The sequence below is a fragment of the Lissotriton vulgaris genome, chromosome 2_1, assembly GCF_964263255.1.
Source record: "Lissotriton vulgaris chromosome 2_1, aLisVul1.2, whole genome shotgun sequence".
Lineage (NCBI taxonomy): Eukaryota > Metazoa > Chordata > Amphibia > Caudata > Salamandridae > Lissotriton > Lissotriton vulgaris.
The window spans coordinates 1,645,127,869-1,645,199,957 of record NC_141687.1 but is presented as its reverse complement, the minus strand read 5'-3'; the positions used below and the strand labels follow the sequence as shown (position 1 = coordinate 1,645,199,957).

The 72,089-nt window shown below is 46.5% G+C and overlaps 1 protein-coding gene across 1 annotated transcript; it reads right to left on the bottom strand.

The window, feature by feature from the left end:
• Window positions 1-40,561: 40,561 nt before the first annotated feature.
• LOC147733003 (ras-related protein Rab-39B-like) lies at window positions 40,562-67,011 on the bottom strand. Its single transcript, XM_086958895.1, has 2 exons — window positions 66,569-67,011; window positions 40,562-42,211 (listed from the first exon to the last, which is right to left on the bottom strand). Exons 1-2 carry the CDS (start codon window positions 66,853-66,855, stop codon window positions 41,779-41,781), a joined length of 720 nt encoding a protein of 239 aa, XP_086815021.1. The 5' UTR covers window positions 66,856-67,011; the 3' UTR covers window positions 40,562-41,778.
• Window positions 67,012-72,089: the final 5,078 nt, after the last annotated feature.

The window sequence follows — 72,089 nt, the reverse complement described above, 5'->3', positions numbered from 1 at the left end:
TCTTCGTAGTACTTTTATTCCTACATACAACCACCATACCTTAAAATGATATGTGGTAGGACTCTCACTTACCATATTGTGCAGGAGAGTACTGCCTCACCTCACCTGGCTCACAGCGCAGGTATTTGAAGCACCGCTCTAAAGTGAAAGGAAAGACATACAAAGACACGTCAGCAGCCGCTGACTTCACACTTAATCACAACTTATTCTGGCATGCTTGCGGGTCAAACGGCCAATCTGCCTTGTTCAGGGCCTCGGCAGAGTTTAGTATTGTGGCAAAGGCCAGACCTCCGGTTGCAGAAAGGAATGTCTGTTGTCGGCTATTCTTAAAAGAAAGACGATAATATTTTCAACGGCATCTGTGTTCGCCCAGATCACCGCCTCGCGGTAACTCATAGTTAATGAGCCACGAAAACAGTCCCAGCGTCTATTAGTATATCCCAACCAATGTTGGCTCACGTTTGATTTAACACGCGATAAGTCCCAAGCCTTCAGCACAACGCGGTAGTAGTAGCAATGTGTATTCTGCATTGGGTAAAATGAAGAAGCACATATGTTCTCGCTCTATGAGTGTCTGCGTGATACACTTCGTGCTGAAGCAAGCCTGCCCAAATGTAAACTCTCGCGCTCAGCGCTATCATGCTCTCCCTACTCTGTACAAGTCTAGGGAGAGCGCGCGCATACGGTTGCAGCATACATCAGTAATCACTGGCAGACAGGCATAGAGAAGTTATCTCTTACCTGTCCGTCGGTACTTCCAGCGTCCCTCTGGCTGTAAGGGGAGGTGACGCGCGTAGCTTGGAGCAACGGTTATACTTCCATGGGTGGGCGTGTCCCATTGCGTCCCCTAGCCCTAGAGGATTATGGGGCATGTAGTGCAGAGGACAAAAATGAATGATTCTACATATTTTGTTTGTGTAATCTATGACACTTACATTGTAATCTCATAGTCAGATGCGCAAGCATATGTGCAAGGCAACACTACAGTTTCATTCAGCGTTTACTAAATCATTAGATTTAAGAGTGCTAGCAGGCCTCTCTGTCAAGTTGATATACACAATGAGGTGTTGTAGGATATGTAGTGCCATATTGAATAGCGTGTGAAATACACAATGGGGTGTTGTGGGATATGTAGTGCCATATTGAATAGCGTGTAAATGGCAATCTTTTCGTAGTAGGATCCATACTGTTAGGCGGAATCCATCTATGAAGATTCATAATCAGTTGGTAGAGGGTGATGTTAATAGGTATATATATCATCACCAGCAGGGGAGGGCAAACATAGCTTTTTATCTGGTCAGAACTAATACCAAAACCCTGATTAGTTTGGTGTATTTGAAGTCTACCCTCACATTGTTATAGGGGATTGATAATCAAAGTGACATCCACGGGATGTCATCGTTCAACCCATCTTTATCTGAATTCAGGGTATATACCCATTTTTGTTCTTTCTTGAACAAAAACTTGTTTATGTCTGTCACGTGATTTGGTATCAGTGGTTGTTCTAGCACAGTCCAACGAAAATCATTTGGGCCATGTCCCACCTCCAAAAAATGATTGGTCATTTTGGTGGACTGTTTCCGACATCTAATGGTGCTTTTATGTTCGGAAATGCGTGTCTTGACTTTTCTAGTCGTCATCCCCACGTATTTGTACTCACAGGGGCAGACTATCAGGTAGATGACATTCAGACTGTTACAATTGGTGAAGCGCCTTTGTTCCCACAGGCGCCCACCACCAATGTCAATGGTTCTTGATTTGGCAGTCAAAGGGCATGCAGCACAGCTCCCACAGGGATGGTGCCCTGTCACGGCTGGCATATCCCAGAGTGTTCCTACTGCTCTAGGGGTCACTGATCTAGGTCTGGTGTGGACCAATTGGTCCTTTAGATTCCTACCCCTTTTAAAGGCAAACAACGGGGGAGGCAAACTGTCCCGGATTACCTGTGTCAACACGTTTGGCACCCGCTCCAATCAGATTCAAAAGATCATAAAGAAACACTGGGGTATCCTCAATACGGGCAACGACAGTTTGCCTCCCCCGTTGTTTGACTTTTTCCTAGGATCCGTGCTCTTTGGATCCGGAGTTTTTGTTCCCGGAGTACGTTTCGACTCATCTATCTTCGGAGCCAAAGTATGTTTCGGTACCGGAACCTTCTTCGGGTCCACTTTTCTCGGAACCGGCTGGTTTTTGGTTCGGTAGGTTTGGGAACCTCTTTCGGTGCCGAACTTGCTTTCGGTTCGTCCACTTTCGGTACCCGAAGGATGCTTTGGTGCCGGTGTTAATTTGGGCTTAAGGACCTTTTGCTTTTCGGGACCGACAGACTGACTCGAGCCCGACTGGACTGGAGGCTTTTTTGTATTGTTCGCTGCCGAGCCCTAAGGCGGGGTGTTGGAAGGTTTTGGTCGGTGTGCACCTGGACCCGAAGTTGGAGGTGGAACCGAAGCCTGTCCCGGTATGGTGGGGTGAACAGGGTCGATGTCTGTACTCATTACCGGTTGACCAGCTGGAAGATCTTCATCTTCGGATTGATACTCAACTCCGGAAGCTGAATCCTCTGCTTTGGAAGCGATGTCTTCGTGCTGTTGTTCTTCGGCATCTTCTTCAACTGGAGCCTCGTCTATGATAAGGTCTGGTGTTTGTTGAAGATGACTGCGCCATTACTCTTCGAGCTCGACGGTCCCTGATTGTTTTCTTGGACCGGAACGAAGCGCAGGCCTCCCAGTCTCAACTCTCATGCTCTGGAGATAAGCAGAGATTGCAAACCTCATGAAGATCGGTGTGAGGGAATTTGTGTTCACACCTAGGGCACTTCTTGAAGGGTGTTCTTTCCATGAGCCAAAGGCCCAATGGCGCAATTGGGCCCGACGGCCCAGACGAACACTGGAATCGAGAAGTGAAGTCTCTATTCGAGGCTGGTAACCGGAATCAATGTCGACGACGATGCCAATGGTATTTTAATTGTTTTATGGATTCGAAAAGAGATTGGTAACAGGACCGAATGATGAACACATCCGAGCACGATGGCGGAAAAAACAATCTGAAGATGGAGTCGATGCCCATGCGCACTACGGTCTAAAGGAGGAGTCATCCAACAGACAAAGACTCTTCCAAGACAACAACAAAGTGTAATCATCCGGGCCCACCACCAGATGGTGATCTAATGCAATAGTGTGTGGTCTGCAGCCCATATGCCTCGAACACATTTCTCCTCTTTGCACCTGCCTTGAGGAGGCATAAGGTTTTGGTACAAGTCCCCATCTTTGATTCTTTGTAGATAAGAATTTGCATCAAAACCAATAGGTGGATACATGGGAACACCCACCCACCACTTATGCACCCACCCCTTTACACAAAGTAGCGTAAGACAGCACATTGCACAACTTTGCATGACTTTGGGTTATTTTTTTTTTTAGAATTCTTTTTATTAAACAAGCATCAGCAATAAAAGAAATACAGAGTATTAGTGTCTCAAGAAACAAAACATTTGTAGAGGGCAAGGTGATCAAGGTCAAATACAAATACATGATTATGGGGAAGAGGGTACTTCAAAAACTGCATTTCTAGGTGGTACACAGATTTCACCTCTATACAAGTTCCACGGACCCCACACAGCAGCCCATTTTCGGGGACGGCCCCTTGCAACATGAACAGATTTTTCCCGGTACATACACCAGTCTAAACTAGTTTTTCAGACTTCGAGAGTGGGGGGTTGTTCTGATCCCCATTGTTGTGCGATATTTCTCTTTGCGAGCATGTAGCTTAATGTGACCCATCGTGTCTGTGCTGGGTTAAGGTCAGTCGGTTCCCATATATTAAGAAGGCACCTCCTGGCTTCGGGGAGCAAAGAGGTCCCTAAAACATCCTGTATAGTATTGTGAATCTTACTCCAATACTCAGCAACATGTTGACATTCCCAGAGAATATGAAGAAACGTACCACTGAGGCCGCTTTTACGTCTACATAAGTCAGAATCGGAGAGTCCCATTAACACCAGACGGGGCCCGTTACATAAATCCTGTGTAATATTTTTAACTGTACAAGTCGAAGTCTCGCAGAGATAGCTACCACCCTAGGGGATGAAATCGCCGACTGCCAATCCTCGTCATCCAGTTCTATGCCATCCCAAACCCACTTAACCCTGAGGTCGCCCAGCAGATCCGCTCTCTGATTGATTAACTTTTTATAGATCAGGGAAATGTTTTTTTCAGGAAGGTGTCCGTCTAATATCCTATCCTCGAGTGGGGAGGAGTCAGGAGGGTCAGCGCCTTCAGGCAGGGCTGCTCCCAAGGCATGTCGAATTTGAGCATATCGAAAGTACTCGGAGCCTGCCAGTTTGAATTCCTTTCGCAAATCCTCAAATGTCTTCACCTTCCCTTTACTCCAAAAGTCCTTAACCACTGAAATACCAATCATGTCCCATTTATCAAACCCTCTCGTTTTCCAGAGTTTGCCGAGACGGTCCGAATCAAATAGTGGGGTGGCTAGAGTCAGTCTATTGCTCCAACCTAGCGAGCGTGTGGCATCATGCCAAATCCAAACCGCATGTTCGGTTGGTCCCAACAAGTCTAGTTTGGAGGAATGAGAAAATAGAGCCCTGTTATAACTGTTGTTTGGCAATAACCATCTGTCCATGGCGTAGCCCGGGTCCAATGCGGGGCCATAGGTACTGTGGTTAATCACAGCCAGCGGAGAGGCCCAATAATATTGCTTGATCTCTGGGAGGGCGATCCCCCCCAATCATACCAAGACATGGTTAACTTCGCTAATGCAATGCGGGGTCTACCCTCCAAAAGCAAACTACGTTGCAATCCCTCCACCTCTCGGAAATAGGTGGCCGGAACCACATCCAGGGAATTCTTAAGAACATACAGGAACTAAGGCAGGGTCATCATTTTAAAAAGCACCGCTCGCCCCAGCAGTGAGAGCGGGAGTTTCCTCCAGTTAGCGAGGTCTCCCCAAAGTCTTTGTAAGGGTGGCATGAGATTCATCGTGTATCGGACGGTCGGATCAAGAGAAATGTAAATCCCCAAGTATTTAAACCCCCCGTGCTTAGCTGGATGGGGCAACCACGTGGGGGAATCGGGGGATCCCCCTTGAGAACAAATAGAACTGATTTACCCCAATTTATGGAGAGACCTGAGTTTCTACCAAAAGACGCCAGAACGTCACAGACTACGGCTAAGGACGCCCGAGGAGTGGTCAGATAAAGCAATACATCGTCTGCGTATAATGATACCCGGTCTTCCCACTCTGGGGACCACCGTATGCTACGGATAGATGGTTCCCAGCGCAGCCAAGCTGCCAAGGGTTCCAGAGCCAAGGAGAAAAGGAGAGGAGAGAGAGGCCAACCCTGTTGGGTGCCACGGCCAAGCGGAAAAGCAGAGGAGACTCGGTTGTTGACAACAATCTGCGCCAGCAGTTCAGAATACAACAAGCGCACCCAAGATATAAACTCAGGGCCGAATCCGAACTTAGCCAAGACTGCCCACAAATATGGCCACTCAACCGTGTCGAACACCATGGTGGCGTCGAGAGAAGCAATCACCGCCGGTTCCTGCAGGGTGTGGGCTCTTGCTATGACTCCATGCAGTCTACGCAGATTCAGTGCGGTGTTTCTATGCAGTAGAAACCCCGATTGGTCAGCGTGAATAAGTCCACTCACCACCTTTACCAACCTATTAGACAGGAGTTTAGCCAAGATTTTAGGCTCTGCGTTCAGCAATGAAATCGGTCTATAGGAGGCGCAGGCAGTGTTAGGCTTACCCACCTTATGGATCACCACCACCGTGGCGATTCTCTGGTCCAAAGGTAAGGTACCGCTTTCGCGAGCTTCAATAAACATGCCGTAAAGATATGGGGCAAGCTTGTCAGGTCTGAGCTTATAAAGTTCGATAGGAATTCCATTAGGCCCTAACGCTTTTCCTGATTTTAAAGAGCGGATGGCTTGGGCCATTTCATCGGGCTAAAGGCGCTATCCATGTATTCACAGTACTCATCGGACAGGCAGGGGAGTTGTATGTCTCTAATCAACAAATGGGAATCTTCCTCCGGTCTATCCGAAACCGAGGTATAAACTTATGAAAATGTGTCGCAAAGCTATCGACTATGGCCTGCGGATCAGTAAGTGAAACACCATCATCTGTGACAATCTCAGGGACTACCCGAGAGGCCCATTTTTTTTATCCAGCCAGGCAATGAGTTTTCCCGCCTTGTCCCCGAGGCCATAGATTCTACCCTGTTGTTCCCTGCCAAGCGCCCTTGCCCTGTCCGTAACCAAAGATCGGTAATCATACTGTTTAAGGCTTAATAGATGCAAACCAGCCTGCGTCACCCCAACCTCCAACTCCTCCTCCAACCGCTTTATTTAGTTTTCGATAGGCGCCACCTCCTTATTCCTCTCCTTCCTGACACCCGCAATCAGTGAAAGCGCTTGACCTCTAACAACTGTTTTGAAGGCTTCCCAAAGGGTAACTGCAGAGGAGACGGATCCTACATTATCAACGAAGTAACACTCAAGAGCCTGGACAAGGTCCTTACGAAGCTTGGGGTCCCGGAGATACCATGGGTTAATGGGGGCTACTCTACCTGCCGAACCCGGCGCAATGCGAAGTCGAAAGAGTGGTGAATGATCGGATATACCCCGGGCGAGATGGGTCGCCTCGGTCAAATAAGAAGCCTGCGCCGCCGGGACCAAACAATAGTCCAAGCGAGAGAGGCTTCAGTGAGCTCAGGAATGAAAAGTATATTGCTTCTGGTCTGGATGGAGAAGTCTCCATCCATCCACCAAACCCATAGCATTCAGAAAGTCAGGCAGCCACTGGACACTACGTCCCAGATCACGTGGGGGATGTCTGTCCATAGTTCCGGACATTACTGCGTTAAAGTCACCCCCCAATACCAGCAGTCCAGAAGGCAACTCGAGCAGAGGTTTACCCAGTGAGGCAAAGGAGGAGGACTGTAAATCTGGGGGGATATAGACAGATATAAGAGTAAGAATGTGCCCCTCCCAACAGCCAGTGATACCTACGTACCTGCCTCTGTCATCTGTCCAAACTGAATCTACGGCTAATGGGAGTGTCCTCGGAGCCAGAATGCCCATCCCGTGAGCCTGAGGTGAATCCTGCGCGTGCCAACAGAGTATAACCCATTCTATGTAAAGCTTTACATGTGTTACCAATTAAGTGAGTTACCTGAAGCAGCACCACATCGGGTGCATGACGTTTAAGGTACTGCAAAACCACACTGCGTTTTATCCGGTCCATTAACCCATTCCAGCTCAATACCTTTAGTTCCTTACTCCCTATCATCCCAAGTGAAGGAAAGTCAACAATACTCTGTATTTTGCTAAATGAACCCAGATAGGACAATGATGCTAAAAACCAAACAACAAATAAAAGAAACAAACCACACTCCCAAACTACCCCCCACCCTGCTGCTCTGCCCACTAGGCTTCAAACTGCCCATTGAAAAAGAAGAGTGCCTGTCGCCCTAAATATTCAAAAGAAAGAATAAAGAAAAAGGTAATGAGGGGAGTCAACAGAGCCCTCGTCGAGCCCCACTAAACACGTTGTTACATAAGCCCGCCAAGTGCATTCATCACCAAAGAATTTCAAACTCCACACCCAAAGCAAATACAAATACATTTCCCTCCCCCTCGCCCCGGCACATACAGGTAAATATCTACATGAAAAAATCATGACTCAACACCCTCCTCCTGCTCCTGAGATACATTGTCCGGAGGGCCCAAATTTTCGAGCCACTCCGCCGCTACCTCAGGCTGATTAAAGAACCACACCTTATCATTAGCCACCACTCGGAGACGAGCAGGGAATAACATTTAGTACTTTATGCCTCGCCCTCGCAGGTCCCGATTCACAGATAGAAAGGTCTTTCGCTGTCTCTGCACCCTCTGCGTGAAATTGGGAAAGAAGGAAATTGCAGCATTTTCATGTTTAAGGGGGCCATTAGTTCTCGAGCACTGAAGGATGGCATCCCTGTCGCGAAAATTGAGGACTCTGGCTAGTATGGGCCGCGGGGGGGGGGGCACCCGGCCTGGGGCGACCCCCGGGGACCCTAGTGGCCTGTTCGATGACAAAAAATTTACTCCGGCCCCTCGGCTGGAGATGTTTAAGAATCAAGTCCTCCACAAATAGGTCAGGGGCCGGACCCTCCAATTTTTCGGGGACGCCTATAATGCACAGGTTGTTGCGGCGGAGGCGACCTTCGTAATCGTCCAGTTTAAGCTCAAACAGTTTCCGGGAGTCTCGCATTTCACGACCTCCTTTTGAAATTGCGAAACATCCTCCACAAGACTGGCGGTGGTGAGTTCCACCTGTTTCACCTTCTCATTCAGCTTCCCCATATCTGTCCGGATAAGGTTGATGTCTATGGCCATGGAGTCCATTTTGTCTTCACCTCAGAAATGATATCCATCACATCTTTGAGGGACAGTTCCGGGTTGTCCCCAGCCGATGCCCCTCCCAGCGAGCCCTCCGACAATCGTCCCTTAGTGGCATCTTTAGGGACGGTGTATTTGTCCAACTTGTTCGATTGGACTGGCTTCGGTCCCCTGGTGCTAGTAGTTTTGTTCCGTTCCATGGTGCGACAGATCACTAATCGGGCTTTTGGAGTCTCTCAGCAGGGGAAAAGACCAAAAGTTAGTGGGAAGCGGGCTGGAGGAAAGGGGAACCGTGCACCAGCACTTATAGGCCCTCAGGAGTAGGCCCGAGCATTATTGCACAGAGGTTCCGACAAGAGAAAATGGCCGACTGACATTAAAACTCCTCTCCCCTCCACTCCTCAAGTCTGCAACGATATTTATATTGAGCACTCTGAACAGCCCTATTGCCGCTGTGTCCCAGGGTCTGTTGCAGGACGCACGTGCGATCGTCAGGGAAGGGGAGACTGCTGCCAGAGTCACGGACTGTGGGCCCTTCACTCCATCCAAAATGGCAGCACCAAAACAAAGGAAAATGCCGAGTCACAAACAAGAAGAGGGAGAAGGGAGAGGGAAAAGACTTGTCTCTGCTGCTCGGGAACCGCTGCGAAGAGCCGTAATGTATCCGGCGCGCTGGTTTCGAGCAAAGTCTCAGTTTCAACGTCTGCCACAGGCAGATGGTCCAGAGTGACTCGGCAAGCGAGCCGCCCACGATGACTTCAGCTCAGACGATGGTGTCTCATCCGGGTCGTTCACCAATACACCGTGGAGTCCAGGGGTGGCTGCATCAGACGGCAGGACTAGTGCATGGCCCCCTGTAGCGCCTCTCCGAACCCAGTCTTGCCCCACCGGCCAACTGGAAGTCCTCTAGAATCCGGATTAGCACTGGTCACTAGCCGTCTGGATTATGGAAATACCCTATACGCCGGAACCACAGCCAAACTACAGAAAAAACTCCAACGCATCCAAAACGCCTCAGCCAGACTCATACTGAACATCCCCCGACAAGCTCACATCTCCAGTCACCTGAAAGACCTCCACTGGCTCCCCGTCAACAAGAGAATAACGTTCCGTCTCCTCACCCACGCACACAAGGCCCTCTACGACCTAGGACCCGAATGCCTCAACACAAGACTGTCCTTCTACACACCCACCCGCCAACTACGGTCATCCAATCAAGCCCTCGCCGCAATTCCGCGCATCAATAGATCCACCATGGGAGGAAGATCCTTCTCTTACTTAGCGGCCAAACCTGGAATTCTCTCCCCACCCACCTCCGCCTTACACAGAACCACCTCTCCTTCAGAAAGCAGCTTAAAACCTGGCTATTTGATAAGTAATGCTCACACCCTCCCTCTAGCGCCTTGAGACCCTCTGGGTGAGTAGTGCGCTATATACATTTTTGAACTTGAACTTGAACTTCGCTGGGAGTTCCGACATAGGGGCCCGCCTGTCGTCGACTATCTCAGTGACACCGCGGCTCTGACGACCGCAAGTTGCCCCTAGTTCTTCTATAGCGGTTCCCACACCTGATCAGCTTCAGGGGGGACGCTGCGTACCCAGGATAAGTATGTCAGGATAGTTGCGAGACTGCACGGCCATCTCGGTTCGGTCTTGGCCACCTACTTTGGGTTATTCAAACAGAATCCTGATTTGCGTTGGGAAGTATATCCCACCGGACCACTTTGCATCGGGTATGCTTTAGAAGGTGGCTAAGCACGCAACGTGAATGGACGCCTCGGGGTAGAGCTCCGCTCCGAGCTCCCCTTCCCGGCGTAATTATCCGGTGAAACACATCCGAGACCGGCCGAAAACCGACGGCACAGCAGTGGGACTCCATCCTCCGGCTCCCTGCCGACTTTGAAGGCGATCGGCGCACGTACGCCACACCGAGAGCTGCGACTCGCCGGAGCCGCCCAAGCTACGTCCGGCTCCGGCTGGAGGACTACGCCAGGCCGAGGCTTCGCCACGTGTTGTAGGCCTCACTCTGCGGCCTACCTGCGACTCTTTTGCATGCAGCTGGCGCACTAGCGGACTGCTTGAGACAAGACCAGGCGCGAGACCACTGCTGGGGGCGATCCAGGGACAGGCCCCCGCGGCCCCCACCGGCCAGTTGAGAACACACCGAGGCCTACCGCAGAACAACAACCAGGCTGGGAACAGACCGCGCGAGGCGGGCCCGGGCCTTCCCCCATTGTCTGATCGCGGCGAGACGATTTCCACCAGGCCACTGATCTGAAGTGGCGGGCTACGACTGATGTCTACTGGGCCCAGAACTCGAACCGGAGCGGGGGCAGGCGGCCCCAATTCAAAGGGCAAAATGGACAAATCGGGGAAAGGCCCCGACCCGGACCAGACGGCGGCAAAATTGGACACCATGTTGGCAGCCATGGAGAGACTGGAAGAGTCCATACAGCTGACCCGCACGTCCCTAGCCACGAAGATTGACAGCGTGGCCATAGACTTGACTCACGTGCGGGCGGATCATAAGAAACTGTCGGAGCGGACTACATCCCTGGAAGGCGATCTACAAACGCTCAAGCCTCAGGCAGACCAGTCCCATAAACAGATACAGGATCTGCTTAACAGGGTGGAATTTCTCGAGGACAGGGCGGAAGATGCGGAAGGCAGGGCACGGCGGAACAACGTGCGCCTAGTGGGGGTCCCAGAGAAATGGGAAGGGCGTACCCCTGAAGTACACATGGAACAGTGGCTGAGAGACCTGCTGCCGGAGGGATCGTTGTCCCCACACTTTGTGATCGAACGGGCACACAGAGTCCCCACCAAACCGTTGGCGACGGGGTCCAATCCCAGACCCATGCTGATCCGTATCCTGAACTACCGGGACAGGGACACGATTCTGAGAGAAACACGCAAACTCCATGAGATCCGCATTGATAATGCGACCGTGATGTTCTTCCCGGACTACACGATACAGGTACAACGTCACCGCCATTCATTTTTAGACATGAAAAATCGCCTGAGACAGCTGGGGCTACAGTATTCCCTGCTGTTCCCGGCGAAGCTACGGGTGGTGGCGGGAGAGCGCACGCACTTCTTCACCGAGCCCGCGGACGTGGAGGCCTGGTTGGACAGTGGTGTGGACACAGTCCCCAAGACCCGCACGGGACCCGCGCCCCGCCGCCAACCCGGTGGCAACAGGAGAAGGCGCAGGCCTCGACAGCAGCCACGGCAGGATGCCACGGGCACACCGCAAGCCTCCCCCCCGGAGGACGCCTCGAGGAAGGAGAAGCAAGACGTAATGGAGCTCAGTGGATCCCCTACACGCAGTGAAACTGCAAGTGGCAGCGTGCGAGACCTCCAAAGTGACGATGAAGCCATCTACGGAATGTCGGACTCACAGACATCGGGGAATAGACCGGATGTCACTCCACAAACTTCGGACTACATTGGCTAGAATAGCCGGCACCAGCCACACTGCGGCAGACCTCTGTGTGTAACACTAACAAAGGCCCTTGCCTGCTGAAGTGACTCGCACCAACCACGGGACCTAGTGACTACACGTTGTGAGGCCCGGGAATGACTCCACTGGTCGGGGAAGACGACGGACACGTAAAGTATGCCGATTGCTATGTACTCTAGTGGGGTCCCCTGCCTAGTCAGGCGATACGGTCTGGCATATCACCCCCGGGACAGAGGCGATCCCACTCACGAAAGTACTATAGACTCTTTGCTGAGAGATACTGTGCACATAGCAATTCCACCCCCCTGAAGAAGGTTTAAAACGTTGTTGCTCTCCTAGAGAGTATGGACGGGAGCACGTTTTGCATCCGACCCTTTGGCATTCTGATAGTTAGAGTTGTTCCATGGCTACATGTTCTGTTGGCCGAGTTTTCCCCTCTTCCCCTATTTGTATTACAGTGGTCAACTATTATTTGCCTCAACGGGTCGGTGGGTGGGGACAGCCGGGTGGAGGAAGTGGCTTGCATGGGGGTGGTCGGAGGGACCTGGAGGGGGGTGCTTGCTTGTCAATGCAATGTCTGTGGTTAGATCGTGCACGTGGAACGTGAGAGGCATTCACACACCGGCACGCCGCTTTCAAATTCACTCTTACTTGAAGCGCCACCACGTCCAAATAGCCCTCCTCCAAGAGACACACCTGAGTAACACGGAGGTGCTTACACTAAGACGCAGGTGGCGAGGGCAACTACACGCCACGGGCTTCTCCTCCTATGCCAGGGGTACACTGTTATGGGTGCGACCGGGCCTACCCTGGACGACACTGGGGACACATATAGACACTGAGGGGCAATATGTCGCAGTCCATGGCAAACTCGACGGCAACCCGCTAGTACTGGTCTCGGTGTACGCACCCAACACTGGGTTGGCGGATTTCCTGGCGAAACTTTCAGACACTCTGGCCCCCTGGCATGGCGTCCCCTGGGTTCTGGGAGGAGACTACAATGGCACCCTGGACCGTTCACACCCTCCACCCCCCAACTCATCAGCCCACCACACTGCGAGCTCGCTCCGGACATGGGCCACCCAGTGGGATATACACCATGCATGGCGCACCCGCAACCCACACACTTGACACTACTCGTTCTACTCGAGCGCACATGCACTGTACGTTAGACTGGACAGGTTCATGGTATCTAGTGAACTCCTACCACACGTGACTGACGTTTGTTACATGGGCCGCACACACTCTGATCATAATCCCCATGTCATGGACATGCTCTGGGAGCAGCCGCGGCCTCCGATTCCGACGTGGAGGTTGCAACCCGATGTCCTACTAGACTGCCAGTTCAGGGACTCAATAGCTGCCCAAACAGCGCAATATTTCGAGGATAACGCTGGCACTGCATCATCACCCCAGGTAGAATGGGATGCGTTCAAGGTGGTCCTCCGGGGTTACTGTCTGGGCACGCAGGCCCGCTCCCGGCGCCAACTGGAATTAGACCTCACACACCTAGAGTCCACCCTGCACCGCCTAGAACAATCTGCGACCAAAGACGACGACACAGCCTTGCTGGAAGCGCGAGCGAAACACGACAGATTGATCGACCGATTGAAACACATTAACTATGCGGCCCACTCAGCGCGCACACATCATAGGGGGGAAAACCCGGCAAATTATTAACTTGGCTCATACAACGCGAGGAGCGCTCGCCACCAGTGACTGCAATTCGGCTGACCAATGGCCAAGTAGCACACACACAGGCGCAGATACACGGTGCATTTGTGACGCACTACAACGACCTATATCAATCTCGCCTACTGGTCACGCGGGAGGCCATCGATTCCTACCTTGAAGACGTAACACTGCCCACCATAACCGACGATCAGCGCGACGACCTAGGTGCCCCTTTGGCAGCTGACGAGATACGGGAAGCCATCTTCGCACTTTCCAACGGTAAAGCCCCTGGCCCGGATGGGCTGCCAGCGGAATATTATAAGGCCTACTCTGATATCCTCGTCCCGGAACTCATCCGGGTGTACTCGGCGGCGCTCGAGGACTCAGCGCTGCCTCGGTCCATGAACGAGGCGACACTGGTGTCTCTTCCAAAGCCCGACTGTGATGGCATGCTCCTAGGGTCGTACAGGCCGCTGGTGCTGCTCAACACGGACTATAAGATATTAGCTTCGACCTTGGCCAGATGTCTGGCGGCTTGTGTGCTAGCTCTGGTACACGCTGACCAGAATGGCTTTGTGCCCACCAGATGCACCTCCCAGAACATAAGGAGGCTATTTCGTGTCCAGACCTATGCAGTTCCGATATGGCCACGTTCGGGCTGCCTGGTTCTTGACCTGGAAAAGGCGTTCGACTCGGTTGAATGGCCCTACTTGCTGGCAGTCCTGCGCAAATTTGACCTAGGCGACGACTTCATTGAACTGGTTGGGTTGTTATACAAACAACCAGAGGTGCGTGTCCGCACAGGCAAACTGATGTCTGATCCCATCAGGATTAGACGTGGTACCAGACAGGGCTGCCCATTATCCCCCCTGTTGTTCTCGCTGGCGATAGAACCCTTGGCCGCGATATTGCGAGACAGAGGCGCGCGTTGGGGTATCCCCCTAGCGGACGGCCTACACATAGCTTCATTGTACGCCGACGATTTGCTTCTACATGTCAGGGACCTCACATGCATACCACCGGAACTGACGGAAATCTTCCAGTCCTTTGGCGCGCTGTCGGGCCTTAAAGTTAACTGGGCGAAGTCGGGGGTGTACGCATTCGACCAAGGTGTCCCTGATACTGAGGTAGTGATCCAAGGGGAACGGTTACCATGGCACCACACCATGTTTAGGTATCTAGGCATCTATATCTATAGGACACCCCAGGACATACTAGATGGCAACCTCACACGCGCGATCACATCCATCAGGTCCCAGATTTACTTCTGGAAGACGCTCCCGCTCAACGTACCAAGTAGGGTGACGCTTACGAAGATGATTGTCCTACCCAGGCTCCTGTATTATTTTGCCAATATCCCAACGTACGTCCAAACCCGCACATTCCGGGAGCTGGAATCCATGCTCAGGGATCTGATATGGAATACCGGGAGACCTAGAGTGGCCTTGAGGAAACTCTACGCCCCTGTAGCTGATGGGGGGTCTCGCGGTCCCAAACCTAGAACTCTACTACCTGGCGGCGCAGTTGCAGTGGGTGACGGCCTGGCTAGCGGGCAGGCATCTACCTGACACAGCCACGGCCGAGGATATGTTGACACACGCCCAGATCCACTCCCTCTTCCACCCCTTGGCGCCCACCAGGAGGGTGACACAGCTGCACACGACAGTTGCTGTCAAATGCTACAACAGGAGCCTGAAGCTCACTAAACATGTAAAACCATACGCCCCAGCCCTGCCACTCCTAGGCACACCCACAGCCTCAACTGTCATCTCAGATGCAGCGCTAGAACATTGGTCACGCACGGGAATAGACACTATGGCAGATCTGTATGCTGACGGCACACTGCTTCCTTTTGCAACACTGGCGGAAGACACTGGCCTACCGGCGGGGCAATTTCTGTTGCACGCCTCCATAGTACTGACTTACTCGCGTAAGTGGGGATCAATAGTGGAAGAACCACCCACACACCAATTAATACAACACCTACATGTTATGGGGAACGGCACGCATGTGGTGCATTGGTTTACATACGCATTGCTATCGCACACACACCACAGCCTACAGGGGCAGGGACTGGACGGAGAAGGAGTGGGAAATGGCGCTAGCGGGCCCGAGGAACATTCCACGTAATGCACGATTTAAACTCATTCAATTCTACATCCTACACCGCGCGTATCTATCCCCGGACAAAATCAACTCATATTTCCCGGGGGCCACGGCTAGTTGCCCACGATGCACCCTGGAAGGCGCAGATATCCTACACATGCTCTGGAGCTGTTCACATCTCCGGACTTACTGGCAGGCACTAATACAAATACTGGAAAACTGCACTGATCAGAAAATACCACACACGTGGGAGGCATGCATACTGGGTGTTTACTAGAGAACCAAGCATAACAAAGTCCCCTCACGTTTCTGGGACCTGGGCCTCATAACAGCTGAACGGCTGATTACGAAACACTGGAAGCGGTCCACCCCCCCTCTGATGACGCACTGGCGAGCCTCCCTAGATAACTGGGCGAAAGCCGAGAGCACCATTTTACACAACGAGGAAACTGCGGGTCTGCGGAAATTCCCGATCGCAGACCTATGGGACGCGATGCTGGGCTCCCTACACAAAGACACCCAGGCGGACCCTACTGCGACGCCGACTGCACACCGCGCCTTTGCCCCTCCTGGCGGCAGCCCACCCACCCAGCCTCTGGGCATCTCTGCGGCACCCACTGACACGGACACGCTACAACTGACGCGGGACGAACCCGCCTGAAGCCACACATACACCCAACGCCTCACGCCACAGGCCCCCTCCGGACCCCCCCCCCCCCGTTGCTGGGCGAGACCCCATCAACAATGCTCCGAGACATCCGAGCCCGCGCGGAACGCTTGCGGGTGCCAACCCGCGGCCACACACCCACTACCAATGAAGTTGACGACCAAGCACACACCCAGACCCCCGACCTCTAAATTCCTTTCTTTTTTTTTTCTTTCTTCTTTCTTTTCCATGTTTTTGCACCCCTGTTTCGCACTGTTCACTCGTTAACTTCGCATATTTCTTTATTGGGCAAAAACGCTACTGTACTGGGCAGATGGGAACGGTCACTCCACGCAATCGTTGAACTGCATGTAACATCATCCAATTGCGAAATGTGATGCACCTGCTACTATGACAGACATCCTCAGGATGTGATCGAAACCATGATGTACTAAAGTCATTGTATTTTATCCTGTGATTTCAATAAAGGATATATTTAAAAAAAAAAAAAATCGGGTATGCTTTAGAAAAGTAACGCAAAGTACTTGCAAATCTGGGCCTGCATCTCCAAATTTTTGTAGGGTCGAATAGTAATATTCTTACCAATAGCCTGATGCCAATGTTTAATATCGGAATTGCAGTCTTCTTTTAAGTACCAAGCTGAAATTTCCAAGAATAAAAGAGGTCCAGAACAAAGAGCAGAACGGATCTTACCTGTTTAGCTTCTTCACCAGTTTGACCAATTCTTTTGCTGCTAAAACAGCCTTGGAATAGTCTGCAGGTTGATTGGTCCTACCAGGAACGTAATGAGGGTCAGAACAATACTCCTGTAGATGACAGCTTGTCTGTCAATCTGTACAAAATGTGGACAGGTTTATGGTCCATTTGCAACTTGAACTTCTTTCCCCAGATGAAAATGCAAAAATTAATGACAGTCCAAACACAAGAAAAGTTCCCTCGCAAAGATAGCATCTCCCTGCTCTGTCACATCAAGGGTCCGAGAGGCAACTGGTAGGATCCATTCTTTACTTCTATGTTTTTTGGGATAAGATAGCTTCTAAGCTGTAGGAGTGGGCACTGCCTTTCAATAGCCTTAAATGGGGAAGATGTTGACACTACATCTTGTGCTAAAATTGAGAGCCCTAATGCAGTTTGAATAACTTACATTTTTCAGGAGACAAGGTCAGACCTTTTGTCACTAACACTGAAGAAACCTCATGCAGAACACTTCAATGCGGTTATTAATTTTTTATGAAAAACAAACTGTTGTCTTGGAAGCATTCGACATTTTGTCCATGTATTTGAAGAGGTGAAAGAAGGCATGCCAAAAAGCAGACGCTAGGCCAGACAGAATTCTACAGTATTGGAACAATCTAAACGGCTCAAGGAATGCATTGAGTGGCTTTGACTCCTCTGTGAAAGGCTTCACTGGTCAAGGGTGGAAAATACCATGCACTAACCAGGAGCGCAAGGGTTACATTTATTCTAGATAAGGGGCAGCTTTCAATGACACTTCGATGGCCTCTAGGAAAGAAGATTAACACAGAGAAGCAAGTTGCCATCCTTCTTTATGGCGAAGACTATGAGGGAAACTCAATTCAACGATTCAGTTCCTCTATCCACGGACAACGGATATTGCTGGATGGAAGGACTCCCACCCCTGTACTGGGTGAGCAGCCACATCTAGCACTGAAAGTTGATAAAGTTAAAAGTTAAAAAAAAGTTGAAAGATAAAGTTGGAGAATGTGAGCGAACACAGATGTTGTTGCCTGTGGTTTATAGATATACCTTGTTTTTTATATGTAACATGCTAAATGAAAACACGAAATTTAAGATCATTTAGGAACAGATTTTATTGGGGGGGGGGGGGAGAGGTTTTGAGCTCATCTAGCAGTTGTTATAGATCACCCCTCAGAGAAAGAGGTATGCCTTAACTTTTGCTGGACTGGATGGGTACGTTCTTATAGCTTAATTCAGTGAGTAAGCTAGCCACCATCTTTGTAGAACATTGGTGGAAATGCTTGGAAGATCTACGGTTCTGGATCAGTTATGTCGATGGCAAATACTGGTTCAGTAGCACTGAAATCTAGAGTTTGTGGAGCAACTGTTGATCTTTCCATCCAAGAACACACTTTAGGAGCCTTGGGGATCTCAATTGTAGCTGTACAGTCCTTGAAGACTACATTGCAGGACAAATACCGTTACAGGTCTATTTGGCAACCCTCAAACGTGACCGCTTTGATTTCCTGAAAGTAGATGGTCACTCTGCTCACCAAGACAGTTTCAAAATATTCCTTAGTACTAATCGTGAATGAGGACCCATAGTAAATCTTTCCTGTAGGACACACTCCATGAAAATAGTTTGCTTGTCTGAACTATCTTCCTTTTTATACTCACATTTTGTACCACCAGCATATTGTCATCCTTGTCACCATTGTTGTGGGTTTTTTTCAGTATGGTCTTCATTTATCTCTTTGACCCATGACACACATTGCTCATAAGTCTTTGATGTCTTCATGATCTCTTCTAGCGAGAGAGCACTCAGTGCCCCTAGTCTTTCCTGCATTCTTCTACTTGTGGTGTGGACAAGGAAATGGTCTCTTAGCATTTAACCACTGGATATTTCAAAGTTGCAGGCAGTACACAGGCTTCCAGGAGCAGTCAAAAATTATCAAAAGTCTCACCTGCCTTGGTATCTTTGTAAAGTGATAGTCACTGCAGGCCTGTAGTTATTTTCTAGTGTTAACAATGCTTCCTCATAATCATATGCTTCCTCTACCTAAGAAGGCTCTATTTTGGGGACAGTCTTAAAAATCTCCTTCCCTTTTGAGCCCAAGCAATTGTAGTAAAATGTATTTTCCACACTCGATACGCATTTTATTACGGTAACTAGCAATACGATATGGTAAGAACTCCATCTATTACACCCATGGACTAAGAGGTTCTCCGTGGCACTGCAGAAATGGTGGTGGCTTTGACTGCATTTTGGATAGATAGTGTAAAATCAGAGTTCCAGATAACCAATGTAAATGTTTTTGTACTTGTATAGTGCACAGCTACCTGCAGTGGGTTTCCCGGCGCTTGTACGAATACCGCAAGGAAACCCTTCCTGGCTTTCCCTGTGAAGTGTCCACTCCTGGGCCCCCCCATGGTGCAGACCAGGCATCCCTCGCGTTGTGGGGGCCGTTGTGGAGACTAAGCAAGCTATTGCCCAGAGTTGCAGCGTGGGACCCATGATCAGAATAGGCACCAAGGTGAGAATATCCGGTATGGGGAGTTAATGAGCCCGAGACCCGCCAGGGCAGGAATCGAACCCTGGTCCCTGGCCAGAGCTCTGCATCGAGGTCTGCCTGCTCCAACCATTGAGCCACACGTCTCCACCGATGACAGCAAGGATCCAAAATGGATAAGAGCAGAAGAGATGCAGGAAGAGTTAGCAGTATATCGCTATGCTGAGAGTTATTAAATAGCTACTGAAAAGAGGCAAAAGTACATGTTGAAAATTCAAATCATCTGGAGAAAAGTACTTGTAACATGTAATAAAGTCCCAAACGTTGAAGAGTCCATGATAAACTGTGCACACTACAATAGCCTCTGCATGCCCTGGAACACACAAACCTAGAGAATACACTCAAATTTTAATTTTAAAATGCCCTCCTGGATTAAAAGCGAAGCTTGGTGAGTCAGGCACGCTGAGCAGAAACATGGCCAAGAAGTTTGTAGGCCGGGAATGCCCAACAGCCGCAAGGGGTAGGTTCTTGAGGGAGGCGACATGGAATAACTCCATTTGATGGGCGTGATGGAGCCAGTCTTTGCACCGCAGTAGAGAACACACAGCGACAGGCTAACAGGAATGGCTTTGCTCCGAAGCAGGAATAGAACATCCAGGAGAGGCGCAAGCCAAAGGAGGCCTACTAGGCAGTCATTGGGTGAGGCGTGCAGCAGTTCATGAAGGGAACACTAGTCAGAATCAGCTGAGCAGATGCGTCAGAGACTCAGAAGGCATTAAAAAACTCAAAAGATACAGATGGCCACAGAGTGTGCTAGGCTCCGTACGAAGATTGCCGCACTTAGGAGGACAATGCATCCCACCCAGTCTCCAGAATTAGCCTGTTTCATTAATGGGGCTAAAATGTGTAGCGATTAATCATGATTTATTAGCATGAATAAAAAGGACTAATAGGCACAAAGCCTTATCATACAACGGCACTGGGAACGGAGTTACGGATAATTAGAATGTGCATGAGATTCTATGGGCACAACCAAAGAAGAACGGGGGAGGGAAATAAAGAAAAGAAAGGGGGATGTGATGTAACGGTGTATGCTGCTGCCCGAGTCGAGTAATTCAACTGACAGAAGATTAGTTAGGGTTCCACCAGCACCAAGAACAAATGTGCACCTGAACCCATAACATTAAACTTTGTATGTGAAAGAAATACAGTGTGTAAGGATACAGGCTTTTTACAGCCCCCATGTTAACCCCAATGCGGATGGCTTTAACTCAGAAAGTGCACTGGGGCAAGCTAGCCAGGCCCAAGTGCCACTGCTCCCCCCCTAAATACGATGTATGTGAATTGGCAACCTCAATTGGCAAGGACTTTAACTCCCTTATAAGTGGTATCAGTGGTACCTAGGGCATTGGAGTTAAAAGGGTCTCCAATTCCTGAAGCACGGATTGTGCCTACCTGAGCGACAAGTGAACAGATAACAGCAGGCATGCCCTTGCAGACTGCATGAGCAGTGCAAACTGCTCAAACTCAACTTCGACCTCACCACGATTGGCAAAGTCATAGCACTTTTTTAAATATCTGGGTTCCTGAGCCCAGGAGGCAGGGTGCATTGTATTAAAAGGTGTGGACATATATGTGCAAGCTTATATGTCCCTATAGTATCCTCTTTTCATTAAGGCCTACTATAAGTGTTCAAGGTGCATAGGACAACATGGTCTAGCATTAAGGCATCCACAGGATGCCAGCTCCATTATGATCTCAAAGAAAAGAGTCATGTTTGGTATAAAACAACTGATCCCATCAAATCCTACCTTTTCCCCAACGCCAGATTTAATATGGCTATCCTAGAGGTTGCCCACCTTGCTGCCCTAGCCTTTCCTGTGCCCTGGCTGACAGCCTACAGCTGCTGATGCCACAAGAGGAATCTGGCCCTCTGCCTGGCGGTGTGCACACTCCCAGGAGTCAGAAACAAAGGTCTGCCTGGGAAGGAGGTGACACCTCCCTCCCGGACAGGATGGCTAATGAAGTGGCACATCAAGGCATTGAGCCTCAAAGCTTACACCACCTCCGATATGCATCCGGCTGACTCCCAGAGGAAACAATCGACCTCTCGCCCCCAGGCACATTTGCTCCCAGGCAGGTGGGAAAATTAGATAGACTGAAAATGTACACCCCCGGAAGGTTAGCCACACCTCTAGGGTGGGCTACCTGGGCTGTACAGACAAGAAAGGCTTCTGCCATTTTTAAAAGTGGCAGAATGGAGAGTTTAAGGTAGAAAAGGTGGCACATCTCCCTGCCCCCAGATGTGGTCATTTCGAGGGCGGATTAGCCGCTGGGGCCATTATCACATAGGCTGCATGCACCCGTACCTCTAATACCCCAAAATATAGGATTCTAGGGTCACCTCTGTCACCTGAACCTCAGATCTTAATCAACTTGCAAACAAGGACAAAGAGACCCGAGTTTGTGACATTAGGACCTGCACAAAGCAAAGGCACGATACCCAACACCTGTGACAATCACCCTACAACTGCATGACTGAGACTCCTCCTGGACCAGAGAGCGGTTCCACAGGAAAGAGGAATCGCTCCACGAGCCAAAGGCAACCCCAGAGCTCCCTTCTCATAGATGTGCTAGTCCCCTGCAGCCAAATCACACTCTCGGAACCAAAGAATCACTGCCCATCGGGTCCACAGAGGGATCTCCCAAAAGTAAATGATCTAGTGCATTGTGGGAAATGAAGTCCTGACCTCCAGCAAGTTTTAGCCAGCTCTGCTTTCCCCCAGACTCCAGGACATCGAAGTTACCGAACACTGTGTTCGCTACTATCAAGTCTTGCTGGTGGCCAGCTCAATTTCCACTGCCTTTACTCGTCGTTGCACCTCGAGGGAACTCCGCAACACTTTTAACCAGAAGCCCCAGTGGGCCCAGTTGTCAAGCTTTTGCACCTCTTTTCTTGCCAGCACTGTTGAAGCAGCAATACCAGCTCCTACGTGCAGCACCAGGGACAACCAGCAGCACCTGTCAACTGGGCCATACAAGTCGGAAAAAATTCAACTGACTGTCGTGGCCCGGGACTCACATCACATTATCCCCCAGTGATTTCCACTGGACTCGACCTGCAAGTGACTAATTGTCACTAGTGCTTTTCCCCATTGACTGCAATGTTAAAGTTTTGCAGTGGTGAATTGCACCGATTTCGTTTTACTTATACAAACCATGCCTCTGGTTATATTCACTCGATTATCTTCGTTTTGGTGTCTAAATTTATACAAAAATTTGCTTTACATTTTATAAATTGGTGATGGATTTCTTTCGAGTTGTGACGCTTACTTATCATCAGTGCCTGAATCTGCATTCAAACATGTGGCCTCAGACACATTATCTATTCTTCAAAGCTTTTTAAGTTGTAAATAATTTGAAGAACAATATTGCCTTAAAAAAAGACAATTTGCTCATTTGCCAATCTAAACAGCTAAATACTTGTTGGATATATACAAGTAGCAGCTTGGGGCCCAACTATATCGATTTAATAACTTGAGACCCACTGATGAAGAGGATATAATAATTTTTAAATACGAAGATGGAAAAATATGGAACCATATACTGTAATATGAGAATCACAACCATATTACCTTCTGCTGGAGTAATAATCAGACTTGTGAAAACAAACTAAAAGAAGATAATTTATTTGACGGAAGCTCAGAGATGTTGCTGTAAAAATTAATGGGCATTCATTTTAAGCCAAAAGGTTGATGTTAATCGAATTTGTTTTCCTTACACCTACTTTGTGACTGGGTAAAGAAGCCACTTCCATAACAAGCAAACTAAACCACTATGTGCATAAAGAAACAAGCCAATCAAATCATATAATTGATCCCGATTTATCCGATGTGTACAGCTCCTATATTCGAAGCCTTTAGCCCAAGTAGTTGTTAATAATAAAAAGTTGGAAGTATTCGCCCTGAGTAGAGGGACTAGTCAGGTTTAAATTCAAGAAAACAAGAATGGTCAACCCAAATAATTTCTAATAAGGCTAAAAAAAGAGTCCTCAATTCACATCAAGCACGTATAGGCACAATAGACCAGAAACACAAACAACTGATGTCAGGACCAAAAATTATATGAGGATAATCATATTTTATTTTACTTTTTCATTGTAAAAATATCATTTTTTAGCAAACAGAAGTACCAGGTTTACAAAACATGTGAGTTACTGATAAATCACAACCTAATTCAAAAAACATCCCACACAACCCCGAAATAGTTCAATCATACTATTCAACAAACACACACATCCTTTATGCATATACCAACTCACAAAAATTCTCACATACTCATTCATTCAAAAACATCCCATATACATTGTACTCCAATAGCCCGATGTTAAACATATGTAGTGTCCTGAATGGTTTCCAAGCTCAGGGTCGGATACTAGTTGACATAATATCAGGACACAACCAACAACGCGCGTTTCGGTGCAAGGCCAGGTATAAGGCCACACCTTCTTCAGTGCACACAGAAGAGGGGAGGGGAACGAGGAAACAGCATGTGTTTGAAAGAAATCCCAAATGGAGGCGAGGTTCTGGAGCACCTCAGGTATAAGCAACGATGTCGAAAAAAATCATAGAACGATTTCCAAGGTGGGAGTTCCCGGTAATCAAGAGACCCAGCTAGAGGTAGGCATTTCCAGCCGTAACGCACCCTTGTTCGGTGACTGGGGACACTAATCCTTTTCCACTGGAAATATCAGGGAGCTCAGGTCCAATATGGAACCGCATCTGATATGGAGCAAAACGAGAACGTTCGTTCACAATACACCCGATGAGCAAGGTTTCCTTTGTCAGATCGACTCCTTAAAATCAGTAAAAAGCGGGTCGAAGGCGATCATTCATTCCGGCGTGCAGTGACCATCAGCGGATCCGGGAGGGTCACTGCACGCCGGAATCACTGTATGTGGACGACATACTCCTGTTCTTGGCCTCACCAAAGTGTACTAGATATACTTGCAATCTTTGGCAGGTACTCAGAATAGTCAATTAACTTGAGTAAATCAATACTATACGTTCTTAATGGTCCCCAGCCTGATCTCCCCAGGGGCTTTCCGGTGCAGGTCACCACACTGGGCTTTAAGTACCTAGGCATTTATATTAAAGCTGACCCAACGAGTAGATTTGCTCAAAATCTCCTCCTGCCCCTACAGAGATTGAAGAGGGACACAGCACGCTGGAAATCTTGTACACTCTCACAGGGCAGGGTGTCCTTATTTAAAATGATGTCCTTGCCTCGTTTCCTATATGTATTGCAAAACTCAGCGGTCCTAGTCCCTGCAAGTTATTTCAGAGAAAATGAAAGCCTGCAGAGAAGCCTGCTGTGGAGTGGGAAGCCACCTATAGCACTCTCTAAACTAAATATCACTTGGTATGTTGGGGGTATTGGCCTTCCTGATCTCAAAAAATATTACTGGGCATCGCATTTGGCTGCCATCCACCACGGAACATATAGACGGGCTGATGACCCAGGCTTCACGATGGACAGGTGGCTGTTGCCGGGAGGGAACTACAATAGGGCCATATATTCAGTTAAAGGGGAACGGCATACGACGGGACCGACTAAGCACTCGGTGCAAATCTGCCATGCAGCGAATAGAAGCCTGGGGTGGGAACATAAAGTAACATTGGCCACCCCCCTGTGGGACTCCGAACTGCTCGGGAACCTGTAAGGCTTTGACAAGTGGGACCTCATAGGCATCTCGAAGATCGGTGACCTTTGGGTAAAGGGAGAGGTTAAATTGTTTACCTCCTTACAACAAGAGCACGAAATGGCCAACACAATTTTTTTTTATACATGCAGGTCTGACACGCACTGCAGACATGCCTCCAGAAGGGAGTAACCCCCCCCCTCCCCCACCCCCGAATCCTCTCCTCTTGAGGACAGGATATTAGACGGATTTTTACAGACGAAAGCCATTCACTCACCTATAAAAAGCTCGCAAATAACTCCAGTGATCCCCTCAGACGTATACGAGAAACATGGGAAAGGGAGTGTATAATCCTTGACGAGGATTGGGTGGCAGCAGTAGCCTTCCCAGGGGAAGTAGCTATATCAGCTAGATTACGACTGGTCCAGCTAAAAATATTACACTGTATCTACATAACAGGCCCATGCCTAGTGAGAATTGGGAGGGCGGAGGATGGAAACTGTAGGAGGCGCTGTGGGGGTGAGGGGACATTCCTGCACATACTCTGGCATTGTACACATATCCAGTGATACTGGAAAAAGATACATGGCATTCTCAGTGAGGCACTCACTCTCAAGATTCGTCTAGAAGCCAAACGATGTCTCCTGAATGTGTGGGAGCCCACGGACCCTAACAAACGCATTACATGGGTTACGCTGTGATTGATGGTTGCAAAGCGTAATATTGCCCAGATGTGGGGGGCTGCTCAGGCACCGATCGTGGCAGCTTGGAAGAGGGACATGGATTGGAATATGTTCTGAGAAAAGACAGTGTATGTGGCAAGGGGGTACCCTAAAAAGTGGTCCCATATGTGGAATGATTGGAATGTGTTACAAGGTAATATCTGTCTCCCACCCCCCGATTGTGACATCACATGATGATCCACCATTGCTATGATTGTACGTACCGGACAGTAATTGTAATATGCTGAAAAAACATCTCACTGTGTGATACCTTGCAATGTTGATTCTTATTACTAAATAAAAATAATTATAAAAAAAAATAATCATATCATTGATAAATTGTACAACAGGGAAGGGACTCAGATCCTCAGGATCTGAAGCATAGGCCACGCCAGAAAAATCAAGTTTACTGCTGCTTACACATACGTTATCCAGGTACCTGAAAACAAGCTTCTTTAAACTACTTATTCCAGAGTGGCTTTGACAGTACTTTGTCAATCCAATGATAAAATAGTGTGCCTGGGCTGATCACATTTCTTGGTCATACAACTTGCCACCTACACAACCCTAGCTAAGGCTATACTTAGGTAGAGTGAGGTGGTAGAGATGAGTTGGGCACAGGGAGTGGTGAGATAATGATGAACAGAGGTAGGGTAGGTCGATGTGTACTGAAAGGTAGACGAGGTAGAGAAAGCAGAGACAGATGGAGATTAGCTGTAGAAAGATCAAGGATAACATTACAAACTTCTTGGAGCGTTGAACAAGAGTGTTTTCTCCTTGGTGTGTAGGTAGCCAATTCGACTGGCGGGGAGGGAGGAAAACATGGCGGCCGCTTGCTAGCGCGGCGCGCTCGTCCTCGACGAAGGTTCCTGCCGACGTGCCCCGGAAAATGAGCTAACCGCACCGGTCACTACAGACGGGCGAGTGGCGAGATGGCAAGTTAGGACGCTGCCAAACATCGGCTAAGACATCGGGACCCTACCTGGCGGGGAGGCGAGACGGATCTGATCGGGTCCGGGCATTGAGTGGAAAAGAGTGAGCGGGCGGGCGGGGCTGCGGGAGTGTTGTGCTCGGCTGAGCGGCTCCGAGAAGCGGCGTGACCCAAATTGGCGGCGTGGAGGCAGTTTGAGCTTCTGAAACTGCAGTGCTGCGGTAGTACAACGGCGGACAGAGCTGCCGATGAACTGTTAAATATCGGGACCATACCTGGTGGGAGGCGAGACGGATCGGAGCAGGCTCAGGTCAGGCTGCATGTAGTGCGGTGCGATGCTTAGCACTGTGCGGTGCCGATAGTGAAGAGTGGGCAGACGGGAGCCTGGGAGCTTGGTGCTAGGTCAATATTCAAGTTCGGTGGCGTGGAGGCAGCCTGAGCTCCTGGAAACAAACAACAGTGCTGTATCAAAATAACGGCGGACAGAGCTGCCGATGTGCTGGGGGCGGGTTCCCCTCCCTGCACCCTACCGCTGGGGAGACGCAGCCGTGTAGCTCCGAAGAAGCAGAAGGGCAGCAGTGTACGGCGTTTCTGCAAAGAGAGCGACAACAAACATTTGGTGCGGTAAGGGGGGCATTCAGGGTGGGAAAGTGCTGGGTGCTGTGGGGGGTGAAGCTCAGCCCATTGACAGTCGGGCCCTACAGATAAACAAGATTGCGGCCGTTCGCAGAACCTAGCCCTTACACCCAGAGTTTTCAGCTTTAAGGCACAATTTTAAGGCCCCAGCCAGGCAACTAGTGAGACCTCCTACATAAATATTGCCAGAACGCTGGGGAAGCGGAAGGCTAAAGGGAAAGGGAAAGGGAAAGGTAGCAACAAAGATAAAGATTCATTGCCCCTGCAGGTCTCAGGGACACAGGCCAAGCACAAGTAACCGAAAGAAGCCCAGAGGAACAGTCCCTCACAGAGTCAGAGCCAGAATTTGAGCTTGAGGTAGCAACCGACACATTACAACCCCCAGTCTCAAGGGTACCGAGAAGGGGTAAGGGATATCATCTACGTTACACCAGCCCGAAGGAGTTACCACATAAGACGAGTCTGAGTAAAGGGGATTGTAAAACAAAAGCTAGCAAAATCTCCCGAATCACACCTTCACTGAAGTCTTATTTCAAGGTCCTGCCCCAGGTCCTAAACATAAATCAAGAGCCCCAAAAACCTGCTAGCATACAAATTGTACCCACATCAGTTGACGCTATTGAACCTACAACTACATCTACAACTACACTCAGTAACTTGGGGGAAACTGAAGTGGAAGTAACGGGGGCAGAAGAGCCAGCTAGCGGGGTAAAGAGGGGGGATCCAGTAGATCCAGTGGAGCGAGTCACTAATACAACACCCCCTTTGGGCCAGCAAGCCTCTACCTTAGCGTCAGGAAGCGAGACAAAAGAGTTGGATCAATGTAGTGGGAGCTGCGAAGAAAATGATAGCGACGATACCCTCCAAACTATACTTCTCAGCATGAGGAAAGAGATCAGAAATGGATTTGAGGAGTCGAAAAAATGCTTCGAGGAATCGAGACAAACTCAATCAGAGATCCGCACAATGTGCGAAAACTTAGAGTCTAAGGTAGATGGTCTCTCACTAAGAACTGGAGGCTTAGAGGATTCTGTTGGCGAGCTTAAGGCAAAATTGGAGCGTGCTGAAGCTAAGATTCAGACACTACGACGGGAAGGTAATACAGTCAAAGAGAGGGTTGAGTCTCGAAAATTTCTCAAGAAGGAATAACTTGAGACTTCTAAAAATTCCGGAGGGGAAAGAAGGAGGAGACTTTGTAGCAACCATACTAAAAGACTCTCTCAATCTGGATGAACCTTTGTCTGAGATAGAAACAGATATCCAGAGGGTACACCGGGACCCATTCCGTCTCAAATCAGACAGAGATAAACCAAGGAAGATCCTGGTGAATTTTCTAACATACTCACTGAAAGAAAAGATTCTGAATCTAGCCCTGAAAGCCAAGACCCTGAAAGCCTCAGACTTCTCTTTTGAAGTGAGGTCCGACCTGTCTAAAACCACACTAGACAGGCAATGGGAATTAGGTCAACGGATGGAGAAGTTCAGAAGTTTAGGAGCTACCGTTCAAATGAGATTTCCTGCCTTCCTAAGGATAATGTACAATAACAAAATGTATAATGTCAAGTCTCCTTTCGAAGCTGATGAGCTACTAGTCACTATTAATGAACACGCAAACCCCCCAGACCGCGTGTAAAAAAACCTAGTAAAATAATAGAGGAATCTGTAAAAGTTTCTCTTTTAAAAAAGAAAAAAAAAAAAAGATAAGGAAAAAAACAAAAAGGGGGGGGAGAAATAACGAACACTTGGGTGAGGAATTAAAAAAAAAAGGGGGGAAATAAATGATAGATGAGGGAAATAAAATGCAAAAAAAAAAAAGTAAAAAAAAAAAAGGGGGAAAAGATAAAATAATATACGAACTTTTCACTAAAAATTAGGAAATCAAAATAGCATTGGGAGATATTTAAAAAAACGGATATTAGCACGGGAACTTCACTATAGACCTCAATCACCTGTAAACTCACTGTCAGAAGTTCTGAGTTACACTAGGCTGCAATGGGGCCTATTTTTAACTCCTACATTCTCGCCCAAACTCACCTTGGTTATTCGAGGATCATCAGTAGTAACAAATGTAATAATATAACTACCAGATAGGAGATTAAAACCACAATTCGCTAATCGCTAATCGCCACCGCTTATATATTAAGCATAATGACCGATGAGAGTGATAACAGGGCATGGAATGGGAATACGTCAGAGACGACAAGCTGGCAATACATCATGCCAGAGTAAGTTGGGGGGGGGGGGGGGGGGGGGTTCCAGGGGTGGGAAAGGGAAGGCAAAATATAAAAGTCCTCATAAACCGAATTCTATAATCACGAAGAATATGGATCCAATGTTGTTTCAAAGCTGTTTGGCCAAAATAGAAAGCGATATAGCTAATGACAGGCAGTCTTGCAAAAAAAGTGTCAGAGCTGAGGGTTGGAAAACTATGTTAAAGAGTCTAAAAATTAATGTCAGATATTAAATTCTTATCCTGGAACGTCAATGGTCTGCGAGTTAGGGCGAGGAGGAATAGAATCTTACAGTATTTACGAGACTCACCCGCGCAGATCATGGCGATTCAGGAAACACATTTAAACAAACAAGAGATCACAGATATATTTAAAAAACTTAAATGGGTTGATAAATTTGTAAGCACGGACCATAACGCCAGTATTCGTGGTACTGCCATCATTTTTAAGAAAGCAGCAAGGGCCCAGATCACGGACTGGAAAACAGATGCGAGCGGCAGATGGCTGATAGTCAATGCCCAATAATACTCGAAGGGTTTTACCATTACTAGCTATTATGGACCCAACCAGGACGATCCTTCTTATCTGAATATTCTGCAGAATCACCCGATTACCTGTCCTGACCCCATAATATGGATGGGCAATTTCAATCTTGTCCTAGATGCAAAATTAGACAAATCTCCTACTTCTAGGGCTGTAGCGCACAGTAACATGAGGGATACACTTCTTAGATGTATGTCCAATCTTGGCTTAAACGACCTATGGAGACAAAGAGCTGGTAAAGCCATGGGAGTCTCTTTTCACAATTACAAATATAGACATAAATCACGAATTGATTATGCCCTATTCAGCCTCTCTCTCAAAGATCAGGTTAAAAATATAATATACCTGCCTCTGCATCTCTCAGACCACTCCGCCATTCTTTTCTCGGTAAAACTAGAGCAGAAATCCACTCATCCATCTTGGTCCTTTGACTGAACAATTTTATTGAGGAAGAGGAGAAAGATTATTTGATACATGAAACGGTCTCCTTTTAGAGCAAAATATAGGCTCTGCCTCTTTGGTCATTGTATGGGAGGCCTGGAAAGCTTTTATAAGGGACTGCATTACTGGTAGGGCCTCTTACAGGAGAAAGAAATATGTGGAGGCAATTCTACATATAGAGCAAGAACTGACCCGTTTGGAGTCATCAGATCAGGTCCCCTCAGATAATCAAGAGGAGAAAATAGAATTAAAAGCTAAGTTAGATACACTATTGCAAGAGAGGCTAGATAAAATATGGCAGGCAAGTAAACTTGCGCATTTCGAATATAGCGAAGCTGCTGGAAAATTGCTGGCCTGGAAATAAAAGCCGACCAGTCCAGAAATTTTTATTAAAGAAGTGAGGGTCGCTGGGGAAGCCACTAGTAGGTTAACAGATACGGACATCGGTGAAGCCTTTAGTGAGTTCTTCCGGAATATCTATACAGAGGAACTCAATGCTAATTTAGACGAAAGGAACGAATGGCTGGACAATATAATTCTCCCAGAATTGAAAAGCTCCCAAACTGAAAATATAGATAAAGAAATAACGGAATTAAAAGTTGCTAATACTATCAAACAATTAACACAGGGCAAGGCCGCGGGACCGGATGGTCTCCCAGGAGAATTATATAGGGTACTTAATCCCATCCTTACGAATCTTTTTAACGACATACTGATTAGAGGGGAGCCACCACCAAGCTCCTAGGGGGAAGCGAATATAGCATTAATATTAAAAACAGGCAAGGACCCAGCCGAGTGTAGATCATATCGCCCAATCTCGCTTCTCAACAACGACAATAACATTTTTACGTCAATTTTGGCAGCGAGATTGGGAAGCGAGATTGGATCAATTATCCACCCTGACCAAAAAGGGTTCATTAGAGGCCGGCAATTGGCCGACCTAACTTACGATCTGGTGGGAGCCGCGGACATCGCCACAACTTTTGGCCTACCCCTGGCTATCATGACCCTCGACGCCACAAAAGCGTTCGATAGGGTAAATTGGGCATATTTAAATATAATAATGAAAAAATTCCATCTCGGTCCCAAATTTTGTAGGGTTATAGGCTTATTATACAATAACCCCAGAGCATCCCTACTAATAAACGGTACGCGAACAACTCCTTTTAAAATTAGCCGAGGAACAAGGCAGGGTTGTCCACTATCCCCCCCTCCTTTTTAATTTATATGTAGAACCGTTTGCACAGTCTATCAGGGAAGATACTAATATTCCACACTTCACTTTTTCGGGCTGGGATAAGAAGGTCGGACTCTATGCCGATGATATACTTATTTATACAACCGATCCCGCGTTGGCATTCCCTATAATTATAAAGAAAGCGGAGGATTTTGGAAAATTCTCGGGATATGAAATAAATGCAGGGAAAACGGAAATTATGGTTTGGAACATTCATAATCTTCAACTCCCGGTAAAATCCTCAATGAGGTACCTGGGAGTTACAATAACTAAAGACTTAGAACATCTGGCTCAAAACAACTTAGCCCGGATCTCCCGCGAGTCCCAATCCTTGATGAAAGCTTGGTCCTTTCTCCCGCTTACCATCTACGGGAGGACCAGCCTGATAAAAATGAGCATTCTTCCGAAATTTACATTCATTTTCAACTCCATCCCGCTAACTTTTGATACCAAACAGCTTGCAAAATGTCAGCAAAACATTAACTCATTTATTTGGGGATATAAATCCAGCAGACTGGCCTGGAAAAAACTGAGAAGGAGAAGAGAAAAAGGGGGGCTCGCATTGCCAGACCTGGAACACTACGCCTGGGCATTTCATTTGTCCCATTCCAGGATGCTACTCAAGATCCCCTGGGAAAATGCAAATGGGATTATGTATAAGGCAATGTTATTGGGTTCGGACCTCCCAGTGAATGGTTTCCTCTTCAAGTTCGGCCACCATAAGTTTTTTTAAAAAGTGAGACTAAAGTCACTACTGGGCACTATAAAAGAATGGTCTCAAATTAAATCCAAGGCTGGGATAGGATATCTATCCAAACATGCTCCGATCTGGGGCTTACCTGGGCTATCATCACAAGATGCCAACACAGTTAAAAAGAGTCCTACTAGATGCAGGTATAACACAGTGGGGGGGAACTGCTGGTAGAAGGATCAATTATGGAATGGGATACTTTCAAGCTCAGGGTAATATCATCACTTTCTTGGATAGTATATTTACAACTGGTCAGCAGGCTTCGAACTCAAACAAAGAAGAAAGCAATGATGGGAGACTAAAGTCCTCTAGAAAACACCCTTGTGGAGAGACCTGCGGGAAGAAAGGAAGTCGCACTCTTCTACTGGCACATCATAGAGGATGGAGAGCGTGACCCCAACCTCCCGGAAAAACTCTGGGGTGCAGAGAGTGAACTACATATGGAGGACATATGGGAGGAATCTTTTACCCTCCTCTATAAAATCATCAAGCCAGCATGGTTGAGGCGTAACCATTTCTTCACGCTTCACCGAGCGTATTACTCCCCCAAACGGCTTTCGAAATTCCAACCCGGGAAGTGCTGTAGCAAATGCTCTTATCCAGCAGCCTCAGATCTTCATATGTTTTGTGAGTGCCTTCGCAATGGGAAGAGAATCCCCCAAGAGACAGCGGGCGCCAGCGACACGACAGCATCGTGATGAACTTGAGCTCGTATGTGCTGTCAGATGATGAAGAAACACTTTTGAACAAAGGCCTAGGCTTTGTAACCACCACAATAGGGGATCCTTTTGTAGCACAAACTGAACTAGCCAAGTTGTTTAAAACGATTAGATTACACTACTTCTTTGCACCTAAACAGAACATTGAATCACCAACTGAGGTTAACAACACTGGCCTAAGAAAGCCGTCCACTTTTAATCCACCAGCCGCTGGCTTACCCGCAAAGGTATTAACATTTGAGGAAGCTGTGGAGAACGATATTCAACAACTGTACCATACAGAGACCAAACCATTTGTGAATCTGACGAAGAAAGAACAATTGTCTTTACGCTCTCTGGCATCAAATGAGAAGATAGTAATTAAACCAGCCGATAAGGGTGGGGCAATTGTTATTCTTGATACTGAAACCTACAGGAGTGAATGCCTGAGGCAATTGAGCGACCTGAAATCCTATCGCCGACTGACAGAGGACCCCACAGAACGCCTAAAGACGCACATTGGACATTTGGTAGAGGAAGCAACCTCTGAGGGATGGATCACACCACAAGAGGGCCAATACCTTCTAACTGTCCACCCAAAGATGCCATACTTTTATTGCCTTCCTAAGGTCCACAAATCTCAAAGACCCCCGCCAGGGCGGCCCATAATTTCTGGGATTGGTTCCATTTTGGAACCTCTATCGACTTTTGTTGATCATTTTCTCAATCCAATGGTGAAAGCTATGCCAACGTTCCTTCAGGACACCAAGGACGTTTTGAGACTCCTTCCAGAAATACAATACGATCACAACACCGATATTTTGGTGTCGTTTGATGTAGAGACATTATACACCTCGATTCCACAAACAGAGACACTTGAGGTTGTGGCTCATCTTCTAGAACAGAGTGACCATCAATCTATCACACCAGTGTCATTCATTATGACCTTGGCTGATATAGCGATGAAAGAAAACTTTTTCCAGTTCGAAAACACCACCTATCTTCAAACCTCAGGGACCAGCATGGGAAGTGTCTTTGCTCCGAGCCAGGCCAATTTATACGTCCACAATTTTGAACAACAAGAGGTACTAACACCTACCAACCCACTTCTATCGTCGCTTCATGTCTGGAAGCGATATATAGATGATATATTGGTTATCTGGCGTGGTTCTGAAGCAGACCTATTGACCTTCCATCGATGGTTGAACACAAGGAACCCATTTCTGAAATTTACTATTGAATACGACAAAACAGAATTGGCGTTCCTGGATTTGAAAATTTTGGCCACTACTAATGGCCTAGAGTCAGAGCTATATCGCAAACCGATGGCCAAAAATGCTTTGTTAAACTACGAGAGTTGCCATCCTCGGGCCCTTAGGAACAATTTACCATTCGGCCAATTTCTTAGGGTACAGAGAAACTGTTCTAAGAAAGAAACATTCATTGTCCACTCAAGAAATCAGGAGGAACAACTACTTGAGAAAAAATACCCTAAGAAGATAATCCGTCAGTCCAAGAAGAGGGCATCAAACAATAACAGGGAATCCCTCCTTGAGCAACATCCACCTAAGGAGAAGACTGATCGCATCACTTTTGTAAATACTTTCAATGCAAGATCAAATCAAGTCCAGAGGATCATTCGCAAGCACTGGTCCATACTAAATACAGGAGCTGACAAAATCCTTCCACCCTTGTTTGCATTCTAAAGGGGACAGAGTCTTAAAGACCAATTAGTACATACACGCCCCAAGACCAAAGGTCCCAGACAGGTGGGGACCCTTTGGGATTTACCAGCAGTACAGGGACACCATCCCTATGGGGTTTGTTCAGTCTGCCCTCTAACGAGCAACTCATCCACAGTTGACATTGGAACAAACAGGCCCTGGGTGCAACGTCGTTTTACCAACTGTAACAGCGAAAATCTAATCTACCTCATCACTTGCCCCTGCAAAAAACAATATGTAGGTATGACGACAAGAAGGATCAAAACAAGAATTCAAGAACATCAAAGCACAATACGATGTCGTAAGCAATCGACTCGTCTGACTGCACACTTTCTAGAGGTGGGACATGGCCCCAATGATTTCCAATGGACGGTGCTGGAACAACCTCTGATTCCCGAATCTTGCACAGACGTAGGGAATTTCCTGTTCAGATTAGAACAAAAGTGGGTCTATAAGATCAATAGTGATAAAGATGGATTGAATGAGCCAATCCCATGGATGTCCCTCTGAGGCATGCCAAAATGGATGTGTCCATCAGGTTCACTAAACACTGAGGTGCCTTTTCCACAATAATAAACATAACATTTACATACACTCTAAATAGATTGTAAATTACTATTTTGCATTTCTAATTAATTACTGCATAAAACGCCAGAGATATAATGCAATGCCCAATCAAAATTATCTGGATAACGATCTTACTCCCAGAGTTAAAATACCGAAAACGACTATAACGGCCGTTTTTTATTGTAAAACTACATTACCCAGAGTCAGCGCAAGTCACGTGATCGCAATATGTCCTGCGGGTCACGTGACGTAATGGATTAGTGCTGGATCTTTAAAAATGGCGGCTGCAGCTCGTTCGGTGCCCCCCAGACAGCTCAGAAGACTGCCGGGAGACACCGACGGATAGGTGAGTCAGCCAGACCACGCATTAGTGCCATTTCGCTTGTCAAGTCTAACCCAACCGGGCGCTTGCGTTTAATATCGCGACGGCGCGCCTCCATTAACAGGCACTGTTATGCTTAAGACCTAGACCTAGCGCCGCATACTGGCGGGCTTGTGCAATCCGGATACGTTTGTCCTTAGTGTTGACGACTGGTGGGCTTGTGGTGTCCTTAGCGTTGACAAATTGCCGGGCTCCTGTGTCTATTATCACAGCGGGGCCCCGTTACCAACGAGCACTGCTGTACTTGGGACTCAGAATTAGCGCGGCATATCGGCGTGCTTGTAAAGTCCGACTATGCCGTCATTAAACAGACACTGCTGTTTCTGCCATTTAGACTTGGTATTTAACTGGCTCTCCTCTGTTGGTGTTTTCCTGTCTGAAAAGTAGCGTTTTTACATTCATTATGGAGACTTAAAGAGCCTGCTAATCTCGAAGTAAAAGAGTATATGTTTGGTTGCCCTAATTGAAACGAGTTTGAGGTAACTGCACCCTCAAGAGTCATTATGGACTTTAGTTACAGAGAAGCACATAACTACACAAAGAGATGCTTCTAAGAATGTGGTATGTTTTAATGTTATCTTATGTTATGTTAATTGATTTTTGAGCGCACAGCTGCCCCAGCAAAGGGGCGTCCCGGCGCTATAACTGAGAAGGTAACATAACTAACAGAAAAAGAGAAAGTAGGGAAATTTTAATAAGGCAGAGGGAAAAGATATGTTTTAACAGCTTTTCTAAAAACAAGAAGATCTTCTAAAGATCGAATATGCACAGGTAACACTTTGGTGTATTTGAAAATGAACCAACACCATCCATGATAAATGAGTGATTGCATTTACAAACTTGCGAGCAGAGATTATGTTGCTTACAATGAATAGAATATTAGGACTGTCATTTTTGTTTTTAGTTTTTGGTTTAGAGCGGTGCTCCTTAAACCTGAGCTGCTGCCAGGTGGGGTGAGGCACATCAACCACAACAAATGGGTGAGTGGTGTAAATGAGTGCAAAATGCATATTGCCCACAATAGAATGTGATTTATGTATATCGACATTCCCTGCAGTATATGACATAGTGTGTCATTTACCATGTGTTTGTTTTTCTTTGTTTTTATGCTCCTGCCATTGCTGGGCTCACACTTGGTAACAGTATGTGGTTGAACGTATGACCTGGAATTACAGGTGATCTCTTGATTTTACTTTTGTTTTCACATTTGCAAAGCAGTAGTTGTATATACATCTGGTCCTGATTAAGGCATTGGAAATATTCCAGTCTTGCTGAAACTTGTTGACCGCTACTAGTCACAGATATTATTTCAAATCTGTGTTTTTCACTTTGTTTTTAATCTTGGACAACTAGGGGAACACAATAAAACTTTACATCCACCTAGTTTTATCCAATTTTATCCCTATCACTTCACTTTCTTCACATTGCTTTCTCAGTAGCCACACTTAACTTCAAACTTTCAAACCACCCTTTACTGACACATTTTCATTTTACATCTTAGAACAGCCACTATCACATCTGACGGACTGTTCTGACCTACCTCCTGGGCAAGGAGTACCCAAATGATGTAACAAAGGGCGGTACAGAGTGGCTTCTGATGGGAATTTTTCACCCATACTTTTGAATCTTCACCTGGATCTCACATTTGGTTGCATGGTCTGTCTTTCCACTCTGTTACCCGTGTGGTTTTGGGATCTATATTCGCAGTTGAGCTATAGTGTTCCACTGACCCCTAGGTATTTCTTGTGTAATGAGTGCCCGAACATCGCCACCTTTTGGCAAGAAGTCAGGACAACACTCGAATCTATCCTCAGATCACCTATCCCGTGCTCATGGTCTTTAATCATCTTCGGCCTAAATAATAACATCAAGGGACTAGAGAGAGAGTTCTCATTCTATGCCATCTTACTACCAAGAAGAGAAATCTGTAAAAACTGGGTCAACACAAATTCTCCAACGCATGTAGAGTGGCTCTCTTCACTATATGCAGCATCCAAGGTCGACCTATCTAGAACATGTAGCCCCCGATCTTTGAGATTTTGGGACCTTTTGATTAATTGGAGAAGGAACAGTTAGTCAACCCGGGGTTTTTTTTCTTTTCCCCGGGTCCGATGATTAGGCCTAAAATCTCCTTGTCCAAAAGGGAGGCACCCCAAGCCGTACAGTCATGGGACAACTGGCTGAACCGGCCCAAAGGGAGAGTGTCCGTCCAAGCTTTGCTGGAGACATCGGGTCTGACTCTCTGGGTACTGGGGGCTTAGTACTAGGCCTCTCAGTGCTACAGGGGTGGTCGGGTCTCGTGTTTTGCGGCTAGGAGCGCATTTGGATCGACTATATGGCTAATGGGGACAAAAAAAAAAAAAGATTACAAACTTCTTTCTCCTCATTACTTAAAATCAGAAAAGTGGGTATACTTTTGTATTAAAGAGTCTCTTGGAGCTAATAACTGCAGCCTCTTTAGGATCACAACTAGAACTCAGCACAAACATCATAGCTGAAAGATTATCTGTAAACCTACCTACCGACTTCTACTACCGCGGACTCCTTTGGCTAACGCTAAGAAAACTTTCTTTGTTCTTCCAGTCAGAGGTGGGCATGTGTCAGGTGGAGCGATGCATTCTGGTATAAACATTTTGGCCTACGTGGAAATACATTTATCTTGCCAGGTGATCTAACAGCTGAGACAGGGTCTCATCATCTATTGATTACCACAATCAACCAATAGGTTGCGTGAAAGGCTAAGGGAGATGACTCAGGAATGAGGAAACCAACAGGCATTGGACACTACAAGTGTATCATCAGTTTTTGGCATCATGGTGAAAACTACTGCAGTCTCCAACCTAGGATCGGTGTCTCTTCCTAAAGCCGAGACCTACATATGTGTTAGGAGCTCTCCAAATTTACCCGATTTAATGCTAGAGCGTTAATTCCACGCATTTTAGGCAGCTCTTATACTGGCTGTGGCACTGGCTAAGGCCCTTCAGTGTTTCATATACTGGAGATTGGAATAACCTCAAAAGCAATCCTTATGGGTCTCGCCCGAGTCTTTCCCTGGTTCGATGGTGTAGTGAGTCTTCCATACCGCTCCTTCCTTAATCAGGTCCCAGACACTGGCAAAATCTGTAATTTCCTGATTGCTGAGGTTCTCTTCACCTGGGAGGCGACAGCTCTCATCCATTTGTCCCTTCTCCGCAGCTGTTGCACAGAGTAGCTTCTGACAGCATCATTAGATGATAGGTCTCCCTTCAGATAAGGGGGCTAAATCTGCCTAGGTCCTTCTCTGCAGCATCTGGCTCCCTCTTCGGACTTTTCACAGCCTCTGATCGGTGAGAGCGAGACTGTAACCACATTTGCGTATCTCCCTTTGTGTTGGAATCTACCAAGGAGGTCACAGTTCTGACTTTCTGCTGCTCCTACAGGCCACTCCCTTATGAGGACTCTTGGGTTGGCTCTCACACTGAATCCATTCAAGGTCTATTTCAGCCCTTTCATCAACCTCATGCACTCTTTCACACTTTCTACCGCTATGCAGCCAACACCCACCACTTTCAACTCAAGCCTTCACTTCCTAATGGGAACTAAATCAGTACCAGTCCCCTCCCATGCCGGAAGCAATGCCCCATTACTCGAGGAAGGTGTACTTCATTTAAGGGTATCCATGGATTCAAATATTCTGCCAGATCTAATGACCATCACTGCACTCATGTTAGTAATTTCAATTTAACAAGGCAAATACATATTTTTATTAGTTAGCAGGACTGGTCCATTCTCTGGTCCATTCCCTCAATGAGATTTGGCAGGCCCCTGAAACCCACAACCCACCCTTTTCCCTCCCTCAATACGGATGATTCAAGGGGGACCCATTTTATTGCAGCGTTCACATTTTACCCAATGGTTTACGGGTAGGGCTTGGTAACTAGACAGTGCAGCTGTATACTGGTAAGTGGGGGTTCATAACTGAGCAGCATGGGTTGGAGGTTGCTTGGCAGAATAGGCTCTTTGTTCCCTCATTGAGCTGTCTTCCAACCATAGAAAGTCGCCCCCACACAGTAAAGAAGCTAACTCTTGGAGCAAAGTGCTCTCTAAATACCATTACTTCAGTTTCTTCTTCTAAAAAAAAGGGAGAAGATGCAGCTAACGATTGGGTTTTTACTGGTTAGCTTGAAGGAGTTACTAAAAACTGGTCTCACGACTGCCCTAAGCAAGAAGCGGTAGTGGGCACATTGCAGGCCTTATGCCTTCTGCACTATATCTAATGGTGTAACCTTTTAGCCTAGAATAGTGGATATGAACTGCATTTTTTGTGTCTGCGTCATAAAATGGGTATCGTGGACTCTGGTGCACACAAAAAGACGAGCCTGCTTACAGCCAAAATAACCACTGCACCTGCACCACTAAAAATAACCCCATAAACAGGCAGGTGCGAGTAAGGTACTTTAACAGACAGTAAAATTATTTGATCAAAACACAACCAGGCTATGAAGATTGTAGGTTTATTCGGAAAGATAGTGGATCCGCCACACCATACAAAATTAGATCATTAAAATATACAAACTCCTGTGGTACATCTGTTTCACATTTTAGGACGGAGGAGAAAGAGCAACATAAAAACACATAAAAACAGTCATTAAATATAAAAGTTTTGGCAAATAGGATTTCTCCAAGGGCTGAAAGTTTGTTCACGCAACAAAAGAAAAATCACAGTAAATTGATTTGAGCGTCCTCCGAGATCTGTAAAGTCGGGTACGAGTCCCAGGGAAGGCTAAAGAAGGCTTGGAGTTCACAAATGTAAAGTCTAATGGAACAGAGTTACAAATAATTTGAACAAACCCTTCGGTTGCACTAGTTTGAAGCTTTACTTTAAACCAATGCTACACAGACAATTGGCCTTTGGTGCATGCGCATCAACCCACACACACATACATATGTTGTACCCTCTTACTTTTTCTCAAAACAATGCAACATTTTTATTCACACACCCACGATAGGCAGTGCAGGCTTTAAATGAAAACTCACCTGCCAAATCACAGCACAAGCCATCCCTCAGGGCCTGCCCCAAATATCTTGCTACTGCAACCCAGTCGAGTCCCAGACAGACAACCTCTTGAGCAAGTCACCCCAGCACTGAGCACTCTGCCAAGAACCCCATTCTATGCCAGTGGGGAGGCATCATTCGCACCCACCAGTGTCCTGTTCCCAAGAGCACTAGATATGACACTACTGGGACATTCACTCAGACCATCACAGTAGCAGTGTCTTCAGCTAAACACCCCACTGGGGCCTCACTCCTACCATCCTTCCTGGTTCTCATCCTAGCAGCACAAAGAGGAAACCCCTTTAATTGAGATGGCCCAGCAGGCGGCACTTCGGTGGAAGGTTCTCCCTCCCACTTATACTAAAGTACATGGATTGTGGATACATAAAATTATAAAATAAATATAAAGAACAGGTTTATAAAAAATGCTGTAGTGTAAACATCATCCCGACTGCACAGGCTTACCCCTCTTATTTATACAGCTGGAGGTGGTCCTCGCCACCTTGATTACAGTTATTGCTATCAATGTTCATTGCCAACTCTTCAACTTTCCCTCTTGGCACTACACTTCTTCACCAAGCGTCTGGTGCTAGCAACATGTGATGAACTGCACTTCTTTCCTAATAGCCTTCAATAGAAGTGTCCCAGCATTGTCCCACTCAGCACTGGCACTGGCTTGCAGTCTTTTCTTTCTTGGGAGTGAAGTTATGGACCCTAAAAACCACCTTCACTCCATCCCAGCCTTCAGAAGGGACAACCATACCGCGGTCTACAGCCCCATGGGTGACCGCATCATAGATTTTGGTTGCAAGGGTGTGGAATAGGTGGTCTACGTTTAAGTTGCTCTTGGCTGATGTTTCGATGTAGGTCATGCCTAGATGAGCAGCCCAGGCTGCAGCCTCCTCACTAGGCACAAGATAGCCAGAATCCCGGTCGCTTTTCTGTCCCACCAGCACAAAGACAGCCCGTTCGGAAAGCACATTCATGGCCTCCATATACCAGTCGTCCAAGGAAAGGAAGGTGGACCGATTACTCCGATCAAAGACCAGGAGAACACCAACAGCATTACGATAGAAAGACCGTGTAATGCACCTGCAGGGGAAGAAAGAAAAATAACAGCACATCATAGGGGTTCAACAGAGGAAAACAGAGCCTTATACATTAACACCACAAATAACCAACATTGACAAGCCATGGGTAGTTTGATGTGGCCCATTACTAGAATCAGTGAAAGCCAGTGGCAATGAATTCTCCCACTCTCCATCGGGGATGGCCTGAAATTAACTGTGAACAAGAAGGGGTTTCTGCACTACAATTGCAGGATCCACTAATTTCCTACAGCACGGTGAAATGCGACACCATAAGACGAGAGTAACTTGGCATTTGAGGAAGCTTCTTGGACTGTATCTACTCCTACTTATAAGGCAGGTCCAGCATAATTTAACTCCCCTGTTTATGTCGGCTCCATTCAGCATGGACTCTGGAGAAAAATTAAGGTAAGATCATCTCACCACTCCCCTACAGACTGTTTTACCACCCAATTACCGGACCTCATTAAATCCTTCAACCCCACATGCCACAGCTACACCAATGACACCCAATCTCTTAACATTGGGAAACCAGAAGATCTACACTCCTCAGCACTTGTCCACTTCCTCCAAACCACCCCCAAACAGATGCTTAATAAACACCTTAAACTGATCCTCAAAGTCAAAGACACAAACCTGCAGAAAATGGAAAAATTACCATCCAACAACTATTGATTGGCCTCTTGGAACTCAAACCACAACCAGAGATACACCTTTGTGTAAGAAATCTGAAAATAGCCATGACCTCAAGCCTTTTCCTTGTTCCACAAGTGAACCATTACACGAGAAGTACTTTCTTCAACACTGTGACATCTTCTCTGGCCTACGTTTCAGAAAGAAGATACAAGTCACTATCACCTGTGTCATATCTGTCGTGTCTAGACAAGACAACACCAATAGTTTGTACCTCAAGGTCCCACTCTTCCTACTCCTAAAACTGCAAATGGTCAAAAAACGCAGCAGCAGGAAATCCCCTTCACTTTAACCCATGAAAGTGTATTACAATAGTGCTCACAGCAAGTAACTGGCTGTGGATGGTCACCAGACAGTTCACATGCCAGGCTATTTGCGCTGCCCAAAGGACCATATCCAACAAGAGGCTATACTTTGTCCGGATATGGTTCTGAAAATACACAGAATCCTCCCCTCTAATCTGGGACTCTGGCTGATCATTCCTCCGACATGAAAATACCTAGAGCTTAGGAGGGAAACCAACACCTGCCTCTTCCTGAACATACAATACTATTATAGGATGGCCCAGGCCATCACCAATTAGATCATGTAGTCAATCAGTGTAACCATCAGTGATATATACCATGGATCTCGTTGATCTCATTAGAGCTGGTTAGATATAAACAGTCTATAGCTATGGTCAAAGAGAGCCGTGGTATGACATTGGGATGTTACATATAGATGCATCAGTCTCCTCCACTAGGAATAAAATAGAACCAAAAACAAGTCAGAAGTGCTTAAGACCTTCAAAGTGTTTACCTTGGCACTGGTCAATGCGAGCCTGTGACTACACGTGTGCGTTACAAGATAACCGCACCAATGTGAAACATTATCTGCTAGCATCAAGCAGCGTCACTGCAGCGAAGCAGTTCCGCTTCAAACATACATAAAGCTGGATACAAAAGTGGAAAATAATTTGCTTGATCCGCAGAAATATTATTAATAATCCTAGTGTACCTGCATTTAAACCCAAGGGAAAGCAAAGAAGGAAAGACTACCTAATGGGCACTTAAAGCATGGGACAATATAGCTGCATCAAGTTCTGTCGAGCAGCACTAACACACTGACCTAAGACAGGAACATACTCATTCACGCTACTGACCGCGCATCTTCACAAGTCAATTGAGACGCCACGCTGCAAACTTGGAACTCTTTCAAAAGTCACCCATGTACAACTGAATGTGCTGCAATATCAGATCACTGACAATCTGTACAATATACGAATGAGAGCAACCCAACATGTATGGCCAATTTGGTCGGTCTCCATTCAAAGTGTCAACAGGGCCACTTTCTTCTTAACTCAGAATTGCTTTTAGGGCCTTCAAGTTTGAATCTAGTGTTCCGCGCAAGGCTAGGCCACAGTTTTACACACATGGATCTTGTGCTCTAGGAGGGGACATGCCTTCACTTTTGGGCAAAATTTTTGCCAATTGTGTTTTGTCATGTACAATAAAAACCGTCAAATTTTCACTCCGTCCTGAGGTTTCAACTATGGTGGGGCAACACAGAGGGAGCACAACCTCACACCAGGACACTGTGATGATTTAGGACTGGAGTACTGCAGCGACAATCCCTTTTATTGGCATTGTGGTGTACTTGCATAGTTACGACTGTCTATGTACCATCTTACGTTGTGCCGGGTGGCACACTACATCCATCACCAATTATAACAGACACACAAAAACAAAGATACCAAACGAGTCTCTAGCCTGTTAGAACTGCTCGAAGTCGCTCATCCTCTGGGAGGGTCTCAGGTTTTACCTAAGCGCATAACTGGTCCTCTGGCTTCGTGAAACATTGGCCCTCTCGGTTCCCCATCCTGGGATCCCATTGATCTCTACACATAGCTCAAGCATCAATCTAGACGGTTTCAGTTCTAAAACTCATTATTCCCTAAAGTACATAGCTAGGGCAACATGATCCATACAGATCGGTGCCAGCCATAGACTGGGCGCTCAAGAATCCCCCCCAACAACCTAGGAATACAGAACACATACAAATAATACACGAACCCACGGCAAACCATACAGATATCCCCCACACATCCTCCTCCTTTAAATGCAAGTCCAAAACATACCTTCTTTTTTTGTTTTTTTTTTTTTAACTCAACACAACCCCCCTTTTAAGAAGAAAATAAAAATTCTAATTACTAAGAAGATCTAAACCTAAATAGCAAAAAGAAAAAAAATGTTCTACTTACAACCTTCAAAGGTAAAGTCCTTTAACCATTTAGTTGATTTCCTAACCCTTTTATCTACTGTACTCTCTTCAACTCTGGACGGTGATTCCTTACCATTCTGAACATGGACAGATTCACACTCCAATACCTCTTTAGCATTACCAGAAGAGGAATAAGATACTTCCATAGAATCACCTGACGAGTGAGTCTCAGAAGCATCCGTTACTGGACCCTCAACCCTTTCCACTGCATTTCCCTGTGTAGCTAAATCAATCATAGTGTCATCCAAATCCAACACATGCAAATATTTCCTGTTCAGCATTCAGCCATAAAAATCCATTCTTATTACATAAAGCCACACGATTGAGATTCCACACTTTACCAGTGCTAGAGCGAACTGCATTATACAAAATGTCACCACTTCTTACGGTTTGTAAAATTTATTATCACCTTTAGTTACAAACCCTGGTTTTCTTATGCAAACCTTATCCCCCAACCTCGACACTCATATGTTCAGTACTATTTTTGAAATTCTAGTAAGATTTGCTTTTTGGCATCCCTTGGCCATGGTGTTGCTGATTATTTCTACTGACCAAAATTTAACATATGTGCTAAACAACCAACCAGGATTGTATTTCATCCTAGGATTTATCCCTTTCAGTATCAAAAAAGGTGAAACCCAGTGGCCTCATTCCTAGTAATCCTATAAGTCCATACGTCTTTCAGCAATTGGACCACCCAACGCTTATTACTAGTACAAACAGCTTGGAGTACTCCATTGAACGACATGGTTGGATCTCTCAACCATGCCATTGCGACATGGGTAGTAAAGAGAAGTGGTCTTTAACTTAACTCCGATCCCGTCGCAATATTATTTAAATGCACTAGATTCGAATTGCACTTCTGGTCAAAAAAAACAAACTAAAGAAAAAAAACTTTGATAGTGTCTTTAGCACCACTTGGACTACTGGCAATCTTGATAAAAGATCCATAATCACTATAACATACTCTTGCAATGTTCCTACCTGTCCCATAATATCAATGGCTATAGATTCCCAAGTGTTCTTCAAAAAATTACCCTCGCGCATAGGGACCCTAAGTGTTTGCAAAGACTTGTCAGACCCTGAGCATTACATGCACTCTGACCATGAGCTCAACTGCAGAATCCACCCCCCAAAGTAACTTTTTTACAACAGACTTGGTACGTTCAATGCCAAAATGGCACTCATGACATAACTGCAGGATGCTATTCCGTGTATTCTAAAAAGGAACAATTCTCTCCACTTTTACAATAATGCCACTATTAAACGAGAATTTAGACCTTACCTCCCAAAAGGATTTACCAATGTCCAAAAAGTTTCCTTTGTTTTGCTATTGACCCCCTACAAAAGGTAGCGACCTCTTGCAATAACATGCCCTCCTTACACTTTTTGCCCCAATCCTTCTCCTTAACTGCAGGACATTCACCATTGTAACAGGACAATCGTTCCGCTTCTCATCCTCACATTCCTCCAGCTGTGTTGGCATATGGAATAAGCAATCTGCCACCACGTTATCTTTGCCTGGCATGTAAACGATTTTATAGACAAAATCCTGCATTTGCATTGAAATTTGAGCTATCCTGCCTGATGCGCTTACGGTACCTTCGGTAGTCAGCAACTTCACCAATCTTCCCAACAAAACTCTACATTGACAATGGTGTATGGAGCACCAAAATCAGCATACATGGTTATCCCCACACCGCCATCATTCAACACTCCGGTTTACCTTTGCAAGCCGAGTCACTCACATTCAAAATTACCTTCTCTTTGACAGCCATAACAATGTTTAGATTGTCATCCTCCAAGTCCTGGTTTGAATCACCTTCCTCCCCATACCTGTGGCCCTCACGAACACACTTAACGCATTTCCTCTTCCTACATACTTTCATATGGTCATTGATTCCACAATTACTAAATTTTTTATTCAAAGCAAGGCAACTTTTGCTATAATCAAAGTGATTCTTGCTATCACACCTGTAACCTTTTCTACTCTGCTTTTAACCTTACTATTATCCTAACTCTGCAGAACACTACCCTTAGTGCTATAACTTGTAAAAACTCTATTCACTGATGCATTTTCTTTTTTTTGTTTTTACAGAGCTACAGCACTTTTTTCAGAAATTTCAACTTTTCTTACTAGTGCTAAAATATTTTCCAACGGAGCATCCCTATGAATCCATAACCTCTCTTGTATGGCAGGATTACTGGAGACCATCACTACTTTATCCCTTATTAAGTCATCAAGTAATGAACCAAATGTACAATCACCACCAGCCAATCTTTACAAATCTGCAACGTACTGAACCATTTCCTCTTGGGTTTGTTTATGTTGAAAAATGTGTATCTACTAATGCCAACGCATACTTTTGGTGCAAAATGCTAATCCAAATCATTCAAAGCTGCCACAAATACATTTATGACCCCGACAACACTCATTTTTTTCATGTGAGAATACATTTTTAAGCCAATAGGAACCAAGCAATGTAACACAATCCTCTTTGTTTGTGCAGCAGACATTTCTCCTGCGTCAGATGGCCTCAATATAGTTGGTGAAGTACTCCTTCCATTCCAACCATCTAAAAGGAGGTTCAGAGGCTGTTGACCAAAAAGGCTGAGACAGACTAATGGTGAAGCTTTGGTTACTCAGGTCTAAATGGACTAGTTCACTGGTACTTCTTTTACTGTAACCCCTGCCATCATCCAGTCTTCACCATTCAATATAGTAACCTGGATCCAACACTTAATTGCATGTATTAAAGTACTGACATACGAGCAGCTGAAAAGCACCTAATAATTTGTTTCCTCTGACGACACAGCAGTTGCACTTCCCTCAAATCTGTGTGTCGGAAGAGAGTGCGGTGAAACAGCCCAGAAAAAAACCAAAGCGACACACAATACAACTGCACCTCCTTGAAATCTTCATGTTGAAACAAGCAGGTCGGCAAATCCAAGATGGCCCCATGTCGGGTCACAAACGGGAACTTTACAAATTGTGTGGGACGTGCTGCTACGTATTCTGCAACCAGGCCACAACAACCTCAACACTTTACCAGGCGACAAGGGTGCGCACAGAACAATCAGGCACCAAACACATGCAGCGTGGCTGTCCTCGCGATCATCACGCTGCAGGCAATGAACAGCTGAGGTAAGCCAAAACAGTAAATCGGACTACCAGGGATCTATAGTTGTCACCCTAGACGCTTGCCTCACATACCCCATGCCACAGAAGAACAGCAACAGCAGCACTCGTCGTTAAATCGATAGAAAATAGCATCACTGGTCAAAAACAGCAAATCCACAAGCAATGGGTGGGTCAGAGTTGGACTATAGGGTCCTCGTCGTCAAATGGTAGCGCTCACTCCGGTCGGTTTCAGTTCCAAATCTCTTTATTCTCTAAAGTACAAGAGCTAAGGAAACACGATCTATACAGTTCAGTGCCAACAATAGATTGCCCACTCAAGAATCTCCCCTACATTTTAAGACTATAGAACACATACAAATAATAACAATAGTTGAGCTCATAGCATCCCATACCCAAGCCCACAACAGAATGTTCTTACTTGTGTCACCTGTGTTCCTGGTCTTTTCGGGGGTTGGGAGCTCGTCATTTTCCCATTACTGACAGATTTCTAGCGGCCACATGGAGCTACCCTGGCCTCCTATGAGCAGGAGTGTGCCAGGGCCTGTGAATCAAATGCTACTAGAGGCCTGAAGCACTGATTGTGCCACCCACGTGAGTAGCCCTGAAAAGGTAACTGTTGTGTCGACTTGGCCAGTGCACACACTTGCCAGTCCCTCACCTTCCTTACATGTCAGACACCCTTAAGGCAGGCCCAAGGTACCCCTGTGGGCCAGGTGCAGTGTATGTGAAAGGTAGGACATGCCCTGGTGTGTGTAGCATGTTCTGATAGTTAATACCAGCCGATTTAGTTTTTCGCTATTGCAAGGCTACCTGTTCCCCATAGGAAAGAATGGGGAGTTTGTTTATAACATCTTATATACATAACTGGCCAGGGGAATCAGGTAGGAAAATATAAGTTTGGTATGCCTGAAATCAGAATCTAAAGATGCATCTTTTAGCGAAGGTGATTTTTACATTCTGTGTTTGAAAATACCACTTTTAGAAAGTAGGTATTTTCTTGCTCAGTCATCCTGTGTGCAGTCATCCTGTGTGCCTCTGCTGGAATGTGGATTGCCTGTCTGGGTTTTGGATGATAGAAGGCTGGGGAGCAGGAGTGGCTCAAGATAGTCTAGGTGGGTCAGGAAAAGGCTGAATAGACCTGGGCTGCAATTGGGGATGGGGGAGGAGATTTCCTTGCACCTCAAAGGCCTGGTCTGCCTCTTACCATGCCGTCTCTACATCTTGCCAGGATGTCACACCAGAGAAGACAGAACTGGTTCTGGCTGGGCACAGACACACTCTGCCTAAGAGATCAAAGGATTTTGGAATATAAATACTGGGGCCCAGATCCCTGAACTTTTGGACCAAGAAGACTGCCAAGAAGAAGAGCTGGAGAAGCGGATGTGGAACGACCACATTGCTGTGTGCTTTGCTGTGTTGGCCTGATTTGGATGCTTTGGTCTTGGGCAGTTAAAGGACTGGACTGACCTTTCTGCAATCTACCTTTGTGAGTTTCTCCAAGGGCTTGTGGTAGAGATGGCCCCCTGTTCAAGAAGTCTCAGGAACAGCAAAGACTTCAAGCTCTTCTGCCCTCAGCACTGGGGACTGTGTGTTTTCTGCTGCAACAGAAGCAGCAGCAACCTTGACAATGTCGACGCCGCTGTTGAATCAGTGCCCTGAAGACACCGCAGAGGGCACCACAGCAACCCTGGTACCACAGAGTGGGACGGGTATGCTCAGATGTGGGTCCCGTGCTCTCCATGCCACTGGAACCAAGCTATCCTGGCTGATGAGGGCTGAAAGCCCGAAACCAGTCCTCTGATGCTCGTTTCCAGTCCAGGGAGGACCTGGCCAGGCAGTTAGGGCTGGACTCTTCCCATGGGGCACATGTTCAAGACTGATTTGCATATGGCTGGGTCCAAACTGGAATGGCATGGTGAGCAAAAAAACTATAGATTTAGGCTCAGATCTCTGTACTGGGGTGAATGTATGACATTGTTCTGCATTCTGTCCATCAATTGTTCTTTTTGCGCTGGTATCACCGATGGTACCTGCTGATGCCGCCACTGAGCCGCTGCTCGCACCACGACCTGTGGGCACAACACTCCGCACCGCCTCGCTTCACGACGACTCCCTGGTATCCACGACGCCTCTGCACGTCAAAATCTACGCTGCTGCGTGCGCTGTGTTCGAGGGCACTGCTCGTAAAGATACGACGCACTGCCCTCATCCCGCACTGCAGCCGTGGCCTACCGATGCCGGCGCCATCGACTCCCGTTCGTCAGCCGATGACAGCGCTTCAGTAAAGACGACGACGCTGCTTGCACCGCAACCTGCCATCACCACATTCACTTCGCACCTTGACCCTCGTCTCACTGACATCTCCACTGAGCCACTGCTCGCACTGCCACCTGAGGGCACTGCACACCACAATGCTGCACTTCGCACCGCAGCACCAGACGCCTACCGGTGCCAGCGCTCCTGACTTCAACAGAGAGGAATTCAATCTGCAACGCGTGTGACTTCGAGGGCCCAAACGACTACTGTACTGACCTCCGGAACGGACGCCTGTGGACGCCGTGCTTTCAGAAGCTCAATGAGAGGTTGCTGTCACCCTGCATTTCCAAACGGTACTGTTTTCGGGTCTTCCTGACACTGTAGCTGGCCCGCGACACAGCAGTCAGCCAGAACTGTTTGGATTTGTTTGTTCACGACGCCATGATAGCCTCGGACTGAGCTATCGACATCAAGAACTGTTTTTCAAACATATGTTGATAACTGAGATTTTTAAGTACTGTATTGTAGATTTTTTTCGTTTTAGGTCTTGTCTTAAGTATATAAAAATATTGGATATTTTTCTAAACTGGTGTGGTGTCCTTTTGTAGTGCTTACACTGTATTACTGTTGGTTATGTGCAAATGCTTTACACACTGTCTCTAAGATAAGCCTGACTGCTCGTGCCAAGCTACCAAAGGGGTGTGCAGGGGTTATTTTAAGAGTGTAACTCCCGTATCCTGACTAGAGCCGTGGTTTCTGCCTGGCTTTGGCACATGTCCTAGCCTACCAAAAATAGCTAATGTGTCCACTGGACGGCAAGAGCCTCACGATCAATTTGGGAATCTCTTTCCTCTGTGACCGTAGACGCTCGGTCTACTGGCACACATGACTGGGTTCAAGTGTTCTACTTGTGTTACTGCAAGAGCACGGCTCCCAGTCCAACGGGGCTGGCATTCACAACCACTTCTGTTTTGGCTCAAATGTGGAAGTAGTGCATTATGGTGGCCTTCGAAATGCCCTCTTCGAAAGCTATTTCATGTTCCTCTGGCCAAGCTCACGCTGTGGTTGACTTGGTATGGCTGCCATGGCATTGCGACATAGCCAGGTTTCAAATACGACGACTGCAGTTCCTGACTTCCGTGGCTGTTTTGGGTGCTGGTGCCAGTCTGAGGTCTTTAACTTTCTTTACTAAGAACTTTGACTGACCATACTTATCTGAAGAATGTGATGCTTTTCTTCAGCAACTCACATTTATCCCTGTGGAGGTTCATGCCTTCTTTTCAGAGCGAAACAAAAGGGGATGATGGACGGAGCGCTTGAGCAAATCAAACACTCAACCCCAGTCAACTGATCTGGGTTTAATCCATCACCATTCTTTAGCTCACTCAGCCACCCCAGTTCAGACATGGCCATATGCAAATCAGTCTGACCCTGTGCCTCATGGGAACAGTCCAGCCCGAACTGCCAAGCCATGTCTTCCCTGGACCGGAAACCAGCATCCTGGGACCGGTTTCGGATTCATAATCCTCATCAGCCAGGCTATCTTGAATCCAGTGGCCAAGTGAGCAAGGATAATTTACAAAAAGTGAGCAACCCAAGTATACCCTTGAGGGCTTGGGTAATGAAAATGAATGGGTGAAGATGCCTTCAAGGGAATTTATTTCATGCGTACTTGATTATTTAGACTAATTTTAGGAAGGATTGGTTAGTGATCCTTGTTAAGAATCAATCAAAAACTGTGGAATTTCAATTCAATGTAAACAATTTGTTTCAACAAGACACAACATACAAAAAACAACACAAGGTGTATTAGAAAAATATAATTTTATCCAAAAGAATTTTTAAAGAAATCACTTCAGATACAGATAAGTGAACATTAATACGTGACTCAACAGAACCTAAAAAACACCTATCCCAAATCACACTGAATGAAACAAGACAGGGATAAGATGAAATGTCAGTTCTGAACTGACTACATGCTGCGCAGCACTCTGCCACTGCTGTCCTGACTAGACCACGACCGCATGGTTACTGGAATACTTTCTGTGAAATTTACTTTCTACTTGCGGCGAGGCTTGGAGCTGTACACACTGCTTCACATACCGCTGAACAGCGATAAACTATCTTGAACTAAATATTTACCACGCTGCAATTTACTTATATTAGATTATCGCCGTATGGTTGATTACACATCTGTGTCTGAACTCTCCATGTGGAAAAAACTTCTCTATGTACCGGTATTAGTTTCTGCTCACCGCGTCTAAGCTTCATTCAACATACCGCTTATCAACAGGTGTGGCCAGAAACCTCCCTTCTTTTCAATAAAAGCCAGCATCAATACAGCGAAGCCCACAAACTTGTTTTTAAAGTCAAGAAGTCAACTAACATACCAAGTAGAAGCGGTTCCACCTTGAAATTAGACCGTGGCAGCCCTCAAGCAATCATAGTCGGGCAGTGCTAGGAAGTCAGATTGCAATTTTCTCTATACAGATCCCAATTGACTTCAGTCCTGAAGATGGTTTCCGTAATTAATTCATAGGAAACCGAAACGTCGACATTTCATCTCATCCCTGTCTTGTTTTATTCAGTGTGATTTGGGATAGGTGTTTTTTAGGTTCTGTTGAGTCACGTATTAATTTACTTATGTGTGTACCCACAGTCCTAATTTTCTGTTTGTTCACTTATCTGTATATGAAGTGATTTCTTTAAAAATTCTTTTGGATAAAATTATATTTTTCTAATACACCTTGTGTTGTTTTTTGTATGTTGTGTCTTGTTGAAACAAATTGTTTAAATTGAATTGAAATTCCACAGTTTTTGATTGATTCTTAACAAGGATCACTAACCGATCCTTCCTAAAATTAGTCTAAATAATCAAGTACGCATGAAATAAATTCCCTTGAAGGCATCTTCACCCATTCAAGTGAGCAAGGGACTCACGTCTGAGCATACCCTGCCAACTTAGGGCGAACAAAGCATGAAACTGCTGTGTAATTACTTCTTGTGCTCCGCTAGCAATTATGCTTGAATGAGAATGAAATCACTCAGATTTATGATGTCCATCAGCTCATTTAAAGAATCGTATGTTGCATTATGGAAGATCTTGCTGCTGATGAGATCAAATTTCAGCCTTTTGGGAGTGGAGAATGTATCCTCTGTCTTCGTCCAGCATTAGTTGCTGGTCTCCGGAATTTAGATCCAACTTGGAAAACCATTTTGCCCATTTAGGTCAACCAGGATATCATCATATGCAGGCTTAAAATGTTGTCCTCTGCAAATCGCTATGTTTGGAATCTCTTGTCGAGCACCAGGCTGGTTGTGCTTTGCAGTCACCACCATGAGGAAACTCACTGTGTGGGCCCTGTAACCTTCTTGATCACTCCCCATTTATTTGAGTCGCTTCAGCTCTGGTTTCACTTTCTGCCTCAGGTGGAAGGGGAACCTTCTGTGCTGCAGGTGAAATAACTTGATGGTTTTATCGATGTGAAGCTTCAACAGTTTCACAAGAAGAGATCTCAGAACTTGTGGATGATTGGGTTTACTTCTCATGTGTTGATACAGCAAGTTAAAAGAGCCTTGCAGCTTATTAGGGTGAGGGTGCAGTTGTCAACCATGAAAAACATTTTTCACAGGTCGATCATCCTGTCGAACAGGGCACTGAAGACTTCTACAATGGATAATGTGTGACACTGCTTTGCTCAAAGTCTGTTTCTCAGATTATCAGAGAAAGTCCATCTTCTACCAGCTTGCGCCAACCTCTGCATACCTACGCTACGTGGTTCCGATGGCCTTGATGCACTGCGGGCAGCACCTCCTAGATTCATCTTTACTTTGTTTCTACACCTGCGGGCAGGCACAGAAGCCTGCAGTATCTAGCCTTTCACTGGTGTCCGTTGCGGACAAGGACTGTGGTAGCAGGCCTGACGGTGCTAGTTCTACTGCTGCCCCGTCGCCAATGTCATGGGGCAATACAAGAGGAGCACAAACTCACATCAGGACACTGTTGGTTTCAGATTCTGGTGCAGTGTCCGCACTGATCGCTTCAACTGGCATTGTGATCTACATCCATAGTTACAACTGAGTGTGTATGCATCTTATGCAGTACTGGTTGGCAAACTACATTAACCATGAAAGCCATGCATAAAGAGGAGTAGTTTCACTTTTGCCAAAGTAGCTACTCTACGAATCCTAGCATTTCTAAACTCGAGCAGAATACAAAGGATCATCGTGACGTGGGTCCAAGGTGGGGACGTGGCTATCTGGAGATCCACCACCCTAAAGAACCACCTGGAGGGAAGCATTACCATCTAGACTCGACAGCAATACAATGCAGTGAAGTGGACACCCTTCAGGATAAAGCAATGAAACTGAGTGGTGGGGTTTGCGTTCAGGAATTTCCATCCCAAACAGTGGAATAAGGTTGTTATACAGAGAGGGCTCCATGGGGTTTGCAAACCACCCAGGCAATATACGTCCAGTTAGAAGGGCGAATTTATGTTTTTATTCTGACCACGCATTTTCTCGTTCCCCAACCTTCTTTCTCATAAAATCAGCACTAACTTCATTCTCGTACATGTGGGGTGGGAAATGTAGGAGAGTAGTGTCTGCTTCCTATGGTTACTCCCACTTTTTGCTGTGTTTCACTGGTTTTTCGACTTTGGTATGGCTGTGGGCCTGCTAATCAGGCCCACAGCCTAGCTGTACTCTCTCTAAATTGATACCATGTACTTTAGGTACATACCAGATTGGTTACTTGGTTACTGGGTCACTCTTGTGAGCCCCTGTATATGGTACCTTAGGTACCCAGGGCACAGGTGCACCCTAGGCCTACCAGGGGCTGCAGCATGTATTGTGCCACCCCTGGTTGGCCTTCCAAACTGACACCACAGGTCTGTATATACAGCCAGGGTAAGGTGGTGTAATCACCCCTTACTTAGATATAGTATATCTATATCTACCTTATATATATAGACACATAGTAACCTATAAGTCACTCCTATGGCAGACCTTGACAATCCTGGAGGCAGAGTGCTTGATTTTGTGTGAGAGGGTGCCCTAGCATGAGCTGAGCCCCTCTGCAACTTTCAGAACCATATCCTTATAGCTGTTCTACGATATAGCCATACCATATACTCTTTAGTGCATTATAATCCTCGTGGTTAATGCTGACTTTGGTTTGGCTTTATCAAAACATGTTGTGTAAGGGTTAAAACGCTTTGGAATACCACCCGCCAGTTTTGGCGGCGGGGGTAGCATTCCACCCTTCTAGAGGAAGAAGACATGTAGTTACTGTTAAACCCGATTAAAGTTAAACAGAGCCCCAGCATAACAAGATGGATGTTGCTGCCACAGACACGAGTCTGCCCTCCTGCTGCTGGACGAAACTCCGGCAGGGGAGACCTGGACAATAGGTTTCTTGTCCAGGGAGGTGCTAGCAACTCCCCAGACAGGCTTTAGTGTATTGGGGCAGGGTGGGTTGCATTCAGTGAATGCTTTTCAGACACTGCCTGGGGCACACAAGGTGCTCCATGCATTTCCCAGTTCAAACCGGTTGCTGGGGCACTCAGCCCCAGCTCTGGCGTGAAACTGGACAAAGGGTAAGGGGTGTAACCACCCCCTCCCCAGGTCCACCCATTGGAGGGACCTTAAAGTTAGCCCAACCCCTAAACTTGCTATAAGTATAGAACCCCCGTCCCTAGGACTTTAGATTACCCTGGACGAAACTATGGTACATAATTCCTGGACCTTCCACATTCCATATCGACTGGAAGACGAAAGAAATCTCCCTCGTGGTCAAGGAGTGACTACCCTGTTCAAACAGGTACCAAAAGCATCTTTGCCGGTCTGCATTTTCGAGGATCCCGCAGGTTCCCGAAGAAATTGCGACACAGGACATGGACTTCCAGACATCTCCGACGCTGACCTGCGCTCCCAGCAAAGCTGAGACCTGTGGCGGACACAAGAGAAGTGGGACAGGAACTCCTGGACATCCTGCATTTCTGCTACTGCACCTACTTCCAGAGGAATCCAGAAGTTGTGCATTGGGGTATTTGAATCCTCTGGCCCGAGCACCTGTTGCACCGAAGCTAAGAGACCCACACTCTAAAAGTGTCCCGTGGGCCCACTTTGTGCATTTCAGCTGGACGCATCTTTGCAGTTCCTAGTCCACTGGCTAGTGAGCACCCACAAAGACCAATCTTCACTTTCTTTAGCTTCCCTGGTTGCTCCATGCTTGCTCCCACTCGTCTCCAAAGGAGGAGTTCCTCAGACCTTGCTGGTCTGCACCGAAGCCCATCTCGACATCTTGCGTGGGTTGCGTTTGCCAAGGCTTGTTGGGTCCAATCCGGACACCGACACCGCAGTTTACTAGATCCTTTGTGAGACAGCTCGAATCCAGCTCCTGGTCGTCGTCGCCTCCTGGTCCTCGTGGCTGAAGAGACAAGCTTCACCTTCTCACTGAAATCACCCGACATCGGTTGGCATCTTCCTATCACCATCCTGGTCATGCAGCACTTCTTCGCAGGTCTCCATTGGAATCGACGACGAAACCCGAAACCAAAAGACACCTATGCACCCGGCTTAGGTAACACGAGTACTCCAGTGCTCCCGTGGGTCTGGACTCTCGAAGTGGCTTAGTCTAAAAGGGTTCCATTGTAGTTCACCTATAAGTGCTTTTAAATGTGTAACTTGTTCGTAGAAAGTCAATGGTAACCCGCAGCTGGGTTTAGACAGCATGTATCTCCCGTGGGCCTCCTACACCCTAACCTTTGGTGGTTCTAGGCAGCCCCAGCGATTCCACAGGCCCTAAGCCTGCTTTTTAATTCACTCGTGGTTCTTATACCACTATTTTAGTATATGGTTTGTGAGGCCCCTAGTGCATAACGTATTCCGTGCAACTTATCGTACGCTAATTAAGTTCCTTGTATTGTACTTTTACCTCTGACCTCATAAAAGAGTCCAGAGGGTTGTGTTTAGAATAAATACATATATATTTGATATATACCTTGTGTGGTGTGCTTTCATTTAATCATTCAAGAGATTATAATTGGTAAAACAACTTGATTATCTCGTCTCCAAGTCTTAGCCTGAAGGCTGCTCTCCACAGCTACCACTAGGATAGCTTTCTATAAGGTTGACTTTATAACCTACCATCAATAAGGGTCGTTTGAACTGGTGCAAGGTGCCCACTAGAATAGTAGACATCATATACCATGCCAACTTCTCACAGGAAGGTAGTTCTCGCTTGGGCTTTGAGACCCCTTCTGAGCGTACTCAAATGTTGGCACCATCCTGCACGACTGATGGTTTATCACTTAGAAACTGCCAATCACGCACGAGGAGGGTGGCCAACATTACAAAAAATGTAAAAGAAGGTAGATGAAGGGGTAGTTGGGTGCATGATATCAACAATAAAAGGCAAGTCCCACAACCCATTGAAGAGGAGGCTTGCTAAATGAGAGATTCGCGAAAGGGCAATAATTAGCAGGAGAACTAGGATGGGGCAGCAAGACATCAATACATGAACAGGGAGGTCATTCCATATTTGGCCAATTTTCTGCACAGATGCGCTTCGCGATGGATAACTGTTTAATGAGCAACGATTTGAGATTTGGTTCTTAAAGTTCTGTCAGTGCTGGACGCAGTTTTTTGCGCAGGTGTTTTGAGTGACATGTAAGGCAGGCACTCGGTCTCACTGTAGATAGAGCTTCGAGGGTAAAACACTGAGATGCAAGTATAGGGCGATTTTAACAGTTTTCTTCGCCCCAGTGATCATTTTGGTATTAGAATGGAGGGTGGCGTTCCGAGGGGCAGGGCAGGATGTGGGTTGTCCAATTACAAAAGGGTTCCCTTATTCAAAGCAAGACATCGATAGGGCCTTTAAGGCATGTTTGAGGTTTTATGGGAACGAAGAAACAGATGTTACGGAGTGATTTAGGTTGAAACTGGGTGCTCCTAGTTATTTCAATGATTAATCTCAAAATTTGTATGCTTGTTACCTTATATGGCATTTAGTATAGCGCAAACAACTCACGCCCGAAGGTGTATCTGGGCGCTGTGAGCAGAGTCCGTTTGAAGCTGGTCCAGCGTGAAGGCAAGTTATTTGGCTGTTTGACAATATTAGAGAACACGTTAAGGGTTAAAGTTTCACCCCATTCTTGTGAATGACCTTAGCGCTATGTGGAAAAAGTGGAATTAACCGTTGTGAAATCTGGTATAGAGACTGCATTAGCTGTCTCACCTGCCTTACGTAATTAAAACAATAAAGAATATATATATATATTGTGATCAAGGCTGTGGTGACGTGGCCGAAACGCGTCATGCTGGTGGCAATGGGGAAATAAAACCACAGAGAATTTAATCTTTTGGCATCTGATTGATCTGTACCTGTGGGGAGATTTCAGCGATTGAGGCTGAAATGCAGGACCTTTGGACTTATATATATATATATATATATATATATATATATAAGAAAAGAATTGCTAAAAACATTGTTACGGTTCTGACTCATACGAGCAAACCAATGAGATTTACTGGTTATGGTAACACACAACACATGCCATTATTTGCTCCGCCCACCATGCTGTTTCCGTAATGTTCGCACATTGTTTTGCTCATGGCAGGCAACACAAGTTATGCGGTGGTAACCATAACTGGAGAATTTCAATGCTTTTTTTTTTAATGATGTACTTAATTACCAAATCCCTCTGTGCACTGCTTTCAGCGTTGTGCAGTGGGGTTTGACAGCAGGGCCTGGCCTGAGTCTCTCTCAAGATAGGCTGCCAAACACCATTCACATGGCCTTTGGCTCTGCGCAGCAAGGGTTGGCAACAGGGCCTGGTCACCTCTGCAGACGCCTATTTGAACTTCGTTATACCTTCACGTTTTTTGACACATGCTGGACTTGATCACTGTTGGTGGTCATTATTTTTCAGTTACTATAAACAGTCTATTATCCATCAATTATTTATGAGGGAATCTGGGATATGTAGTTCCTTTTTACATTTTTCACCCCCGGATCCAAACGCAAAACAAAAAAGGCAAATTTTACCACAATCCCAAAAAAAAAAAAAAAAAAAAAAAAAAAAAAAAACCATGCACAAAATGCCAACCAGGGCTGCATGTTTCAATTATAGGAAACAAGCAGGAAATCGAACCCTCAAACTACGAAGGCTGGAATCCAAGCTGATTATCAGATTCAAAACAAAATTCCTGATGGGTTTGAACGGGGATGAAGAGATGTACATACATCTCTGAAACGGAAAATGGATATATACAAAACAATGAAGGCCAAATCCTCAGTGTAGATCGAAACACTGTGAAAGAACACTGGAGATAATTTGGTAAAACTGAGGTGTTTGGATAATAATGCAAGGCATCAAGCATGGCGGTTCCTGTAAGGCACTTATCCAACACAATGAGACTGTGTAACAGATCTGAAAAGACATTGCGCCCAATAATTGTTGCTAAAAGAAACCATCAAGGACACAAGGATATATGAACAATCAAATAGCACATAGAGTCACTGAGACTATTATGGAGCAATAAAGTATCACAATGAAAAAGACAAAATTGAAACAGGTTGAAATCATCATGCTAAATGAACTGCAGAATAAGTCCGATAAAATGCAAACCGAATTACCAAACTGAGAAGTTCAAAAGTAATCATAAATAAGATTTGGAACACGGTGAATCGTTTTCAAACAAGAAATGAGAGACTGATTTTAAAACTCACACTATGGGTGAACAGTAAAAGAACTACCATACCCACAATGCATCATAACATGCATAATGGTGTTAAGGTATAAAATACAGAAACTGTGAAGGGACTAATGTTTTTGCACCGTGATCAAGCCCAGCAGGGTGAAACGCGCTGGTGAGGAGGAGATATGGCTCTGCTAAACCTTGATTAAATTTGCTATACTGCCAAACAGAGAGTGCTGCGTTTTCCTTTGGTGAGAGATATATATATATATATATATATATATATATATATATATATATATATATATATGTGTGTGTGTGTGTGACGGGGGTCCGACATGCTTTTCACCCTAATGGAACTTTATTTTATTGAGGCAGACGTGTGCTAGCCACTTGGTGAGAGAACGATTAAAGTCCTTGGTGGCAGCATTAACCACAATGCCATTGATGACGCCCACTGGGGCAGGACTTTGAATTAAAAGCATGTTCTGCACAGTGCGCTTCTCGTCTCATTTCCTGCCAGTAATCAAGAGCTCATAAAGTTCGAAACGCGTATGGCTTTGTGAACGCTTGGGGCATTCTGTTGATGTTGCCGCCTGTGGTGCAGTGTGCGGATACCCGGAGGTGTGCGACATCCCAACGGGCAACCTAGTGGCAATATATATATATATATATACACAAGAGACTCCTGTAGATTCTGGAGAATAATTAATCACGGATCTGGGGATCTTCCCACGGCAATTGAACCTAACATTGCCGCAAATGTCTGGCAAAAACATTTCCAGCTGTTATACTCTAGAGCCGGGGTCTCCAACCGGTCGATCGCGAGCTACCGGTAGCTCGCGGAGACCCCGGGAGTAGCTCGCCTAGCCCTTCGCTCTGATTGGAGCAAATCCGTGGATGGGGCGGGCGAAGGGGATGATGCGACGCAATGACGCTCCTCTCCATCGTCTACTCAAAACGCGCTGGCATCGCACTGTCTGCCATTGTGCGACGGGTGCCAGCACGGAGCAGTAGGAGACGTGACTTCTCCGCCTCAAGCAGCCAGGAGACGAGCCTTCCACTGCAGGTAAGCAGCGTTATTTCCCTGATCCTTCCGTCGCTCCCATCCACCCTCTCTTTGCTCCCAGCAGCTGCATGCCATGACCCCAGCCGCCCCCGCAGATGCCACCAGGACACCGAAAACTGCTCTGACTCACTCGCGCTTTCCCGGTCCTGCAGAAAGAGGTGACTTTCCCTACCCTCTCCTCAACCCCACCCGAGGGGCCCCCACTCCGCCCGGCGGAGAAGCGGCTGAACTCTGAAGATCACGCGGATGAAAGTCACCTTTTATTTTTCTGCACCAAGCCCAAATAAAGTCCTGCTTGGTGAAGATGCAGAGGGCAGAAAACAGCAGTCTGTCTGACACCTCGTGGCACCGTGAGAACCCCACATTTCCCAAACAGTCTTCTGACTCGGAGGTCACACCCTGGAACCCTAGCATCAGCACCGTGAAGTGCACTATGTTCTTTCATTTCCAAGAGGCGTTGTATGCACCTTGCAGCTGCTCCTAATTCACATTTACTCCTGGTTTACTGTTTCAGCACTGTAAATGACCCCCAAAAACAACTTCCATAGGCAGTGCTAGGCTAGTTACCTGGCGCTCCAGTCACTGCGTCCATAACTGATGACACAGCAGGCCCTCTGGGCCCTGAATGGTGCTCTTTCATATGTTACACATCGACACCAATCAGAATGGGAGCTATTTTTGCCTCTTGTTTAACAGCTGTACGTATTCCAAACAGTCAACTTTTACAAGTGTAACTCAGTTGAAATGCCACCATAGTCGGAGTGCAGAGTCAGTGCAGATTCAGAGTGAAGAGTGCAGAGTCAGTGCAGATTCAGAGTGAAGAGTGCAGAATCAGAGTGCAGAGTCAGTGCAGAATCAGAGTGCAGAGTCAGAGTGCAGAGTCAGCGCAGAGTCAGAGTGCAGGGTCAGTGCAGATTCAGAGTGCAGAGTGCAGATTCAGAGTGCAGATTCAGAGTGCAGTGTGCAGATTCAGAGTGCAGAGTGCAGATTCAGAGTGCAGATTCAGAGTGCAGTGTGCAGATTCAGAGTGCAGTGTGCAGATTCAGAGTGCAGTGTGCAGATTCAGAGTGCAGATTCAGAGTGCAGTGTGCAGATTCAGAGTGCAGTGTGCAGATTCAGAGTGCAGTGTGCAGATTCAAGATTCAGAATGCAGATTCAGAGTGCAGATTCAAGATTCAGAATGCAGATTCAGAGTGCAGATTCAAGATTCAGAGTGCAGATTCAGAGTGCAGAGTGCAGATTCAGAATGCAGATTCAGAGTGCAGAGTGCAGATTCAGAGTGCAGATTCAGAGTGCAGAGTGCAGATTCAGAATGCAGATTCAGCCTGATGAAATTAGGCTTAAAGCCAATGAAACTGGGCGTGGTGGGGTCTCTCGGAAAAATACGCGAGTTTATTCGGGTTCAGTAGCTCACGGCGATTTTCACTGACCAGAAGTAGCTCTGACTACACAAAAGGTTGGAGACCCCTGCTCTAGAGAATGGGGGGACAGAATCAGCATTACCCACTATCCCTGATAGACAGACCTCTGATCCCTTCACTGTAAAAGACATTAGGATGGCGATAGCAGGGCTCTCCTCTGGAAAGGCACTGGCCTGGACGGGGTGCCGGTGACTTATTTAAGCATGAACCAGGAATCTGGGCACCCTACCTCATGGTCTTATTCAATGCAGTGCTGGGGGGAATGAAAATACCAGACACTTGGCTGGGAGCGGAGGTGGTCCCGATCTTTAAAAAGGGGGTCGCTCCTGCTCCCAGCCAACTATCGCCCAATCAGCCTCATTGATGTATCCCAGAAACTATTTGGTAGATTAATTCTCAACAGGTTGCTAAGTTGGATGGAGAAGACTGACATCTTAAGCCCTCTTCAGGCGGGATTCAGAAAAGGAGTCTCCACAGTCGGCCAAATACTTAGACTGAACATTATAAACTGGAAGACGATGCTCTTAGAAGGTGGGACACTGTATGCGGTCTTTGTGGACCTCCGTGCCTCCTTCGATTTAGTTCCCCGGGCTAAATTGTGGGCGGTGCTGGCTGACCTGGGTGTCCCGGGAGATATCCTCCATATCTTAATCAGGCTGCACACTGACAACTTCGCCCGAGTTAGATATGGAAAGGGCTGTATGTTTTACTGAAAATAAAGATTACCAGAAGATTACCAACATCTTTTTGAGAAATAATTCTTTCTTGCGCTAAATACCACTTGTACTTATTTTTTTGTCCTTTGTGGTGCACCTTTGCGGTTGTTTTATTTGTACATGGAAAGGGCAGCAGGTTGACAGACAGATTCCCCGTTCGCAGAGGGGTAAGGCAGGGCTGCGTATTGGCGCCGACCCTGTTTTGCTTATATGTGAACGGGGTGATAGAGCACCTGAGCATCGATGCGCCACAATTGAACAGCAGCAGGGTGCCAGCGATTATGTTCGCGGACGACACCCTGCTGCTGTCCAAAACACCAATGGGGCTTCAGAGGGTCCTGAATGGCTTTTTGGGGTTCTGTAACGAAAGGGGCCTAGAAATAAACCCCTCCAAGACTAAATTTATGATTCTTAACCCCAAACGTTGCCCAAATCCCGCCTAGGATCTATAACCTTAGAAAGAGTTCATGAAATAGAATATCTTGGCATAACCCTCAATCAGAACCTGACTTGGTTGCCACATAAAACAAAAGCAACCACAAAACTAGTTCAGAAGGCAGGTCCCATTACAAGAATCGCCAAAAAATCTCCTCTTCGTCCACTTACACCCACCATCCATATTTACAAAGTCCAAGCCCGGGGGGGCATTATCTATGGGGGTGAGTTATGGGGACACATACCGTTACAGACCATACAGGTTGCAGAAAACAATTTCATAAGACAATTGGCTGCACTTCCCCCGAGCACTTCTCTTCTCCCCCTAAGAATGGACTTGGCATTACGACCAATCACGGAGGAATTGGGCCTTAAACCCTTGACCTATTGGAGGCGCTTGTGGAGCAGTCAGGATCTGGTACATTATAGAAATGAACTGCAGGAACTTCTTAGATCAACCTATGCCACCAAAATCCCGTGGATAAAGTACATCAGGGACATGTGTACGAACCTCGGAGTCCCAGAGTTATGGTCCAACCCGGAAGCAGTGTCCGTAACGCTCTCTAGAAAAGAACTTTCAAAACTATTCTATAGTGTTATGCTTCAGAAATCTTTGAATTCTATCCGGGTAGGATCCCTAACCGATACATTAATTAAGGCAAAAGATTCTTATAGTCCTGAATATGTACTAGACGGTATGACACCTGTGTTCGTACGGAAGATCTACATGCAATGGAGGTATGACTCTCTCCCCCTGAGGTCCCTTACTAAATCCTGGGAAGGTAATCCGGACTCAGGGGCGTGCCCAGCATGCATCTATAAACTGGAAAGTGATCTTCACGTGGTCCTGTTCTGCAGAGCCTATAGCAAAATTAGGAAACTATTGGTTGGTCCCTTATTTAAAGAACTTGGGCTTCCGAACTTATGCTCCGGCCTACAGAGTCCTCAAGTCAGACTTATCGGCTCCAACAGTGTTCGTAATGGCAAAATTTCTTACGGCAATGTGGCGAAGGCGTGCAATAATCATAAAGGACACTATAGCTGCATGAACATCTTTTTCTACTATTACCCTCTATATTAGTCTCGTTACAGATACGTCCCCCTTTTAACCAAAATGCATTTTTTAGCAATCAGATTGCAACCATGAGTTTTGGGGAACTGCTTTTTTAAAATTGTATCGCATATTTTATAATCTTTTTACTGATGAAAATCATTTGTACATCTTTTATGATCGAAATAAAGATTATTTGAAGAAAAAAAAAAAATATATATATATATATATATATATATATATATACACACACACACACACAGATGTTTCAGTTGTCTCTAGATCACATCTCTCCTACTGGTATCCTCTCTCACCGGTTATCCCCCTCTCTGATTCTCAGCTGTCACCTTGCAATGTCTTGCAATGTGTTTATCACCCATCACGCTCGCCACCTTATACAACTCTATAAATCTCCTTCACACGTTTTACCTCTCTATTGGCTCTTTACTCTGTCTCTCACAGACATGGTCTGTCGCTTGATCTCCCACCCATATCTCTGTAGTTTCGTCCTCCTCTTCCTTTCGTTACTTCACAATTTGCTTTAAACTTTTTTAAATTTTTAAACGCCCATCCCTCCTCCTATCTCCTGTATTTCTTGCTCCCTCCATGCTCAGGGTAAGCAGAGCACACAAATGCTTATTTACTAAGGTATGAACCACCTGCAACAATAAATGATTGTTTTGCAAGTGTGTTCCATCCCAAGGCGGCATAAGTCACAAGCATAGTGCTAGGGGGTCGCAGGAGGCATGTCAGGGCCCCTAAATGACGTCCATGATGGAGCGTGGTTGTTTTTTTTTTTTTACACTAGAACTAATGTTGTCTTACAGCCTCTGTCCCGTGTGTAAAGTGTGCATTGAGGATTCAGTGCATGCGTGCCCACGAGTGACATGCATAACGAGAAGCACTTGTGCCCCCTTGTGGGGTGAAGCGGGTGTGCATGGGAAGCAAAATGATGCGGTGTGGGGGTGCGCTGGGAGTCACGCTCCTACTTGGAGCCACCCCATGCCCCCATTACATGCCAAATATTCAGGCGGGCGTCTCTCGGTTTTTAAGCCAAAAATTGCTTTATTTTTTAGCAGTCTCCCACCTACAAATATCTGTGCTTTAACAGGGTACATAAAGTCCATCGATTGATTTTCCCCAAATCCCCTTCTTTGTCTCTAAATGTTGCCATGAATGCCCAGCTAAAGCACTGCCCGCAGGGGGAGGAAATGCACGTGTGAGCTGAGGTCACAGAGAAGACACCCTCTCACCTAGAGTGCAGTACGCCTGCGCGGAGGATTTCCCTCGCCTGAAATGTTGCTGCTCTGAAACGTGCACTGGAGCCCCAATCGCCTGAAGAGTTTCTGCAGTTGTGTGCAGTGCGAGAGTACGCTGCAGGTCACGCCACTGCGTACGCTGCAGGTCACGCCACTGCGTGCTATAGTCGGGAGAGTCACACACCTGTAGTGCTCTTGCCACGCAGGACTATGATAAATAAATAAATTAGTGAATTCGGTAACTTGCAGGAGGATAAACATGCACTGCAGGCCAGTCACCCCACTCACTTGTCCCTGCTGCTATGGTGGAGGGGATGAAAGTGTGCGCACTGCGGCGTGGGGAGGGTCAGTAACTCACCTGAAGCGCTCCTGCCCCGCAGTGTCCCACATCTGCAGCTTGACCCGCACGCCGGGCGCCAGCGTCAGCATCTTCACATGGAACTCCACGCCCAGGGTGCACACCGCCTGCTCCAGGAAGGACTTCTCAGTGTAGCGCTGCACCAGCGACGTCTTCCCCGCCGTGGCGTCCCCCAGCAGGATGACTCTGAACTGGTAGTGCCAGTCGGCGGCGCGGACGGGGGCAGGGGAGGCGCGGTGGTGGCGGTCCATGCCTGCAGAGCCAAGCGGTGTTAGTAGTGGTCCCATTCACTGCCTGCCTGTGGGGAGGGCCGGGGGCTCCAAACAACTCGACGAAGCCCCGCCCTCCCCACACTTCTAGCTCTGCCCACTCTCCCTGTTCCCCATGGCTTTCCTCTCTCTCTTTCCACCCCCTACCCTTTCACCACCCTCTCTTCTTCGGTCCTACAATTTAAGCAAGGCTCACACTAAAACTTTACCTACTACAGCCTCGCAAACCAGAGTCGAGAAGTTCTTTAGTCATTGTAAATTTGTCTTATATATTTTTGTTTGTACATTCTGTGCTTGTTGTGTTGGATATTGTGTTCCTTTTGCCTGCGTGGTTTTGATTCTATGGCCTGCTATTTTTCTTTGTTTCATTTTGTAACAGTTCGCGCAAGTAATGTAACTGGTTCTATTGTACAGTGCTCGAAACCTTCACATACTTTGCCCGAGGATAGTAGAGGCTTTACCAGATTGCTTTATTTTTTTACGTTTTTAATTCCCCCGAGGTAAATAAACGAGTCCCTTTCTAAGTTGCGCAAGAAACGCATTATGTACTGTGGTCGTAAGTATCCCATAAAGCTAATAGCCGCACAACCATTTCCGTTCCCTCTGCTGCTTGTTATTCTCCACCATGGCGCGTCATCCCCTCTGGTCAGCTGGGCGTCTCGGCGGCTAAAAGGCCATTGCTGGCTGAGCGCGTTTCACTGTGATACGAGGCATCAGAGGGCGCAAGGTTCCCAATCACGCGCTGGCAGCATTCTCTCCGCTTTTCGTTTCTTGATACTTGTCCTACATTTAGTTCAAAGACTACGAGAGCCAGAATGCAAAAAAAAAAACAGGACTGGTTTTGCTTATTTAAGCTTAAAAAAACTTGACATCTCAAATAATGATAACACGTACTTTGCGCACAGCCTGGTTTGCCAGATGAGTCAGTGGGACGTTGGTTTTCCAATCCCTTGGGTTGGTTTCGTTTTACAAATAGCCGATTTTGAGCCGAACTGAGTCAACTACAACTCCCAGAATGCACCTTAAAAAAAAGTTAAATACCATCTCACAAGCCTGAAAACAATAGCAAATGCATTTACATAGCGTTTTATGTTACCGAGAACACGCTGTAGCGCTTTGGATGGACAGGAGTAGGAGCTTTCAATGATTTCTATGAGAGCGCTTCTGTCCCAGTTGGGTAACAACATTCCGACTTCATAAGCGTCATTACCCACTACCTACCCTACGGCATGGTTTGTACGAAAGGCCCAGCAACTGATTGAACTGGGTTTCAGATTCTAGGAGAGATTAACCCTGCAAATGCCAGCTTCGAAGCACAGATGTGGTGGTGACCAGTACGGAACGGAGGGAGGGCGCTCTCACTACTCGGAGTCGGTATCACACAACTTGCAGGTTTCATGCCGAACCCAGGTTCACTTTGTTTCCTTTACCTGGGCAAAGCAATCTGCTCATTCCAGCATAATAGTCTCAACCTTTAATATTTGTCTATATTCTCCGCCCTCCCCCACCGAATCAAGCAGTGACGACTCCCTTTATGGCTCTCATCCACGTCCTTCATCCACGGGGGTGCTCGTTGTGCCTTACATTCTCATCTCCGCTTTCTTCCTGCTCACCCTAATCTTACTCTTCTGATCACACGCGCCCTTTTAACCTTTGTCCTTCCTTCCCTCCCCCTCTCAACACGTCTTCCTTCCCTCGAACGCCTCATCTTCCCCACCCCCCTGCTCGCCACCCCTTCCAAAATACCAAGGGCTGCCCTGACCGGCCAGGCAGGGCTCATTTCCGGGTTACAGTGAGCAATTAGGTTTTCACTTTTGAAACGCGGTGGTCACGCAGGGAGTGGGCATATTTCGGAGATGAATGTTCTTCTCCCAGGGTTTAACAATATTACAGGGTTAGTTTATAGTTTATTTTATGTCAGCAAATATTTCTGCACTGAACTACAAACTACGGTTATTTTGGAGGAATGGATGGAGGGTATTCATTTCTAGGGGAAGATCCAGAGCGATTAGTCACCAAGGACGCCTTGTTACAATCCAATGCATTCTGGGAGTAATAGTCCAAAGGCATTGCGGTTAATACAACTGACCTAAAGAAAGTGTGCAGGAAAACATGATTTATAAAAGAACATAGTTGTAAATTTCTCAGTTTGCTGATTCGACATATCCCTGTTTACATGACTTTGAGTAGGATGAAAAAACTGGGTGGGGGTCTCTCAAAGGGGCGTGGTGGTCGATATCAAGTCAAGTATAACTTTATTCGGTTAAATTAAAACCATTAAAGTGCATACAATCAATTCATAAATGCACACATTATTATTCTTAACTCGTAGTATTGCACAATTTGTAAAAGCCATCAAATACAACAGAGTCCAGTCCAACACACTAAGTCCTAAGTTAATAAATACAAATGATAATACTACATTTCTTACAAAAATTCATAAATAAGTTCATTTAAAACGTTATCCAATTTATGCAATCATCAGCCTATTCGTGCACCTAATGGCGCCTGTTAAATAGCTGGCAACCCCAAAGCACACCACGGGCGATGCCATCATTTGTAAGTAAACTAGCGCTGGTCTAACTTTTTCAAAGTTTTGACCTTTTAGGAGGGATATAATAAATTTCCTGCGCAACGAATCATAAAACTCACAGAAAAATATCATGTGAAGAAGATTTTGTTTTGAGAAGATGTCACAAGGACAGAGTCTTAATGAACCTTCTTTTAAAAAAAACCTTTCGGAACGCCAGTAGCCAGGGAACCATATTATGCTTAAAACTAAGTAAAACAAACAGGTGATAAGGCCTATTTATATATGTTAAATATGGTTGCAGCTGACTACTTATACTCAAGTGTGACAAAACTCCTCACTTTAAGTTTCACTAGTTCCCTTTCCTCCTTACACAGCATAGATCTATTCAAAAACTGCTGCTTCAAGTCATTAATCTCTGGTTTGGCCATAGCTCTTGGGCTTGAAAATAGTTCAGGGCAACCAAGCGTGGCCATTTGAGTCTTGATGTAGCAAACCCAAGGTATATCTAAACCCTTGTCTAACATAATGCAGTCTTGTATAATCAGCTGGTTTAGGTTAGGTGACGGTTGGGCCCAAATTCTTAGCCAGCACATTATGGGGGCAACGGCAATCTGATCTGAGATATATCCAGCTCCAAGATCCTCATGAATATTAAAAACAGGGGTAGAGGAGGAGAGCGACAGTAGCTTACGAAAAAAAAAAATTCTACCGCCTGGATATCACCCGTCTCTAAATAACCCCATAAGTCACTCCCATAAGTCACCATTGGGACGCACTTGGCATTATACATTTTTAAGAGAGCAGGGAGAGGTTTCAAGCCAATTCTTTTTGCAAATTCCATATTGGCACCCAAGGCTCGAGCTAAGATGTTCCTTTTATGTGTGTGCTTAGTGACCCAAGAGCGTCGGTCATCAAAAAGAACCCCCAAATAAGGGAAGGCGGATACCTTTGTTAGTTCCGAGTTCTTACAATAGAACTTAGCCTTCCTTGCTCTAACAGAGCTGATGGACATAGAATGGGACTTCTTAAAATTCGTAACCAAATCTAGAGTCCATAAAACCAATAAAACAATTTTAAAAAGTTTGAAGCCCTCTTTTTTTTTTCTTTTTTTAAAATTTTTGAAAACCTTTATTGGTGCATCAAAAGAAATACAAATAGTGGCCTACAACCCTCAGGCCGGCCACAAATACTGTTGAGCACAGGAGCATGCAATACGGCGACGCAATAGCACATCAATATCAATTAGCAAGCATTTAACAGTTACACTGTGGGTCACGTGCTATCGCGCCTCAGGAGTAGTGAAGGTTAATTTTAAAGTTTTCATAGCAACTATTAATGTCCAACTATTCCATTGCAATAAAATAGAATATAAGCGAAAAGAAAAAACAGGGTACATGCAGACGTGAGATAGCGGTAATGACAGAAGCATACACAGCCCATCTACTTAGATGACAAACCCCACCAGGCGGCATGGCGGCCAGAGTGTACGCTACAGGGATAGTAGACCCAAAGCCCAACAGTGATCCACCGCCCCCGCCCGCCAGCAACATCGACACGAACCCAAGATAGAAAAAGGAAGAGATAAATTAAAAAGAAAAAACAAGGCACCATAGGAACAGAAAAGAAACGAAAAACCCATCCCCCACCCTACACGCATGCGAGGCTACGGCCTATCCCCCCCCCCCCAGCAGCGCGTCTGTCGCCCCATAAACCCGAAATATAGAATAGAGAATAAGAGGAAGAAGGAAAAAAAGATATAATATCACCTTAGATATAGGGAGCAAGAAAAGAATAATCTAATCTAAAAACTCCCATGAAATAACTAACCCCGGAGGAGGGCCATATTTTCTAAGTCCCGGTCTCCACCACCCGCTCAAGATCTACACCACAACTACTATATCAGAGCAATTACAAAAGACATTGCCACTAATGAGGAGGGACACCCAAACAAAGCCCCTGCGTATATCCAGACTGCGTCCCAACCCGAGTCCCTGCCAGCCGATCAGAAACAAATGCAAGACCACCACCAGCCCCAGTTGTCCCCGGACTCCCAGCCATCAATTACATCCACCTCGTTTGGAAGAGCCAAAAATCTGATACATCAGGTGAAGCCCGAAATGAAAATAAACTTGTCAAGCAATAGCAATCGCAGTCGAAAATAGGGGATTTCACAAATGTATCAACACCAATGTATCGGCAAGTGTTCCAGTCCGGGTCCCAACCAGTCGATCAAGCAGAATCAGCGGGAGAGACCACTGCAGCCCCGGTCTGAGCGTTTGAAAAGGTCAAAGAGGGCGCCCCTTAACAAGAAAACAAGCTTTCCTAGCCCTGGCCAGCTTTCAAGTGTCCCCCTGTACATGGCTCCGGAAATAGGTCCGCCCCAGATAGAACAAAGGGGTAAGATGGCCGCCCTCGGCAAGGAGAAGGTCCCCAAACACAAAATGGACACCACCAGTCAGATGTAATGATAGCGATCCAGAAGAGTGCTGCTCCCAATGCCGCCCTACATTGAATAAAACAATTGAATGAAGTCTCACCACACATGTGATACACAGTCAAGACGAATAGTAGCAGCGCCAGCGGACCCACAAGCAGGAACAGTGATTTAGTATCTAAGAATGAAGGCTGAGACAGGGTGTGAAACAGTGTAGCAGCGGAGGTATGGGCTGACAGTAATCCGGTAGAATAGTCGCTGTCAGGAAGCTGTTCCAGTTCGCAA

What these genes read in the sequence shown, in the direction of transcription:
- LOC147733003 (XM_086958895.1), bottom strand. Translation starts at nt 66,855, where the DNA reads ATGGGACCACTACTAACACCGCTTGGCTCTGCAGGCATGGACCGCCAC. An exon ending in GCGGGGCAGGAGCGCTTCAG is followed by an intron (nt 42,212 to 66,568) that starts GTGAGTTACTGA and finishes CTTCCCCTGCAG; the next exon opens with GTGCATTACACGGTCTTTCT.